This window comes from Aptenodytes patagonicus, chromosome W, assembly GCF_965638725.1.
Source record: "Aptenodytes patagonicus chromosome W, bAptPat1.pri.cur, whole genome shotgun sequence".
Lineage (NCBI taxonomy): Eukaryota > Metazoa > Chordata > Aves > Sphenisciformes > Spheniscidae > Aptenodytes > Aptenodytes patagonicus.
The window spans coordinates 11,347,038-11,419,126 of NC_134981.1; the positions used below are offsets into that span (position 1 = coordinate 11,347,038).

At 42.8% G+C, this 72,089-nt stretch overlaps 1 protein-coding gene across 4 annotated transcripts; it reads left to right on the plus strand.

Annotated features, from left to right (window-relative positions):
• The first annotated feature begins 25,873 nt into the window (after nt 1-25,873).
• Nucleotides 25,874-34,273, plus strand: LOC143172111 (nuclear factor interleukin-3-regulated protein-like). 4 transcript variants are annotated; one of them, XM_076361366.1, is made up of 3 exons: nt 26,178-26,240; nt 26,985-27,152; nt 32,225-34,273. In XM_076361366.1, the coding sequence occupies exon 3, from the start codon at nt 32,410-32,412 to the stop codon at nt 33,781-33,783; it is 1,374 nt and encodes a 457-aa protein (XP_076217481.1). In that variant the 5' UTR covers nt 26,178-26,240; nt 26,985-27,152; nt 32,225-32,409; the 3' UTR covers nt 33,784-34,273. The 4 variants fall into 4 exon arrangements, with proteins under 4 accessions (XP_076217480.1, XP_076217481.1, XP_076217484.1 ...); XM_076361365.1 differs by lacking the exons at nt 26,178-26,240; nt 26,985-27,152 and adding an exon at nt 25,874-26,076; XM_076361369.1 differs by lacking the exon at nt 26,985-27,152.
• The last annotated feature ends 37,816 nt before the right edge of the window (nt 34,274-72,089 follow it).

The following is a 72,089-nucleotide window of genomic DNA, read 5'->3' on the forward strand; positions in this document are numbered from 1 at the left end:
GAGAGACAGTGTGTTTATTGTAAAAGAAAGGGACACTGGAAACGAGAGTGCCCATTTTTGCAGAAATTTGGGGAACAAGACACTCCCGTGTTAGCTGTAGAGGCGAGAGACTGAAAAAGACTGGAGGAATCTTCCCCAGCAGAACCTCTGGTTAAAATTAAGCTAAGGGAAGATGAAACTAAAATAGAATGTTTAGTCGATACAGGGGCCACCTATTCGGCTTTGAACACAAAGAAACATGAGTTAGGATATGATACTGTGAGAATTATTGGTGCGACAGGAAAGTCAGAAACACGACCTTTCTTTAAACCCTTAAAATTTAAAATTGGAAAACAATGGGTAACGCGTCAGTTTTTGTATCTACCAGATGCACCAAAACCTTTAATAGGCCGAGATTTATTAGAAAAATTAGAAGCTGAAATAAAGTTCAAAAATGGAGAAGTAGAAGCGTCAATGCCAGAATCTAAATTTGTCCAAGCTTCAATATTATTATTGCAGGAAATTGAGCAGGTGGAAAGAAAAATCCCGGCTGAAGTTGAGAATGCAGTGATTCCTGTCGTCTGGGCAGGAGAAATACCCGGAAAATCAAAGAGGGCTGAACCCGTAAGGATAGACCTTATACCAGGATCAGCACCGGTAAGACTGAAACAGTATCTATCCCTTAAAGTTAGAAGCTAAACTTGGGTTGGTACCTATTATACAGAAATTTTTAGAATATGGGTTATTAAGAGAATGTGAATCTAAGTATAATACTCCAATTTTACCTGTTAAGAAAGCTGATGGGAAATCTTATAGGTTAGTCCAGGACCTAAGGGCAGTGAATCAAATTGTCCAGGATATACACCCAGTGGTAGCAAACCCGTACACACTATTAACTGCTCTCACTGAAGATCAGGGATGGTTTACAGTCTTAGATTTAAAAGATGCCTTTTTCTGCATCCCACTTGACTCCGGAAGTCAGGAATTGTTCGCCTTTGAGTGGGAAAACCCTGAGACGGGAAGAAGGACTCAGTATACCTGGACAGTATTACCACAAGGATTCAAAAATAGTCCAACGATTTTTGGAAATCAACTAGCAAAAGAGTTAGAATTATGGAGGCAAAATAATAGAACTGGAGTAATGTTACAATATGTTGATGACATACTATTAGCCGGGAACTCCCGAGAAGAATGCTTGGAACTGACAATCAGTTTAATAAACTTCCTCGGACTCAGCGGTTATCGAGTGTCAAAAGGGAAGGCTCAAATTGCACAAGAAACTGTAACATATTTAGGCTTTGAAATTCTGAGGGGACAGAGACAGTTAAGCAATGAAAGGAAAGAGGCTATTTGTCAACTTCCAGAACCTCGAAACGTTCATGAATTGAGAACCTTTCTAGGAATAGTGGGATGGTGTCGCTTATGGATTGGTAATTACACACTGATGGCAAAACCCTTATATGAGTTACTGAAATCATCGAAAGGTCCCCTGCAATGGACAAACGAAAGTCGGAATGCATATATTCAACTTAAAGAGCCTTGATGAAAGCCCCAGCCTTAGGGCTGCCTAATTTAGAAAAGCCTTTTGAACTATTCACTTATGAAAGACAAGCAGTGGCCTTAGGTGTTTTAACCCAGCGCTTGGGAGAATGTAGACGAGCAGTGGCATGTTTTTCCAAGCAATTGGATCCAGTGAGCCAGGGATGGCCCGGATGTTTAAGAGCAGTGGCTGCAACGGTATTGTTAATACAAGAGGCTCGGAAGCTCACCATGGGACAGAAAATAACTGTTTATGTTCCACACATGGTAACTACAGTATTGGACCAAAAGGGTGGACATTGGTTGTCTCCTAGTAGAATGCTAAAATATCAAGTGGTACTAATAGAACCAGATGATGTGACCTTAAAGACTACTGCCGTAATTAATCCTGCTATGTTCCTCTCAGCTCGACAAGAAGAAGGTAAACTTGAACATGACTGCCTGCAGACCATTGAAGAAGTCTATTCAAGCAGGCCCGACTTGAAGGACGTTCCCTTGCAGAATCCAGATTGGGAACTATACACGGACGGCAGCAGTTTTATGAAAGAAGGAAAGCGAGTATCAGGGTATGCAGTTACCACTGTCGAGACAGTGATAGAGGCACAAGCATTGCCCACTAAAACATCGGCCCAAAAGGCTGAATTGATTGCCCTCACTCGGGCTTTGCAGTTAAGTAAAGACAAGCGCGTAAATATTTGGACTGATTTGAAATATGCTTTTGGAATAGTGCATGCACATGGAGCGATCTGGAAAGAAAGAGGACTATTGTCCGCACAAGGGGCAGAGGTGAAACACAAGGAAGAAATTTTGAGTTTATTAGAAAGTATAACATCATTAGATGTTATTAACATTAGATGTTATAACATTATTATTTCTAACATTAGAAAGTATACAGCAGCCCCTGCTGCTGTAGCTATTATGCATTGTAAAGCTCATCAGTCAGGACGAACCACTCAAGAGCAAGGAAATAAACTGGCTGATTTAGCTGCAAAGTGGGCTGCAGAAAAAGGCATAGAGGAGAAAGTGCTAGCTATAGTGCCAGAGAAGAGAATTTCCCTCCAGAAAAACCCTATTTATGATAAGCAAGATTTAAAATTAATAGAGACTTTACAAGCAGAAAGACGAGAGGATGGATGGGCAATTACACCTACAGGTCTAGTAAGTAATACCTCATTCCCTCATGAATAATTTAGTGAAGGAAGAACACAACGCTGTGCATTGGGGAACTGAAAATTTGCTAAAATATTTGCAGAAGTTGGTTATTAGCAGGAACATGGTAGAAATTATTAAATCAGTCACACAAAGATGTGAAATATGCTGTAGGAATAATCCAAAAACACAGAATAAAATTCAATTTGGAAAAACCGCTGAAGGACAGGCACCTGGGGAATATTGGCAAATAGATTTTACCGAACTGCCAAGAAAAGGAGGGCTAAAGTATTTGTTGGCCCTCGTTGATACATATACAGGTTCACCTGAGGCCTTTCCATGTCGCACCAATAAGGCGAAAGATGTAGTAAAAATATTGTTGAAAGAAATAATTCCAAGATTTGGAGTACCTTTAGGGATGACATCAGATAGAGGTCCACATTTTATAGCCAAAGTAATTACTGAAATAAGCAGATTATTAGATATTAATTGGAACTTACATACCCCTTATAGGCCTCAATCTAGTGGTAAAGTAGAGAGAATGAATTATACCCTTAAGACTCAGTTAAGCAAGATATGTCAGGAAGCCTCGATGAATTGGACACAAGCTTTACCTCTGGCTTTGTTAAGAATTAGAGCTTGACCACGAGGTAGGCAACATCTCAGCCCATACGAGTTGATGTACAGACGACCGTACCAAATACCTGGACTGCCAGGAGAGATGCGAATACAAGGGGAAAGTGATGCAAGAAATTACTTAATTGCCCTTGGGAAAGTTTTACGAGAACTAAATAGATATGTGATTTTAAATAAATCTATAGGTCTTGATTCCCCAGCACATCCATTTCAGCCTGGAGATTGGGTATACATCAAATCTTGGACTTCTGAACCACTACAAGAGAAATGGAAAGGACCATTTCAAATCCTGTTAACTACACATGCAGCAGTTAAATTAGAAGGAAAAGGACCGTGGATCCACTATTCATGAATTAAGGAAGCTCCGCTCCTGCGGAATGGAAAGCAGAATCAAGATCACCTCTTCAACTGGTACTTAAAAGGATATCTAGAGGTAATAGAACTTAATTAAAATAATGAGAAATCAACAGATACTCGCACCCTGCAGGATGACAAACAGGAATGCTGTGCTCATACTACTATTTCAAACCCTGACAATGCCACTCCTTTTAACTTGTGATCAAAGAACTCCAGGATGGCCGTGGTCTCAAGCTCATGTTAAGTACACTGGGAGCATGGGGATACACTCTAGTGAGGTAAATTTAAGTCTTTCCACCGTAGTTATGCATGGAACTGAAATACACTTGGAAAACGAATGGGGCTGGGATAAAGATGAAACTGATAATGAAATTCCCCGACTTCAAGGAATGGCAGGAAAAGAAATTAAAATAGGATGCCGAATGATCAATGGGTCTACCCGTGAGAAGGCATCTCAGATTTCTGTGTACAACATTGCATTAAACTCAAGCAAAAAGATAGAAAAACCTGTGCTTCTGAGAAATTAGACTGTTGGCACTTTACCTTAGTACAACCTGTTTTTGTAGTCTGCCTCTGGGCTCGTCATAACATAGGACTATCATTTAAGTTTAAAATTGACATTATACCTAAAACAACAACGTTGGCCCCTACCACAAGGAACAATATGACCTGGACACCAGAAACATCTGCCTCAACTGTAAAGGATAAGGAAACTCTGTCCCCACAAATTTCTGAAATTGGACTATACGTGATCAAAAATACAGGCCAACAACGAGTGTTATTCAATCCATCATGGTCTCTTAAAAGAGTAGAACTACTAATGCAAATTAATATTTCTACAATTAAACCAACTTGTTCACCATTCCTAAGTACGACCTATGCAGGATGGTTAGCATGGCTACATGGACGAACCCTTACCTCCCCAAGACGAACAAGGAGAGATATAACCGGTATCATAGGGACAGGATTAGGAGTCTTAAATAGTATAGATGCTGAAGTACTAATAAACAGAGTACTGCAACAAGTGATTTAAACAAATTAGAACACCCACTGCGATCTTCTTTATTAGCATTAGGAACTAACGAATGGCTTTTATCTGATATATTGCCTAACTGGGAAAGAATTAATGAAAAGGACCACCAGTTGATTGTGGATGCACTTGGTACAGCCCAAATTAAAGTTTCTCTAGCCCTTAGTTGTACACAGGCTCAACTGTGGATACAATCTATGGTAGCAGCAATTATAAGAGAAGGAGAAGAGGGCACCTTACCCACTGAAATTCGAAAGGTAATCTGGGACAATGCAACTAAATTTGAAAAAGAATTCCAATCTTGGTGGTATTTAGTTACTTTCACTTATGACCCTATCAACAATAAGGCCACAGCTTTTGTTTTAACAATTCACAATGCTTCAGTATACACAATATACCCAATTATTGCGTTAGGATTAAATCACAATGGAGCTATACTCTATCCATTAGAACATAGAGTATGGGCCCAACAAAATGGAAACAAGTGGCAAACTGTCGATGTTAGCACATGCGTTGTACGGGAACAGCAAGGATTTATTTGTGAAAGTAACACCATCAAAGCCCAAGACATTTGTCTTGACAATGAGCAAAATGTTTGCCATTTTGAAATACATCCTGATGAAGCCCCTGAAACTGTACTTGTATATATTGGAAAAGGATGTGTTTGTATGAGAACCCTTTGTGACTTTATCTTTGTAGATGAAGTTACTGTAGATACAAGCAACCGCTCAAATATATGTGTTTGTAACGTTACTAACATTATGGGATGTGATTTTAATTATTCAGCTCCTGTTACATCTTATCAATTGTTGCAATCAAATTATACATTAAGTGAAGATTTATTGCCTGCTCCCATCAGAATGAATCTCACATTGGTAAAGAAACTATTACAACATAATGATCTGTGTCGACTGCTAGAACGTGTGTCCTGGTTTCGGCAGGGATAGAGTTAATTTCCTTCCTAGTAGCTGGTACAGTACTGTGTATAATAATATACATTATTATATACTATTAATATATAATATATATATATATAATATAATATATATATATAATATATATATATAATATAATATATATATAATATATAATATATTAATATATTAATATATATTATTATATACTGTGTATAATAATTTCTTGGAATAGTCATACATATTCATTATATTCCTAAGAACTAATTATAATATCTGCATAGTCTTTCGCGCATGCATTTTGAGTCCTTAGGAGCATCTACAGGTGTCTTAGGTGGTCTCTGGTGGTCTCTCGTGATCTCTGCAGGAGGTGAACTTTTCTTGAACCTTTGGGCCCTTCTCCTTATATGGTCACAAATTGGCTCATCTCTGCCATTTGCCACAGTTCTGGTTGTCCTTGTCTGGTTTCTGCTAGTACTTATCTATCTCACGATGTGCTCGTTAGCTTTGGCCTTGTATGCTTGATGCATGCTTGATTAATCCAGCCGTTTATCTTACAACTATTTACAACATTACTATTCCAAACCCTAACAATGCTGCTCCTCTTAACCTGTGGTCAAAGAACCCTAGGGTGGCCATGGTCTCAAGCTCATGTTGAGTACACAGGGAGTATGGGAATGCCCTCTTTACACTGTGGTCATGCATGGAACTGAAATATACTAAGAAAACAAATGGAGCTGGGATAAAGATGTAGCTAATAATAAAGTTCCCCGACTTCGAGGAACAGCAGGGAAAGAATTAGTGAAAGGGACCACCAATTGATTGTGGATGCACTTGGTACAGCCCAAATTAAAGTTTCTCTAGCTCTTAGTTGTATCCAGGCTCAACTCTGGATGCAATCTATGGTAGCAGCAATTATAAGAGAAGATGAAGAGGGCACCTTACCCACTGAAATTCGAAAGGTAATTTGGGATAATGCAACTAAATTTGAGAAAGAATTCCAGTCCTGGTGATATTTGGTTAATTTCACTTATAACCCCATCAATAATAAGGCCACAGCTTTTGTCTTAACAATACACAATTCTTCGGTATACACCATATACCAAATCATTGCGTTAGGATTAAATCACAATGGAGCTATACTCTATCCATTAGAACATAGAGTGTGGGCCCAACAAAATGGAAACAAATGGCAAAGTGTCGATGTTAATGCATGCGTTGTACAGGGACAACAAGGATTTATTTGAGAGAGTAACACCATCAAAGCCCAAGACATTTGTCTTGACACTGAACAAAATGTTTGTCATTTTGAAATACATCCCGATGAAGCCCCTGAAACTGTACTTGTATATATAGGAAAAGGATGTGTTTGTATGAGAACCCTTTGTGATTTTATATTCATAGATAACATTACTGTAGATACAAACAATCGCTCAAATATTTGTTTGTAACTTTACTAAAGTTGTGGGATGCGACTTTAATTATTCAGCTCCTGTTATGTCTTATCAATTGTTACAATCTAATTATAGATTGAGTCAAGATTTATTGCCTACCCCCATTGGAATGAATCTTACATTGGTGAAGAAACTACTACAACACCATGACCTGTGTCAACTGCTGCTAGAACGCATCCAAAACAATGGACACAAAACTGTAATCACTGTTCATCATGATGCAGAACAGATACACCATGTCTTGGAAAGAGTGAAGAAGGATGGAGAACACCATTGGTGGGAAACTCTTCTCGGATGGTCACCAACAGCAACGGGAGTTTTTAATCTCATGCTTCACCCAGTTATGATTTTACTAACTCTAACATTAATGTGTCTATTGCTTATAATCATATTGTATATAAAGGTTTTGATACCGAGTATAAAAGAACACTGAAGAGACATATGGTTCTCTCTATTGGAGTAATGTAGCCAAGTTTGACGTACTCTGTAGATAAGCTAGACCTTCAGTAAAGTACCCTGTGAATAGATGAGCTAAACATTCAGTAGGCAAAAGAAGACCTTGAAACTTTCTATCTTGGAGTAGAATAGATAAGGAAGCTATGCTGAAATAATCTAGTTTGTGTAAGCAAAATGCGCAACCGAGCCAAAGAACAAACTGCATCCGCGAAGACTGAGTTCAACTAGCAGACACGGTGAGGAAGACTATCGAAAACCACCAGAGGACCCTGAAAGACCACCAATGGACATAAGAGCGCATGCGTTAAAGACTTTTACATATGTTAATGAGTTCCAGGAAATAACATGAATATGTTAATCATTTCTCGGAAATCTAATGAATATGTATATTCTGATTGTACATAACTCCTATAGTTGAGCAGCCCGGTGCACACACTAGGTGGAGCGATCCCCTGTGCGCCTGGCGCCGCAATAAAGAATGCCTGCTTTCTAAAACTCCAAATTGAGTCTTAGTTTTTCATCTGCTGACTTACGGTAACAGTTTGGTACGTGATAAAACAAATAACCCAACTCCAACCACCCAAAACATACAAGCTAATACATAGCAAATGGTAATACTTCACTATCTACTTACCATGGATCTGTAATTGCATAAATTATCAATATACTATTTATGGCACAGAGGCAAGAGGTGACTGTACCACCACCCTGTGAGAATAAGATGAATTGACCATAGTCACGGGTGGAGTGTGAGGGTGTACTCCCCCGCCCAACCTGATCTTTATCTCTTGTAACCCTCCAAGCGATAACTACCAGGGGCGGTCGTTAATGGATGCTGATAGTGATAACTGCGTCCATTCAAAGTGGATTTGGGAGCTCCATAACAATACAATAGCCAAGGGCTATTGTGAGAAATACGCCCACCTAACCACAGTTATCAGTATACAAATATGACTATGAGTCAATCATCTTACCCCTATAAATAATGAGCAGCCCAAGAGCCCTTTGAGCTCTCCTGCATGGCAGCGGGCTGCATGACATGATCTCCCCTTGAGTAGGGATGCCTCTCAAGGTTACTCCTCGAGGTTGAGAGATTCCTTGCCGCAACAGATCCTCGGTAAGTGACTAATAGCATGCTAAACTTTGAAATCTTAGCTAAGTGATATAAAGGATTAATTGTGCATATATAATCCTTTAGACATAAACCGTTGACCAAGTCTGGGACTAGGATTAGATCCAGCCTCACCTAGACTCCTCTCTGAGAAGGAGTTTAGAAAGCAAGGGGGTCCTTTCTGAACCTCACGGCTCAACGGGAGGGTCTCCCTGACAGTTTTGTCTGACCCTGTCCTCTATGCAGTAAATAATCAAGTGTACCTTGCCATTGAATCTTGTTAAACCACTGTCGCATTTACCATTGAACTCTAACTCACTGTTTTCTATCAATAAAGTGTATTGTTCCTTCTCTCTTATGAGTGAAGTGCAGTCTCGCTTCCATCCTCTGTGACACCCCCAGCACTGCACACCATTCAAAATGTGTAATTGTTCAGGCTTTAAAAAATAAAAATCTTCTGGCTAGTGCTCCTCACACATGCCAAACAGCTTAGGCCTCCTCATAAAATTGTGTCCAGGACAATGTTTGGTTTTGTCTGTGCAGTAGCAGCTCTCTGCTCCATAACAGCAGCATGTTGCTCTGAAAGTGAATCCCATATGATTTTAGGAAACATGTCAGTCCTTGACAAAGAGGAGCCTGTTTCTTGGAGACTTTTTTTGCCCAGCAAAGTCCAATTGTGTATAGCACAAGTTACTGTAGCTTCAACAGCAAACACAGATGGATAGTAATGCCCAGTACATTGGTCTGAGCATTTTACAAAGGGAAATAGAAACCTCTGGCATCCATGCATGGGTGATAATCAGATATTTAAATAGAACCACCCAGCTGAATAGAAATATCCACCTGATATTACCCTAAAGAGTGTATAAAGTTTTTTAATTCAAAAGTTTAAAACTATGTTATTCAGAGCTGTGCATGTATTGTACAAAGGGACAGGATGTAGAAATATGTTAGGTAAACAAGCTCCCAGGGAACTTGTGCTGCTGGCCTCAAGTGCTATAGCGTTTTTTCTAGCTGTGTATTGGAGGCTAATGTGCTGCCTCCTGAAGTCAAGGGGTGACTTGCAGGTTGCAGCCTTTGTGAAGTTTGCTGTGAACCTGCTAGGAAGCTGTATACAAGTGACTGCCTCAGATCTAGAGCAACATATAGATATTTACATAACTGGCTAAGTTTCATGTCTCTGACAGTCCCTTTCCCCAAAAGCTCTGCTGGTGAGCCATGACAATAACTACATATAGATCACCTTCAGACATGCCTAAAAGATGAGTATGTGTTGAATTTGCAGTGAGGGATATCAGGAACAGAAATACAGAAATTTACTTCTTAAGAAAAAAGTACAAATGCCAAATTGGCTTGGCTCCAAAGTTCAGTCTACAATAAATAAGAATACCAACAACTTCACCAGCAGTAAGGTAAGAGTAATCAAGAACTAGTTTATGGCTGCCCAACCTATAGAGTATCTGCTCTAATGAGCCCATAATAAAAGCCTTGGTGCTGGGCTTTACAATAGAAAATTGGAACTCATTCTGTTCAAATGTGAAACACTTGCTGTGGGCTGAACCAGCAAGTATTAAACATGCATGATTTTCAAGTGGATGAGGCCTGGTCCTCTGCATAGATCATGACCATTTCAAATACTAATATCGAGCACCTCTGCTGCAACAGTTTATACTTGCATCTAATATAGTCCAGATGAGTAGAAAACAGTTTGTGCTGACACAGTGTTCACTATGTAAATCCCTATGAACAGTTAAAGTATAAAAACTGGCAATATTCTACAGACATGATCACCACAGGGATATGTATGGAGGGCAACTAAAACCACATCTCATCAACATGAAGTTAGTTTTCACAGGGTTTATTAGACTGAGATCTAGAGAGAGGCATACAATCTTGAAAAGATTATTCTTTGCTCTTCAACCATCAAGTGTCCTTGAAGTTAAACCTTGATATATGCTATGATACAGAGGAGCCTGAAGCCCTTGTTTCTTTTTGCTGCACCCTGTATAGCATAAAGCACATAAAAAAGACTCCATATGAACAGTCGGTTAAATATTGGTTCGGTTTGTAGACTCAGTCAGGGCACAAGCTTTGACAGAGTTTGTTTAGCTTGTTATGGAAAACTGTTCTGTGACAAACATTTGACTTTTATTTATTAAGATAGATTTATTCTTATTTGTTGCAAATAGAGAAAGAAAGAAAGAAGGAGATGGAACAGAACATGAGGAAAAAATCCTTTTATGCTGCTGTTAATCTGCAATTTTCACTAGAATAATACAGAAAATGGTATTTCTACATCTGGTGATATGGTTTATTACTAATGGTGATTTTTTTTTTCAGAATGCCTATGGCTAATTCTTTTCAAATTACAGAAGGATATGGGCAAGACTTATGATTAGAATAAACTGAGTGAATTTGAGTCATGAAGCACAGCTGAGAAAAGTGCATATGAAAAGAATATCCCAATTCCATGCTGAGAAAATTTAACTGAAAACTAGATTATCTTGTCCCATCATCTGAGGTCAGTTTGTATGGTAAACACCCCCAGTGCTCATCTGCCCACCGCTTGGTGGCATATGGATCTCCTATACACTATCTTTGATATTTTTGCTCCAGGCTCTTCCTGCACTCCGAAGACTAAACTGGTTCTCACAGTCAACTTCTCTGTCTTCCGTAACTTGCCCAAAGTAGTGGCATTATTCAGTCTCATTTAGTCCAGCCCCGTTAATCTGTGTGTCCAGTTTCCTTCTGGCACCTTTGCTGACCTTCATAATCTCTGTTTACTCATGCTCCTCCTATGCCTGTTTCCTTGTTTTACTACCATCAATTTGCTACTTCCTCTATTATTTTTTTTTTAATTACCTCTTGGCCATGTCATCTTCATGCAGGAGTTCCTGCCCTCCTTTTCCCATTAGATTCTTCTGATGTGGGCTGTCAGTATACTGACCATAATAGCCTACAGTGTGATCTTTTAGATCAAAGAGGCTATGTTTCTATTTGAGTCACTATTTGCGGATCTACATAATGCATTTACTAGAGACACCTGTCTTTAGACCCTTCATAGTTCCCCATCATCTTAGTGACCTTAATAATGTCACCTCTCGCTAATAAAGAACCTGAAATTAACTAGTTGGTACTTCTCTATTAATACTAAATGACAAACATAACCAAAAATGGACTCGCAGATGTGTGTTTTTTGAGAATAATGATTGGAGAAGATATTACAGAGCAATACCCAGAATATGAAATAAAAAGGGTGAAGAGCTAGCAGAACTTGCACATTATATGATGACTTAGGATTGTACCCTCTTGCTCTACAAAACAACAAAACTAGAGGAAAACAGAGGAAAATCAGCCTTTGATGAAGTTGGAGCCTGATTCACAAATTAACCAAATGCTTAAATTGGCGTTAAAAGCCGAGTGGAAGCCATAGAAGGAACTTGAATGATAGCTTAATTTGATTATCTTGGCCTGAGTCAGAGAGGGTAGGCAGCCATGATAGGTGTTAGAGCCCAAACACTATCTTCATATTACAGTGATCCAGCATAGAAATGACTACAGTAAGAATCTCCTGATGGACAGGTTCTTCACAAACAGAAAGGGATGACTTTTTTTAGCACACTGAAGTTGGAAGAAGGCATTTTTGGGGTCCTTGTGTGGTATGCAGAATGCCAGGGTCTCCCACTATTTTGATTGAGGGCTGCGTGCCTTTCAGCTGAACCTCCTTCAAAGTATTTCTCCCATCTGATTCAGCTCACACCAGTTGTTCTTCAACCAAGACCCGATTTGCTGTAGGCAGGATAATGTTTTAGATGTGGTCATGGTTAAATTAGTTGAAAATCTATAGGTGGGCACTAAATCCATGCCACTCATATGAATATTGCGAGATGGTATACAGAGGTAGAACTTCAAAAGGAAGGACTTTTCAAGAAAGCTACCCTTGCTGCTCTCCCAGTCTTGTTGAAGAGAAAACAACAGAGTGACCCTGGTGTAGGGGTATCTACTTCCACTGCATCTTGCAGCTGTATCAAATTCAGCCCATGCAATGCTACAGCTGTGCACATCTGGACAATACTGATCTCAAAGACCAAGATGAAGAATTTGAGAACTAGGAACAAAATGTCCTCTGTTATCTTGCTTGATGAAGAAAAGATGAGGAAAGCCTCAATTCTGACAGTCTTCAGAAACACAAACAGCTCTCTTCATTGAGACAGCAATTTTTGTCATAAATGTTTCATTTCAAATACATCTTTTCATTGACAAACTCTAAAAACTTCTCTCCCCAACAAAAAATTTCTGACCTGAAAAAAGAAGAGCCTGAAAATCCTGAGTCCTGCAGTCCATTAGGGATTTTGTTATTGCCACTGATGTTACCTGGGAGGTACTCGGATACTAGTGATAAGCAGCAATACAAATAACTAGTTAGCCACGGATGACTGCAAGTGTGGGAAATATTATTACCGTCAAGTGGAAGATTTCTGTTCCCCCCCCCCCCCCCGCCCCAGCAGAGAGCCAATGTAACAATGATCACTTTTTCATTCATTTTTCCAATCACAGCTAACACAATCAGTAAGATAAAATTGAAAGTGGTAAGAGTGGAAGGAAAGGGAGAGAGAAATGTGTCAAATTACTTAGCTAGGAACTGAATCCTTGTACATTCCTGAGATGGTCCAAATCCAAAACCTCAAATCTGAACTCCCTCAGACCTTGGAAAAATAAGAATCTGTATGTGAACTTTGTGGCTTAGCCCCTCTCTAACACTCAGCCTACCTCATGAGTCACAGATGCAAGAAAGTGCAGTAGAATCACAACATTGCCTACAATATCTTAAAAGAAAATAAATGAATCAGTTAAACTAAAAAGAAAAACAGCTGTGACAGACTTATTCTCTTCTGGGTTTCCTCTGTGTCAAATCTTGCTTTGACATAAAGGGCGTGAGAATAAGTTCAGTTTGTCAGAGCAAGCAGAACCTTGTTGTTATTCTCAAAAGACAAGGATGCAAACACAACACTTTTTAAAAATGTATAGCAAATACCTTTTGGGGGAGTGGGTTATTTTTCAATGAGAAACAAGAGCAAAGAAAGCAAAGCACAGAATGCTGGGAGTTTCATTTCTTTAACCTGCATAATGTTTTCCATGACCCTTATTTTCCTAATTCAAGAGTTCATAACATTAAATAGCAAACTGAGGGCAGGTTTGTGTGAGATGAACTAACTTGAGCAACATAACTCATAATTATGAATGTTTGTGAGGTACTTTAATGCATGGGAAGGCCCTATTCTCTCTGCCTGCAAAGTATTCCTCTAATGTCAAATGGCCCAGGCCTGAAGTCTTTGCCCATGTTATACCCTGCCCTTATTCATGATGAGCACAATGGAGCTTAGCATTCCTGTAAGGTAAGAGTCAGTCTCTTTTTTGAGTGGGAAGTACTAAACGATCATTGACGGTATTGCAATGGGGTGTGCTGTAAATGTGCAGTTTATTGTCAGTGGAGCTGGTCAGAAATTTTCTAGTGGAACATTATCTCCATCCTGAAATGCTGATTAATCAAAATCAGAACATTCTGTGGGAATGTGTCTGTTTTAACAAATCTTCTGACAAAACACAGGCATGTTTTCAAACTTGCCTGCCAGGCAGATTTCAGTCAAAAGCCTGCCTGGTTTCATGTCAGCTTGACAACCTAGCTCCTTAGCAGTCTGCCCAGCAGTCTGCCGGGGAGACAAAATGCCAAGCCTTCAGACTTTCCATTGCTGGGGCAGTCTATTGAACAAAGTGCTTCAGCACTGGGGGACCCTGGACTTCCAGACACTTCATCACAAAACTGCACTTGTTATCAGCCTCAAGGACAGGCAAGACCAGAGCTGCTACAAAGGAAAGGTAAGAAAGATGGTTGCCTGGGACCTCTGTAAGGGAAGCATTATATAGGGGATGAGGAGAAAACTTCAAGAAGGACAGAATAACGTCCATTTCCTTTTGCCCTGGTTAGTCCTAGTACTAACCCTATTTTGGGGGAGTTTCAGTTCTGGATCTAATACGTAGTGGGGAGGGGAACACTAAATTGGCTCAATTATCTGAAGACTCCTATCCGTCAAAATGTCTGGGTATGCATAGAAGTGTTTCAACTTTTTTTTCTAGACTCAGTTTAACTTCTTTCTGTGCTGGGGAGCCCCTTTTCTGTCACATGGTGGGCTTGTACCATGCCCAGTTTACTGTGTGTGTATTGCAGAGTGGCTGTATTGCATGTGGATGGTAGACCAATTTCTTCCCAGAAGCAGTGGGCTCACTGAGCACCTGCTACACTACAAAGGTCTGCGATTGCCCCAGGAAACAACATGAGTGTTGGTGACAATTCAAACAACCTGTTCCTAGCAGTCTTTTTTCTCCAAAGGACAACTCAAGAATATACAAGGGAATAGGATGTATATTGGGTGAGACATTCTGGAAGTGGTAGTCTAACCTTATTTGCAACTTTGGGGCCTCCTTCACTGTGTAATGGATATGTTTTTGTCATGTAACAGAAGAGAACCTGAAGAAACTCCACAAAAGCTGGTGGGTAGAAGTGGGCTTCTGTCAGTGCTCGAACTATTCACCTCCCCATCACCTGCTGCCAGCTTGTTCCCAAGTTGTCCCCAGGAAAGAGACCCTCTGGGAATATACCACCACAAATTGTGCTAGCAGGTCGTGTGTGGCCTGGGGAAGGAATGAAGGCCGAGTACCTGAGACTTAGAAAATGGTCCTGCTAAACACTTTTTGACCTTGCTTTTTAGCAGGTTTTGTCGGGTTTTTTTCTATTCTGTAAGGGAACAGATTTTATTCTAACAATAATAACTGAGGAACAAGTACACAAAAATCATAATTTGGTGTCCTGGTTTCGGCAGGGATAGAGTTAATTTCTTTTCTAGTAGCTGGTACAGTGTTTTGGATTTAGGATGAGAACAAAGTTGATAACGCACTGATGTTTTAGTTGTTGCTAGGTAATGCTTACACCAGCCAAGGACTTTTCAGCTTCCCATGCTCTACTGACTGAGAAGGCTGGAGGTGCACAAGAAGCTGGGAGCCAAACTGGCCAAAGGGACATTCCATACCATGTGACGTCATGCTCAGTACATAAACTGGGGAAAGCTGGCCGGGGGGGGCCGCTGCTCGGGGACTGGCTGGGCATCGGTCGGCGGGTGGTGAGCAATTGTACTGTGCATCACTTGCTTTGTGTATTATTATTATTATCATATTATTATTATAATTTTATTTCAATTATTAAACTGTTTTTATCTCAACCCATGAGTTTTTCTAACTTGTGCTCTTCCAATTCTCTCCCCCATCCCACCGGGGGCGGGGGAGTGAGCGAGCGGCTGCGTGGTGCTTAGTTGCCGACTGAAATTAAACCACGACATTTGGGAATTTGGATGAAAAGTGCCCTTAATTATTTTATTGTATTCCTGCTATTGGCCACTGTAACTAACACCAGTTCACCTCCATGAAAATGGTTGACAGAAATCTAAAAAAGCTTTTTAGTAGGGAATAATATCTAACTCTGGAAGGAATTATCTATGCCAATTCTCCTAACACTCGATAACTTTCTCATACAGCTAATTAGCCCAAGCAGAGTTTAGCTCAAGTACACTAGTAGGACTACAGCTGCACCTACTACGACTTAGTATCAAAACTGTCTTCATAAGCTAGCTCATATAGCTCAAGATGGTGTGTGTTGTGCTTTCTAGACATATCCTCAGTTTTAATGGGAAAAGGTTCATGTTTGAGAAGATTATCTGTACCAATGAAATAACATTTTTCTTCTCACACATGCTTTGAGCCTAACACAAGTAAAAACATGGGGCCTTGCCCTTAGAACTCGCAGGGACTATGGAGCCGAATTCTAGACTTATTTATACTAATTGCAAGGAGAGCATTTGAGATTTGGCCTAGTAAAGAGAAACAATCTCTTATTCTTTCCATGTTTATTCACTGTTAAATGTTCTCAGGGAATCTTGCTTCACCCATCCCTTATTTTCCTCAGATTTTTCTTATGGGTATTTGATAGAATATTCAATTTCTGGATCTCTTTTGTACTACTGATCACCAGCAGTGAAAACCTGGTCCCCTTGACCTAATTCTGGACCACGGTTCTCTCATTGCTCTAAGAAGTTTGCAGTCAGAGTTTCACACCTCAAACACAATCCCATGCAGCCAACTCCCCTTAACTCTGTCCTCCCTATCTGATTTCTCCTTCTCTGAACATGAGGAGAGGCAGCTCAGGAATTAATTTAACAAATCTCAAGAATATTCTCCTATAGGATGTGTCATCACTAGTAGAGATAAGGGACAGATTCAGTCATGCTCTGAAGGGAGGTTGGGTGACTTGCAAGGTATGTGCCATGTGCAGGCAGTAATAATGGGGTAACAGGGAAAAAGCCTCAGTCCCTTTAGTTTGTTACCCCATTCCTCCTTGTCAGCTTTCAGAGTTAATTCAAATAATCTCTCAAGTTTTTCTAACATAAAATTATTTCACTGGAATATTGGATGACTAGCAACACTAGGTAAAGCTAGCTTGCCACTAACACTACAGTTTTTTTAAACCATCGTTTGACATAATGTACTATTTCAAGCTTTTGCTCTGTGTTTGGCCAGCTCAATTTAAGAAAGAGATTACAGTCAAACAATGTTTTTCTGTGTTGTTATGACTTGTGTTAGCAGCAGCTCTTCAGAGAAGATACTTGTAACTCTTTAAGTGTTACAACCACATAGATATATGGAACACTCAGTCAGGATTTCCTTTTCTCTAGTTGAATTTCCTAATAGATTTTATCCATGCTTACCTGTTTTAACATAAGAGATTTGTACTGAATATTGTTTAGGAACTGGTGTTTATGCATGAAGAATATGAGTCTGGTAGTCAAAATAGATTAACGTACTAGACTTCCATCTTCCATCTGAAGGAAAGGCATAGGCATTAACAATTATGATACCTCTAAAATAGTTTGCAGACTACTGATACTGACTGGCTTCATTGGACTACATATTCTCCAATTCCACTCTCTTACTACATTCGGACCTTTTTTGCATTTGATATCTGTTTTTTACATAAAAGGCAATGAAGAAAACAGTTACTGTGTAAGTCTCCATCATACTTATTTTTAAGGAACTATTTTTGAACTAGCTAATAAGCACCTTTTTGCATGTGATGCTGTATGAGGGAATCAGGGTTGATCAGGACAGAATGAATACAACGTGTTTGCACAAATTCACAACAGCTATCTATTCAACTCAGATAAGACAGAATGTTCTTTAGGGTTGGGTCCAGTCTTCTCAATGCATAAACTATCTTTGAAGTAGTGAAACACAGATGTCCTGATGATAACATCAGTGCTCAGAAGTATAGCTCCAGATCCTCAAAAGAATAGGAGGGAATGATAACATCAGTGCTCAGAAGTATATGTAACACTCTGTAACAGTAATAGGAAAGAACAAGGGCAAATCATACATCAATAGTTAACCTTTAAAGTTAACCTTTAAGAAAGACAAGAATGACTCAGACTGAAGGACACCAAATTGAAGAGGTGAGCAAAAGGACACAGTGAGGAAGACTATCAACGACCACCAGAGGACCCTGAGAGACCACCAATGGACATAAGAGCGCATGCGTTAAAGACTTTTACATATGTTAATGAGTTCCAGGAAGTAACATGAATATGTTAAACATTTCTAGGAAATCTAATGAATATGTATATTCTGATTGTATATAACCTCTGGAGTTGAGCAACTCAGCGCGCACATTAGGTGGAGTGATCCCCTGTGCGCCCGGCACCGCAATAAAGAATGCCTGCTTTCTAAAACTCCAAATTGAGTCTTAGAGAGTTTTTAATCTGCTGACTTACGGTAACACTGATCGCTTAGCTATATAAGGCAGGCTCACTTTTGCTCTTTGTTTCTGATCTGGTGACTTTTTAATGCTTTTTCTGCATATTAAGTCACTTTCTATGCATCCTCTTAACACATGTCAATTTTAGAACTTTGTAGCCCAAGAGTTAGGAAGTCTCCAGTGCAATGAGAGTTTGTACCAATAGGTAGTTGGTAGAAATATTTCAAAATGTCTATCAGATAAAGCCTAGCTCAGGACTCAGGTAGAGTAATGCCACATTTCTAGGGCCTACTTGGACTTATCTGCAAGAAGGGCACATCCCTGCTGCACGTACAGCAGAAAAACTTCAGTTGTCTGAGCACGTTAAGGGAAAAAAAAGAACGGTAGCAATGCTATTTCTGATCCTCTGAGGTTACCAAGTAGCTGAGCAGAGATTTTCAGGAGCACAAGTTTGAATTAAGCCATCTACATGACTTTAAATGATGAAGTTCATGTGAAAATTGCTGTTGAACAACCAGAAGTATGCTTTTCTGCTTCCCTACTGTTTTTCACCAGGAGGTGCTGGTCTGTTATGATCCCAGTAAGAAAGGCACTCAGACTCTGTAAGGTATCATTTAAAATGCTGTTTATTAGAGCTAACACTATAAGGAGAGAATAGTATAGATAATCTTGCGTCCCTTTAGATGCTGGGAACCCTGAGCGGTGTAGCATCGAATGGGCCTCCAATCCACGTGCAGCATGTCGGGCAGACCCTGTCCATAGAAGAGGTTCTCCCATTTCAGTCATTCGAGCTATTATATAATTTTTCTTACAAGAAAAAAACCTCTTTTCATAAAGGATGTTCCCATGAGAACTTCTTGCTGCATTTTTAGATAAAGGCAAGGCCACGCAGGTGGCGTAATCGCGGTACCAAGTGGGAGCTGCCTGCAGGCTCCTCTGTTACAATGAGCTGGCTGAGTTTATCCTGTGGCCAAGGGATTTGTGCAACACAACACAGGCCTGAAGACTCGCTCCCGTTAGATCAGGATCACTACACCTGCTAAGGGTGTTTTCCAAGCTGTCTACAGTTCTTGAGAGTGAGAGTCTAACACTCTAATGTAAGTCTAAGAATTAGACTCAGTTCTTTCACAAGGCTATAATTAGCCTGTCAACAGTGCATGCACTGCTTCAACATACAATAACCATAAAAAAGTCACACAAAGATCTCTTGCACGGAACAAAGATGACTTCTTGTCTTTCTGCTAATCATTGCTGTGTGACAATCTTTTTATTAATGTCTTTAAGTTTACTACTTAATTTTCACTTCAGTAGAACACATTTACAAAGTATTTTGAAAAGCATAGAGGCTTCAACAAATGACTCACTGATAATTAGTGTCATAGAAGAGCCAATTGCTCAATATTTTAATACATATTTTACTATTCTATCACATCATGTGATGTTTGCTCTCAGCATCATTCCTCAAAGCACAATGTCATAGGAAAATGTCCTCAGTGTCTGTCTGTCTTCAGTGGTCAAGCATAATAGACTTCTAAACATTTTGGTGAAAATCAAGTGAGATATATTTATTATAGATTTTGTACTATCACTTGAGTAAGGATTACTCACAAATGTAATATCATAAAAGGCAATGGGAAGACTAATGTCAGCAAAGATTAAATGGCACAATCACGCCTCAAATGTATGTAAGAAATTATTGCAAAAACATTTCATTGGCTTTCTTTACGCATCTCACCCTGGAGTATGACAAATGAAGTGGGAAAGTAGATGACTGGCCATATCTAAAAAACTGTATCTAAGATTTTCCTTTCCCTTGTCATGGCTTTGCAGGACACCAGGAGGCGAGGTTTTTGGCCTGTGTCATCATTTTTGCATAATCCCATTTAGATGACTAAATCAGGTATGTGTTAATGTTGTCATTTGAGTAACTTTCATGCAAGACAATTTCATGTTTTGGAGATAAAATTGCTCATATCCATGGGGACAGAAAACAGTATCTTAAAGGGAAAAATGTGAAAGTTTTTTTCTGCTTCAGTGTCAGAAAGTTTAATTTGCTGAGGCTTTAGACTAGAACTGCTGTCAGTAATTGCTTCAGTTGCTGTAGAACAGGAGAGTCTCTAGTTACTAGGGACTTTCAGACCCTCTATAGCAGAAATGGTCTTTCTTCTTCTCAAGAAATCATCATTTCACATCACAAATCCTGCAAATTATTGGCCTCATTTTATTAAAATTATTCAAATATCATCAATAAGGCAACTCTGAGTAACTAAAAATTTCGAATCTCCCTGGTCCTTGGAAACTTCTGAACAAGGTATAGGGAAACTGGAACTTAGCACACTGTCTGGTGAGCTCTTTTTGCCAAGAGCTGAAAATGGGTGTTCCTGATGACATAGTAAGGTTGGTTTTCTCCCTTCTGTGCTGTTGGCCATGAGAAATTGCTGATCTACCTGTGTACCTGTGTGTGATCTACCTTCTTTCAATCATGTTCAAGCGTAATGTGTGCCGTTCCTTCTTGAACATTGCAGGGTGCCTATTGCTTTCCCTTCTCCAGTACTTTTATGTGGTGCGCTCCAGATTTCCCACTCATCATTTCTCCTGCTCAGTCACGTGTAGAGGGATGCTAGAAGTGACTTTTTCTTGTTGTTGTTGTTGCAGGGATATTCATAGCAGTTCTGCTGTCTATATACTTAATATACACTTCATAAAATGGCACATTTTTACATTCTTGAGGGCTTTCCAGTGATTTTTCAGTCTAATCTTAAAAATGAATGGTGATACATGTTTCTACTTTCCACAGTATTGGCAGCATTACCTCAGAGTTTCAGTAACTGCAGTATTATTTACATTAGCGGCACATGTGCTCATTAATTAAAAGAACCTTTTTGAAAATACTTTGCATCTTTATTGTGTTCAAAATATTCAGGTGAAATCAAATATTTACTTCAATCCTGATGATTTTTCTGTTCTCTAGATTCTCTTTGAATCTAAGTGGGTGATGTGCTAGTTTCCAGTACAGTTTCCTCAAATGTTCCCATATGCATGGAAATACTTTGATTAATACTTTGAGCTGCAGTCAAATGACCTGCCTCTTTCTTTACTGTATTTTATTTCTGGTATAGATCTTTATAAAATCACAGTATAATGTATTTTATAGAACTTTCACTACTAATCTTGAGCAGGAAGCCCTGAAGGACTTGGTTAGTATTAAACATTTTTGAGTACTGATCATGTTAAATATATAAAATGATTGGTGAATATAGTTTTCTCTGACTACATTGTTATGTACTAAATATCCTATGGATATAAAGAATGTAATGCAAGGAAACCAAGGATAATACTAGAAGTCACCGTATCTCCAGTTAATTCCAGGGTGTGTATGTATATACATATGCATATGCATATGTATAAATTCATTAAAATACATTTCATATATATCATGATCTTAAAAAGTATTTTATTCTTATTTCCCTCCAAACTGTATGTTATTTGGAATATTATTTTGTACTGTATGTGGGCTATATTAAAGGCGAGAAATTAAAGCCTTTTCCCTGTGACTGGGACTTTTACTATTGACTTCAACTGATTCTGAATTTCAGACTGGGTCAGATTGAGCTTACATTACAGAAGGCCCAAGATGTGTGGACACAAGTGAATGTAAAGGAGTCAAAGGATGTTAGAGATGACAGACACTACTTCCTGATATATTTTTGTTAAATACTTCTCAAGTGCCCCTTTTCCAGACTCTCCATTTACTACTGTGACTCAGTACAGGCTCTGTTATACAAAGCCAAAATCAGAGATAGCGTTAAGAAGGTTTAAGTCATGTGCTAATAAATACAGATGAGTCTAAAGGAGTTGAAGTTAATAGTGTTGTCCAAAAGCAAGTATAAATCCTACCATGCTAGAGTCAGCTGAGAATTTAAAGATCTCCATGACCTACTTCATCCCTCCAGTAGGAAAATCCAGTAGATAATCACAGAAAGATTCTCTTTTTAGAGTTTTCCCTAAGTCCTTAGACTCTGTGCAGAATGCTAACTACAGCTCTCAGCTGTGCTATTTTTTCTGTACCTCAGGAGAGTAGGAAAAATGATGAATATGTTCCTTCAGCCACATCAGCATTCTGCCCTCTATCTCACCTTACCCTTGGACTTACCAAGCATCCACCATAGGGTTTGGAGGGTAAGAGCAGATTTTTCTGTAGAAGGTGTTGACTCTCCTTACTTCTGTAGAGTAGAGGTAACATGAAATACAGTAGCTTGTCTTTGGTGTGAATCTGGGAAAAAGATCAGGTCCAGATTTACAGCTGTTTATAATTAGTGATGAAAGTATAAGCAAATAGGTGAGTAAACTCCATCTGGAGTATTATTTCTAGGACTATACACCCACATAGGAAGGATATTATTGCTTTGGAGACTTCTTTCTATATTTCAATAATCTAAGTTATGAACGCAGATTTGAGGCACTTGCATTTATTCTTTCCAGAAATTAGATTTTTAAGTTGCTAAAAGGATTCATCAAAAATATTTTCCATAGTAAAAACAGAATGCACTTTTCAATTAAAAAAATTGTCTGCAATTTTGAGGTTTTCTTTAATTTTTGACAGTCCTGGGGACTTTTACTGCATTATATTAAATACAACATGTATAGTATGGGAAATAATGTGTGCAGGACAAGTTGCCTAAGACTCGACTTAAATAGACCACCAATATTAATGAGATCTTCAAACAGATCTTCAAGCTCATTGCTAGCATTCACTTATGAAATTTCCAATAGCACGTCAATTGTCTTCATGTGTCCACTGGCAAGCAGAACTATGGCAAACAAATTGATCATGCAGCCCCCAAAGGGAGGCAACAGTTGATCTCTCTGACTTGGGCTGCTGATGAACCTCCTTTCTAGTAATGGTGGACTCTGTAGTCTGTTACCATTATCAAGGCTCTATATTCTACATATTAGAAGATTAGGAGTAGAGAGGGGAAAAACAATTAATAACTCGAGGACATAAATATAAATTAATTCATAGATTTATTGTGGAGGGAAGGTATAGATAAGTATGATAAAAGATCAGAGACAGATAAACTGAAAAGTATTCAATGAACTTGTCTGGTTTCTGAATTTGCCTTCTGTTAGGAAGGAATCGCAGAATCACAGAATCATACAGAATCACAGACTGGTTGAGGTTGGAAGGCACCTCTGGAGGTCATCTGGTCCAACTCCCCTGCTCAAGCACGGACACCTAGAGCCAGTTGCACAGGACCATGTCCATGAGGCTTTTGAATATCTCCAAGGAGGGAGACTCCACAACTTCTCTGGGCAACCTATTCCAGTGCTCAGTCACCCTCACAGTAAAAAAAGTGTTTCCTGATGCTCAGACAAAACAGCCTCCTGCATTTCAGTTTGTGCCCATTGCCTCATGTTCTGTCACTGGACACCACTGAAAAGAGCCTGGCTTTATTGTCTTTACACCCTCCCTTCAGGTATTTATATACATTGATAAGATCCCCCCTGAGCATTCTCTTCTCTAGGCTAAACAGTCACAGCTCTCTAAGCCTTTCCTTATAGGAGAGATGTTCTAGTTCGTTAATCATCTTTGTGGCCCTGTGCTGGACTCCCTCCAGTATGTCCATGTCTCTCTTGTACTGGGGAGCCCAGAACTAGACACAGGACTCCAGGTGTGGCCTCACCAGTGCCGAGTAGAGGGGAAGGATCACCTCCCTTGACCTGCTGGCAGCATTCCTCCTAATCCAGCCTGGGATACCATTAGCCTTCTTTGCGGCAAGGGCACATTGCTGGCTCATGTTCAACCTGGTGTCCACCAGGACCCCCAGGGCCTTTTCTGTCAAGCTGCTTTCCAGCCGGTCAGCCTCCAGCATATACTGGTGCATGGGGTTGTTCCTCCCCAGGACTTTGTACTTCTCCTTGTTGAAATGCATGAGGTTCCTGTCAGCCCAAATACTTTGCTCCAGAGGGCTATCTCCATTGACATATAAAAACAGGATGACAGAGTAATATAACAGAGCTATCTTAGTGAGGACTGTGCTATTTTGGTAAGAGCGTTTAACAGGATGAAATCAGGAATCATTTCTGTTCTGGAACTAGAATTTATTAAAGAAAATTTTTCTGTTGTCTTCAGATATTTTGTGGAAGAAAAAAACAGGAAGTGAGAAACCTGTGAAGAAAAAAAATGAGGAAAACATATCACAAAATCAAATGTGTATACATTCAAACACATTCTGAGAGTTGGATTTCTTGCTGGCCATGTGTAATTTTCTAAAATGGAGGTTAAACAAGGGTCAAACCAACACCAGACTCTTCTATTTAGTCTTCCTTTTTTGTAATACTCTGCAAAGAGAAGTATGGTTTGAAGGTTTGGGAGATGTTGAACTGCAGGCAGGCACTCAGTCCCTATCGAGGAATTACCTTGTTATGGTGAGTGGGATTAGAAGCAATGTAAATGGGTTCTCCAAAATATTTCCTCACTTTTGAGCATTTCAGCACTGGGATGAGAACAGCGATGAAGTCAGTGGAAGAAATGTAAAACCCTTCATCCTTGAAGATCAGTAAAAGAAAACACTGGCTGTACTCTCTGATGCATAGTGTAAGCTTTGTAGCTCATAGCACAAAATGTCAAGTGGCGTAACAGCAGGGAACACACCCAACACTGAGCCAGCGTATCTTCAGCAAGCACTTTTTTCTTTTTTTTCTTTTTTTTTTTTTGTTTGCGAGTCAAAGATTAAGTATAATTAATTGGAGGATTACCCATATGCCATGGCTAGATGGCAGATATGTGCCTTAGAAACACAGTTTTTCAGTCTTGTGCAATTACTTTGAAATGATAATGCTTCTGCCAGATCAGAGGTTTTTATTTTTACACTCTGGTCAGATACAATATAATTACACTATATACCAAGTAAACGGTAAGGCTGTGAGAGCTACAGCTCAATTAATTTTCCCTGACAATAAAACCGACAGCACTCAAACCTCTGCATAAATCTTCCTTGGAATAAGGGCAGAGGCCCTCTCCACGCATGCACGCAGCCGCGCACCAGCTTGCTGCGGCCCTGACCCAGCGTACACGCCCCACCGCTCCCGCAGAACGTTGGAAAGAACATCCCCTTCCACACTGCCCCAGCTCGCCAGGGGCGATTACATAAATGTCAGCCCCGCCCCCCTTTCGCGCGCTGCCCCCCGCCTGGAGGGTTATGCAATACCCAGCACATAGACCTACTGTACCACACACAGCCCCAGCGGCACAAGGGGCGGGGCTGGACGCCCCGCTCTCCGGCAGCCTCCATTGGCCATCCCCCGAGAGTTCTCGGCGTGGATTGGGGTGCTGCTGCTGTCACTTGCAGCTGACTGACAGGCCGGCCGGCCGGCCGGCCATGAGAGAGAGAGAGAGAGAGAGAGCGAGCGAGCGTGCGTGCGTGCGTAGTTCTGACCTACTAACATACATCCTTTCGTATCGCCACACGTTCCCTCAACTCACTCCGGGTTGCTCTGCTCCCGGACAAGTGAGACACTGTTGCTTGCTCGTCCTTACCCGCCTCGCCTCAGCCAGGTGCAGGGGATGCTCCGCTTACCGCGCTGCACTGAAGGTAGGAATGCGCGCTCGGAGTGGCGTCATGTGCGGGAGCCTGGGGGGGGCGGGGTGGGGGACGCGCGTGTGGGTGCGGGGCTGTTTGCTGTGTGCGTGTATAACGTTTTGCTGGCGTGTCAGTGCCGGAGCTCGGCGCCTGAAGGTAGCAGGTACGACGTGTGCGTGAGTATGAAAGGTCATGGTAATTTCGGTGCAGGGTTAAGGATTAGGTCGTTAATTACAACCCTTTTGTGCGTTTACGAGAAAAATCGGAGTTTTGTGCCGATGGATTGTCAGAGGCCGCCGGAGAGATCCGATTTTCACACGGTGTTGAGGGATGTTGTTTGTGGGCAAACTGAATTAATGGTAGCAGTCTGCCCCACAGCCCCCGTGTTTTGCTAGGCTGTGTTTGCCTAAGCCTTTTTCGTCACTTTTATCGCTGTTTTTCAGACTCTACGGGACCGATCACATAATAGTTCCTGGAAATGTTGCATTATGTAACCACAGAATTTGCTGGCAGTCAGGTTAGGAAGAAGGAGCTAATTATACGATTTTATAATCTTGCTACAAAGAAACTGGGACAATGGCGCTTAAAAATGTAACTAACAGATTTTGTTAAAGTACATTTAATAAGGAAAGTAGACAACTGGGTAAGTGGGGAAGTAACTCATGCTTGCTGACCGTGTGTTGTGTACCTTAAAATGAAATTTGTGTTAATCTATATTTAGCCCTATCACATTTTAGCAATTGTGGCTTCCTGGTCTTTTCTCCAGAGCTGTGCATATAGACGTTCAAGGCCATTTGCTTGGATTTTTAACTCCATGCTTTCAGAGCTCTTTTGATAAGGCTGTATTTTTAGGAAGGCATTTTACCTAGACACTAAACAATTTCTTTGGTACTGGCTTTTACTTGTCACCCTTTTAAAAGAGGGGAACGTGAATTTAAGAAAATGTCAACAGCGCTGAAGAAGTGAGATGGCCTGCCCGTGTGACAGCTGCAGTGGGCTCGGGTGAAGTAATGCCAGGCCCAGGGGGCAGAGAGTACCTCAGTCCCATGAAATCGTGCATTTTAGTGTGGCACACAACAAAAGCAGAAGTAAGTCAATATGACGTTCTCGGTAGCACTAATCTTCGGTTAGTTGGTGCGTGATCACGACCGGAATGCGTGCGCTGTGGGTCACGGGGAATGCTACCGAAGGGAGTATCGCAGCAGTGCTGGGGGGGCGGGTGGGGGGTCCCGATCCCGCGCCTCAGCGGCTCCGACTGCCCCAAGGACTTGCACAACACAGGGCGCGGAGGTTGCTGTGTCCTCCTCCTGCTGGGGATGGCGGCGGGCTGGGACCTTTCCAACGTCCGCGCGGCAGCGGGCGAGTGCTGAGGGCACTGCCGCGCCCCGCCGTTCTGGGGCTGGGGCAGGCACGGCGGCAGAGGCTTGCGAGGTCAGGAGGGGTGATAGTACGGGGCCGCTTTGAACGGAGCGGGCCGGGTGCCATGCACCGCCGGTCACGTAGGGGGGCGCCGCGCCCCGCCCGCCCGTCTCCCCCTTGTGGGGGCGTCGGTGGGCCTCAGCGCGGCGGGACCGCAGGGCGGGTAGCGGCGGGGCGGATGTCATGTCTGACCGCCGCTTTCAGTCAGGGCGAATCAGACAGAGAGCCCTGAGCTCCCTGCCCGAGGGTCTCCCCGTGGGCAGGTGTCCCCTCCCACTACTTGCCCGGCGGCCCAGGGGCACCCCTCCCCCACCTCACGGGATTTCGGCCGTGCCCCGCTGCCACAGGCTGGGTGCCACTGTAGAAAGGGTACGGTTCACAGGCAGTAGAAATCCTCCCTTCTCCCCCCCCCATCTGAATATTTAGTATTTCTCCTTAAGTCGCAAACAATGAAAACTGGCCATTGCCCAATTCTGTTGTTGGCAAGTCATTTCGACATTTCAATGGCAAAAGCTGTGGCTGGAAGTCCCATGTTCTGGGGTCATCTTGTGATCTGTCCTTGACAGAAGGCTACCTTGAAAGTTGCTAATGATAACTTGTCTTTAAATATGAGGCAATTTGTGTGTGTGTGCACGTGCCTAAAACGGTCTTCTAAGTAGACAAAACCAAAATTACTGTGTTTTTGACTAAACCCTCCAAAGTGAAAATTTAGTATCACAACCGTGGTGGTATGTTCAGTATAACTGTTGTAGGTAGTAACAGTGAAATATTTTTTTATTTTAAAGGTGATATTTTTTATAACATGCACAAACTTTTCTGCTACTTGATTGTTGGGGTCAAGTACAGTTTTGCCATAGTAAAGCTGTTTGAAGTTACTGTGTTTTAAAAAAAAAATATTTTTTTTTCCTTGTCCTTATAATTTGAATGATTGCACTCAGTTTCATTGTGTTCACTAGTATGTATGTAACCTACTTTGAGTCACCTTTGTTCTCCTCAGTAATTCAGTCCAGAGCCTAGTTTAAAATATTGCTATGGGCATTAGTTTTACCATCCTTATTCAATTAAAATGTTGACTTAGATAAGAAATTTGAATGAATAAGGCTTCAGGTTTTGGTCCAAAGACCTGATTTAAACCAACCAAATCAAGGATTACTGATTGAAGATCCTTAATATCATTGGCACTACCAAATATATCATTATGAGTTCTCACATTGCAGATGTCTTTATTTGACTGTTGAAGTATTAAGTTTGTAAAATTATTTGCCTTTATTTTCCGTTCTTATTTATTTTCTATTTTTAACTCATCTTATTCTCTAAAGGACTGTTAACTAGCTTTCAAAATATCCAGCTTCCTGAATTTGACTTCAAGGCTTCAAGTTTCTTTTGGAATTTATTTATTTATTTTAAAGGACCTGATTTGAAAGGTATCAGAAAGCTTAGAGTCTTCCCATGAGCAATAGGAACTTACATGACCTCTTCACATCTTATCCTAAGAAGGAACAGTATTTTCCATGCTTTGGCTGAAACTTGTAGAACATACGTGCATTCTATCTATTGCAATAAAAGGAATGCAGTCTAGAAAAGATATCAGTACTCTGTTGCTTTTTTCAATCCTTTATCTTGAAATAAAGCTCATAAATAAAATAAACCTTTAGCTCATTCTAAATTGACTTATTTTAACAAATAGTTGTGCAAACTATGTTTATGCAATAGTTTCCTTTTCCAGACAGCAATCTTGCTGCTGTTATAACATCACTATGATGCAATAACGTGTACAATTGAGTCTTATTACACCCTGTTAAGCAATGTATCTGACTCCTCAGCTTAATTGACTCTTCTAGGTGACCTTGTCATGATTATTACAGTCAGTTGTGAGATATAAATGTGCTTAGGATGTGTAATAGGAAAAAAAATGCAAGTTCCTGTGGCCCATTCTATGACAAAATGACAGTTGATTTCAGTGTTAGTATTTTACAATGTTTGGGAGGGAGGAATTTCAAACAAGATATTTGTAACTGTCTGATACTGATGGTGATGACTGTCAAAAATCAGACTGTGTAAACAAGGGCATACTTGGATGTGGTTCAAAATGTAATAGAAGCAATGTTTCTGAAAACTTTTTGGTTTTAAAGGTATACCTGAAATGGATTAGTATTGGGACCTTGTTAAATATTCTGCCTTTTTTTTTTTTCTTTCTAATTCACATGTTGAATTGATCCATGTCCAAGTTAGCATACTGAGACTGAATCTGGTCACAGATACTATATAAATCTATTTATTTTCTGTTGGAAAGAAAGCCTTATTTAAAATATTTTTCCTTTTTTTGTAAGTTGCCACATCTTGGTGTAGCTTTCAGTTCTGTCCCCAAAGTATTTAAATAATAAACCAGTTTTTGCCATAGAGATGGCTTCACAGTGGTTAGCAATATAGATGCCAGTCCTGCAAGACCTCCTTTTATAATTAGAACCGAACACTTGGATCTCAATAAAGAAAATGAGGCTTTGTGCGTGCCGTAGTTTTCCCTTCTGGACTATCTTGCAGGATTAGAGCTCTAAAGATTGCTATTTCTCCGTTTCATTTGCAGTGAGTGGTAGACATCAAGGTTTTTTTACAGGCAATGTTTATTTTATATGTTTGTACTTAAATTTTTATATAAGAAGACGCAAGTTTAGAGCATCAGCTGGGATTTACTGACATAATTCTACTGCCTTTTAATAGAGTTATATAAATTTAGATCAGCTGAAGGTCTGGTCCATGCTTGACATTTGTAAGACTACAGTTAAAGCATGTTATTAAGGGCATTGTCCAAATGCCTCTTAAACACTGACAGGCATGGGGCATCGACCACCTCTTTAGGAAGCCTGTTCCAGTGTTTGACCGCCCTCTTGGTAAAGAAATGCTTCCTAATGTCCAGTCTAAACCTCCCCTGGCGCAGCTTTGACCCATTCCCAAGCGTCCTGTCACTGGATACCAGGGAGAAGAGATCAGCACCTCCCCCTCCACTTCCCCTCCTCAGGAAGCTGTAGAGAGCAATGAGGTCGCCCCTCAGCCTCCTTTTCTCCAAACTAGACAAACCCAGAGTCCTGGATAATAATTGAAAAATTAATCATAAGGGAAAATATTGGAATTTGAAATATAATCAGAGGAATCATTACAGTTTATTAATTTACATGTAAATACTGATGTTTTCCAGTGGAATCATAAAATACAAGTGAAGTGAAATGGCCATTTTTATTGAAGACATTTTGCCATTATCATCAGATGGAATTTAATTTGTTTACAGACTCAGTATTGGGCTGATCCACATGGACAACTATTAACAAACTAGGGCTTTGAGTCCTGTTTGTAAAGCAGCAATTTCAGTTACCATGATAAAAGTGTTCAGGGAATATGTGGAAAAAGCTAGAGCTTTATTGTTGTTTTGTTAGCTGACTAAAGCAATGGCATTAGAACTAATTACATAAATATCAAACCAGTAAGACTGACATAAAACATGTGGCTTACACTTTTGTCTTGACTACTTTACTGATGTACTCTGGCTGAAAGCAGAGTTGAATGCTGCATGCAAAACCACCATTCTTTTGATACACACTTATATTTGCTGTAGACTTACAAGCTACCAATTCTACGTTCATTCTACTTGGGCCAGGAACAATGTGTACAGGAGGGAGACTGGCCAAAACAGGAGTTACCAGTACTAAAACAAGCAGATTGTGCCCTCGAATGCCCCAAACTGTAGAAGGCCCGTGAAGCAAGGGACATGAACTCTGCAGCTTGTTGGATTTTAAGTGTAGGTCAACACCAGTATCTGGCTGCATGAGACTGAACTTGCAATTGAATTTTCATTGATTAAATAGAAGATCGTACTGATGAGCTATGCCCATGGTCTGCATGCGTTTAGAAAAAAACCTTTCTGCCCTTTATTATTATCAGTTACTATCATTACTAATATTTTCCCTAAATTGTAGTGTTAGACACCAAGTGGCATCACTTTGAGCTGGAGACCATACAGATAGATACAAAGACATAGTTCTTGTCCTAAACCAGTCTTATTTAAGAGAAAACACGTTGCTTCTGTATTTGCCAGAATTATGTGTGCATTTACTAGTTTGAATTGATATGATTGATCAAAAAGGGATTTTAAAACTTGAAGCGTGTGCATGTGTGTATACACATGCACACAACACATTTTACATATATATATATAAATTTACAGGATACAAAAGCAGTAGTTAGATGTGTAATAACTTTAATGGATAGCAGTGTTATTTTAAGACAATAGAAAGCACTCTAGCTTTTCTAAATCAGCTTATGTTATTTTTAATCTGTGGAGGACCTAAATATATAGCATTGCCAAATCACGCACCACAGCTGTTTTCTGAAGAGATGTTTTAATTTGGAAGGACAAGATACTTTCCAGTGCTGCTCATCAACATGTCTGGTGTTAAGTTGGTCAGTGATATTATGGAAAGTTCTGTGACATTATTGTCAGATCAAAATTCAAATATATAATTTTTTTTTAATTCATTTTCCTTGGACCATATTGTATTTGTTTTGGAAGCAAATCTGCTACCTAGGTATCATAAAGCTTAGAATATCAGTTGTTTCAGTGTCAAGCTTCCTTCATATTACAGCAGGCTTAATGAATCAAATGCTAGTCTAAGCTTTTTATTGAAAGTTACTTTTGAATGCCCCAAACCAGCAATTCCTGAACAGTAATCAAATTCTCTATTTATTGAAGGTTATTTAGAAGATTCTCATCACCTCTGCCAAGAAAATTGGATCTAGACACTTCTGTTTGAGAATATGAAACAAAAGGAAGAATATGCGTGGATTTCAAAGTGCTGCATTAAGTTGTGGTATGAGAAGTACTGGGGAAATAGTTTACTCTGTTGCTCATTGTAGATCTATTACAAATTGTTTTTGATGCAGCTGAGAAAAATGCAGACCCTCAAAAAGGAACACGGACCTGTTGACACAAGTAGCAATGTGGACAAAATCATAGTACTTAAGTCTACTTTAGCAGAAGTGTCTGAAGAATTGTCTACAAATGAAGAGATACTACTCACTGAAGCAAGTAGTGGAAAAAGCAAATCTTCAGCTTGCCGGAGAAAGCGAGAATTCATTCCAGATGAAAAGAAAGATGCTATGTATTGGGAGAAAAGGCGGAAAAATAATGAAGCTGCTAAAAGATCTCGTGAAAAACGACGACTGAATGACCTTGTCTTAGAGAACAAACTAATTGCACTGGGAGAGGAGAATGCCACTTTGAAGGCAGAGCTGCTTTCTTTGAAGCTGAAGTTTGGTTTAATTACTTCTGTAGCCTATGCCCAAGAGATACAGAAACTCAGTAGCTCAACAGCTGTGTATTTCCAAGATTATCAAAGTTCCAAATCAAATATTAACTCATTTGTGGATGAACATGAACCATCTATAGTTGGTAGCAGTTGTATTTCTGTCATTAAACATTTTCAAAGCTCTGTGTCTGATATGTCTGAAATATCATCAGTAGAGCATACTCAGTCAAGTTGTATGCAAAACAACTGCAGAAGTCCTGAAAATAAGTTCCAGATTATAAAACAGGAGCCCATGGAATTAGAGAGAGAGCCAAGAGATGACAGAAGTTCACAGAAAGCATCCATATATCCACACTACATGGGAACTACCTTTAACATGTACTCACATTCTCCTCCTCTGTTCCAAGTCAATAGGTCCTCCAGTAATTCCCCCAGAACTTCAGAAACTGATGACAGTGCAGTTGGAAAGTCATCTGATGGAGAAGATGAACAGCAGGTTCCTAAGGGTCCAATCCATTCCCCAGTAGAACATAAAATTATTCGTGCAACAGTTAAAGTTCCAGAAGTGAATTCTTCAGCTTTGCCTCACAAGCTTCGAATTAAAGCCAAAGCCATGCAAGTTAAAGTGGAAGCAGTAGATAATGACTATGATGCTGCACAGAAACTATCATCACCTATTGATATGTCATCAAAAAGACATGTTGAGCTTGAAAAACACACTGCACAAAACATGGTGCATTCTTCTCACACTCCTTTCTCAGTTCAAGTGACTAATATCCAAGACTGGTCTCTCAAACCAGAACTCTGGCATCAAAAGGAACTCAATGTAAGAATTCAGAGTGGTTGCAAAACTGAAATTGTTGAAATAAAAGACAGTATCTTCAATGCCTCTGAGTCAGAGAACCTGTATTTGAAGCAGGGCATAACAAACTTATCTGCAGAGGTTGCTTCCCTTAAAAGACTTATAACTACACAACAAATCTCTGCATCAGACTCTGGTTAAGTTACTACTGAATTAAAGCTTATTGTTGTTTTTTAAAAACAATTTCATTTGCAGTAGATCAATATGTTTTGTATTATGCTGACTTATCACTGGACTTGTGATGTCATTTCACTGTAATGTTCACATAATGTCTGGTGTCTTGTGCACAAATTATTATGGAGACTAGGCTGTGTTATGATCATTATGCCTTGTGTATAGTCAAGTAGCTGGTACGAAGGCTATATATAGTGAACTTTGTTTGCTTTTTCTTCTTCTAAAGCATGCAAGTTACCAGTTACAATAAAATATTGGTGACAAACACAAAACATCTACTCCAGTTCAATTGATTTTATGAACTTGTAAATATGTTGTTAATTAAAAAAAAGGCTTGTTTCTTACACTGTGCTCAACTTAACTTATATGTTTGGTTTTTACAGCCAAACTTACACGTATTTTAAATTGTATTTTTTTTCCTTAAGACCTCTTTTTAGAAGAGAATTGAAATAAAGTGGATATTTATAAATGAAACAGTATCTAATTCATAGCCTTAGCTTTCTTTAACTTACTTCTTAGTATAAATTAACCAAAAGCCACACAAATTCTAACACAGTAATTGTAATATCAAGGAACTTTTTCTTCTGTCTCAAATGAGAGAGTATTGGGTTTCCTGAATGGCTTACTGTAACAAACTTTTTTCAGTATTATAACTTTGTGTTTTAGATGAAATTAGTTATGTTGGACTTGTGCATCTTCAAGTTTTAAGAGCCTTGAAGTGACAGAATTGGACAATGTTGTCTTTGCCAAGGACTGTGCTTATGCCTGTACAGGCATGGAAAGAAGTATGGTCAAAGGCTACTGGATCTGTAAACTCTGAGCTTAACTTGGCAAAATCTATATAAGGACAGGCAATAGTAAGTAGCAGCATTAGAGGAGATAATCTGCTATTTCAGCTCCCACTGTGGGGCATAACAGAATTGTAAGTATGAAATAAGGCTTACAACCAGTATGGCTTTGGTTTTAATGGCTTAGTTAACTGAACTGGAATACCCTGGCTGACTACAAGACATTTTGCCAGAAATTCTTAAATATAAAACAGAATATGTGGAGAACAATCCAGATAGTACTAGCCCCTTAAAATTTGCATAGACAAGGACTTCTTCATATGATGACTGGACAGGGTTTTAGTGTTCTTGTCTGAGAAGAGCCATTGGAGCATGGAGATTGTATTGCATCGTACCCCCTTGGCTGGGCTTACCAAAGTCTTTCATTTAAAAAATAAAAATAATTTATAAATAGAACATAGATTTGGCAGAAGTCCTTCTCAAGGTAATTCCCCATTCTCTTAAAGTACTAATAAATCAGATTAACAAATAAGCACTTTCTGAAAAAGTTCTTTATGGAAATGTTCCATTATAGATAATGGAAATTAATAGACTTAAAATACTAATTAAGAAAACAGGATGGAGTTAGTGATTTTTAATTTCATATTTGACTAGAGTGAGAGGAAGTTTGTTGATATTTTTGGGATGAAGAGGAGTCTGAGTCTCTTCTGATAGCTCTGAAGTTTGGTCCAGCAGTTAGCAATGGCAAAACTCCCTGATGTCAGCAAGGCCAGGATTTTATTCTATTTTTTTTTTCAGGCACTGATGATTCACAGTCACATTCTGGGTGGACCTTGGCACAGAAATCACTGGTGCAATTTGAACTTTTTCGAGCCTTTGATTGCTGAGCTATATTTGTGACACTGGGAGTTAATAACACACAGAGATTCCTTTCTCAAAAATTGCCTGTTATTCTTTTCTCATGTCTTAATAATACAATAGACCCCATAGTCAGGCTCTCTATATATTTGGTAATTAATATAGATCTCTGTTACTGAAAATAAGATCAAGATTATTGCATGAAAAAATAAATAAATACATTGAATGACAGGGATATGAGACACCAAGCAGTGACTGCTACTGGCTTTTTGCTTGCTAAATATCTTCTGTAAGCAACCACAAAATTCTTTAAATATTTTGTATATTATTTATCACATGTAATGTGTTCTAGGAGAGGAGTTAAAAATCTCAGTGTTGCTATGTGTGTAAGCCTAGATCTGTTGTTTTGTTGGGTTTTTTTCAATTTATTGTTACTGTTTGTCATAATTGAAGAATATTATCCTCCTTTTAGCTCATTTTCCACTATTTTGTGTATTTCTTTTGTGCAATTAATACTTAAAAGCAAGGATGTAGTTAATTTTGTTGAAAGGTGTCATTGCAAGTAAGCTATAGCATGGAACTTAAGAGCACAATCAGATGCTATTTATGCCCCCCCATACTTTAGTATTTGAAAAAAGAAATAATTTGTCTTTTGTTCAAAACTAGAACTAATTACAACATGATTTTCTATTATGTTCATCATATTAGTCCGATATGTAGGTTAGTAGGTGTTATCTGTACAATTCTGCAGTTGACAAATCATTCTATGCCCAAGTTATTACTTCTATGGCTAAAATTTGGAGTATCTTCCATAAACAAGTTATAAAATGCAGGAGTGTGGGTGGTTCATATAAAGCTAGATTTTTGTCTACAGTCTCATCCTCTAAACTGGACAACTGAAAAATAAATTTGGTGTAGCTGACCTCCTCGCCCAGCCCCATCTTTAGCCTGCTCTCATCCAGCATGTTGTATCAGGGAAGAGGAAGAATTGCCACTGATCGGTAGGAGGGAGAGAATGCAGTGGGACTCTGCTCCCATACTCCAACTTTCAGCAGCAGTGACTAATAAATTAGAACATAAATAGTAAGGATATATTTTCCCATCCTATCTCATAGGAACACTTAAAAGATGGGTATGGTTATGGTTATGTGTAAGTTTACACTGCAGATTTATATTGTTACCCTTTCACATGTCTGGGTATATATATGGCATATTTAAAAAACAGATAAGGATCTTTACATTCCCAGGAGTAAATTATTCACTGTTAAAAATGTGTATAAGTGGTGATTTTGGCATGTGGATATGCTTATTTTGGAAAAGGATATGTAACATGAATGCTCTTATACTCTGTCAAATCCTGTGGAAAACACTTAAATCAAACTTGAGAAGTGGGATAGACTTATTTTGGTCAAGTTAGGCATATACTAGAACTATAGTGACTGAAAAATGTCTGTAAGGCATGCTTTCAAATGAGAATGTTAAGAAAGGTCATATATGGAAACTGGAAACCCCATTGATTTATCAATACAGAAATTGTCATTTTTCATGGGAACATAGGAATTATCATGCCAGATAAGTTTGATTAGTCCTGAATCTTGCCCCTGATAATTGTTAGTATGAAAGGCTTCACAGAAAATTTTAAGAAAGCCCATGGAAAATAACTGTTGATAAGTTTTTTCCTAGTGACATCAGGTAGTGATTGATTGATACTGTGAAGTGTGTGTGTCAGTCCCTCTTTTAAATCTGCCTAACTTAATTATTTATAAATACAGTAATATATTTTCATGTTTCATCAGCATCTATATTTTTGTAGATATAAAGATTGAATATAGATATGCTTTTCTGAATCCCTTCAAACTTCTGCCTTCAGTAAAGCTTATGTATTGCACAGGATAGTGATATATTTAAATCTTATTAGTATTATTCTGTATAGCCAAATATCCCCTCGTTCATGAATAGGAGATGGGTAAATGGCAATACCTGATTTATCTTTTCTTATTATTTTGTATGTTTTCATTATGGCCCTTATGTCCATGTGAGCGGTTCATGAGAATACATAGTGTTCATTCTCTGTAGAACTTAACAGAAATGTACAGTTGCACCATAAACACATTTCTGAAGTTATGTTAAAATACCAAATTCTACAAATCTTTTCTACTTGCTAGTATACAAATATGCTTTTGAAAATAGGCAATGCACAATGAATTTAGCAGAAAACCCACAGAGAATGTGATTAAAATATGGCCTTTATTAACACCATATTGTTTTTAAAATACTTTTACAGTTTATTGCACAATACAAGCTTGGTAACTACAAGAATACAGCAAAATATTTTTTAGTATTTATTGCATGAGAATGAGTAGCACATATTGTTCCATTACAGAATGCCAAGTTCAAAGTTAAAAATACTAGGCAAAATCCTGAGGCCTTTAACTTAGTGTCGGATTCTACTTTCCTTATTCAAGCGGACTTTTTTATGAGTGGAATAAGGGATTTACTCAAACTGAGTAAGATTACCAGGACATAATCTTTACTGTTTACTCATGCCAGAGTCCTACTGATTTTCAGTATCTCTAAGGCTAACTCTCTTGTGACAATAGTGATATGTGAGTCAATTAATATTACTGGAGTTACAGAGAACTTACTCATGTAGAAAGAGAAGGAAGCCAGGTCTTCAACTATTATTTATTCTATGTCAGCTCTAAAAGGGCTGGGTGAATTATGAGCAAAAGCTCAGAGTAAAGGCATAGTGTTTATTTGCTTGAAAGAGAAAGCAGCAGAAGACATTTATAACTCCAAATATTGCAGGAACACATCTACACTTTTTATGATTCTGCCAGTTATTATCTGTGTGCCAATCCTAATGTATGAAGGAGAGTTATGGTAATTCCTCTTCCTCATCTCTCCTCTTTAAACACTATGGAGCTCCACAAGATTACAAGACCAAATGCAGGGACTGCAACTCTGCTATGATTTTATGTGGGTTTTCATCTCCTGTAAGTATCCTTCTTGCCTTTTCTACATCTGAGAGATCTGATCTGAGAAAACCTGCATCAGCCCAAGAGGTTCTGGGGAAGCTACACGTGCATCTAATACTATTGACATTCAGGTACCATGGTCAATTTTTCCTCCTCTCTCCCTTTTCCCCCTGCACAAATGTATACACAACTTAAAATGTCAGACAGCTATTATACTTTTCCATGCTACTCAGAATCTTGGATGTGCAAATGGCTGAATGGGCGTCTAAATAACTTACATATGTAAAAACCTAAATTTGTCCTGATATCTCTATGTGCTGGAGTCAGCATCCATTATATCTACATTTCTGAGGCATGACATTAAACCTCTGTCTCTTTCTAACAATTTGGACCTCTAAAAATTCTCTGTGTTATATATAAATACACTGAGAACATATTGCATTGATTTCCATGGGATTTGTGTTACGCAGCCCTGAAAGCCAGGATGTTAATGGTATGTATAACAATCAGAAAGTACTAAAGCATAATACTATATCATATAAAATAGCTGAAAAGACGATAAAATGTGATGAGAACCATTGTAGCAGAACACAGTGTTCCTTTCTCTGGGCCCTGTTCCCATTAAGAATTTAGAAATATTAGGGATTTTGGAGGAGACCAAAAGTAAAATAATCAACTGTCAAGGGTTGATCCATGAATTATAAGTACACATTTAACTAGTCCCCAATATACACGTCAACATCATACGTACTTGACAATATACATGTTAACATAGATTGAAGTATTTAGTTCCCATTCTCAAAAAAGGCTTGGTGACACATTTTTTTAAAAAGCCTGTTAAAAACGTGAACATACAAATGTCAAAGATATTTATGTAAGAAAAGCTACATTGGACAAGAGACTGTGACAGTTGGACAACATATATTCTCTATAAATATTGTAGGGGGCTGGAAGGAATTGTTTATATTTTCTCATTTTCTCTAAGAATAGTGAGATTACTTTGAAAAAAAGATTTTTAGCTTCTTTTATTATAAGATATTTATGACAGTGAAAACTAGAAAACTGGGAGAAAGACGAACAATCCTGATTTGATGGTATTGCAAGGTAGTGTTAACAGGCATGGAAGGGACAAATAGTCTCTCAGGTGATGCATTAATATACGTCAATTTCTAGACCAACAACAAATTTTACTGTAAATCCTAGCAAAACAGTGCAAGATACATGGAAATTAAGAGGAAAAATCCATGCCTTGTATCTTTTATTAGAATGGTGCAAGCATGCTACTCATAGGCAGGTGTTGGAACTTTTAAAATAACAAGAAACAGAATATAACCGCAAATGTCATATCAGAACCTCCTATAAATATAGTCACGGTGACACAAAAATATCTGAGGCTCCTCTGGAACTTTCTATGTCTGCATTAGATCCCTAATATGCAGTTTATGTAATGTCTATGTACTAGTCTTTTCAGGTATGGGAAAAATGTAAGTGTGGCCTGCAAATGACACCCAGAGGGAACACTGATTCATCTGCAGTCTGAATTCTTTATAAACCACTCTGTTGCCAGACTTAACAAGTGCAGGATTGTGGCTGAGAACAAAATTGACTTATCTGCCTTCAAAAAAAAATTGCTACAAACTCCTCATCTATTTATGATTGTGTTTGATGTGATAAATAGTTAAGTAGCATGTCAGAATGTACAAAAAATCAGCTGGCTCTCAGAAGATTACTTTATATATACGAAGTGATATAATGAAGTTGAGTAGTAAGAAGAGTGTGAGAGCCTTCAGGAACCATAACTAATCTATTACAATCTGTCCATGTGACACTTGCTAATCTGATGCTTTCATCCATTAGCTTGCTTCCTTGTAAGTCTGCAGTGTTTGTTTATTTTTCTTCTGATAACTCTTCTCATATAAAACTCATGGGATAAAGCTCCTTAAGGAAGATACTCTCTTCCTGTTCATGTTTGACTTCAAGAGATCACAGAGAGATTCCAGAGACAGATATCTTCTGTCTAAATTTTTTCATGGCTCGCTCAGTGAGCTAATCGCAATTCTATTATCTTACTGTGGCTTTAATATGACATAAATTTTCTGACAACATTGAATTTACTTGATATGTACGTCAAATGAAGGAATTGGAAACCAGCCTTCAGCAAGGATCTCATTTTTTTATGGCAGAATCTTTTTGTATAATATAATAGAGGTGTTGGCAACAGGAAGAATATAAAAAGGCAAAGAAAACAACAGTGTATTCTTGGTCATGTAGCTGTGGTTTGATAGCTCAGGCCATGTTTGTTATTTATTATACAAGTCTTTTTTACAGAATGTGGTGTTATAACTGGTTTTCAGTATTATTTTCTTTGTCAGTTTCAGCTTCGTTAAATATGTTTCTTTACCATCTCTGAAAATGCTCACATCCCAAAGCTGTAGTAATTATGCTTACTTCATGTAAACAAAACATTTTTGTTGCCATTGTGAAAGCTGTAGAACAGGAAGCAAAACGTGCTCCTTAGAGAGGTAGGGAAGGGCTGGGACACCAGACAATCTATTTTTTTAAAGACTGCATACAATCACTTTTTTTTTTTCACCTACTCTCTTTCCAAGTATCCCTGAGTCAGCTGATGTTACAGTCCTGAAACATCCACAGCGTGGTGTCCTACATATGGCAAATGAAGATTTTTCTGAACTACAGCAGATTCTTTAATTTGAATTTCAATCAGGACCACTCATGGTTATTAAAGGTAACTTTGGTAAAGGAAAAAAGAAACAAAACTACAGATGCCAGTAATTTTTATTTACATTTGAGGATGACTAAAGGTCCAAGGTCAGTCTGCAACTCAATAAAAAGATTACTAAATCTGAGATACGAGAAGAGGGACAGGTTTACTGGAATATGAAGTGTTTTTCTTGGAAATTATACAGTGTATGTATTAGCTTATCTGTCTATTTGTAACAAGAAACATTGCCGAAACACCTCAATGTCTTTCTTGTAGTGAGGGGCCCAAAACTGAACACAGTATTCGAGGTGTGGTCTCACCAGTGCCGAGTATAAAGGGATGATCACTTCCCTGCTCCTGCTGGCCACACTATTTCTGATACAAGCCAGGATGCTATTGGCTGCCTTGGCCGCCTGGGCACACTGCCGGCTCATATTCAGCCGGCTGTTGACCAACACCCCCAGGTCCTTTTCCGTCAGGCAGCTTTCCAGCCACTCTTCCCCAAGCCTGTAGCACTGCATGGGGTTGTTGTGACCCAAGTGCAGGACCCGGCACTTGGCCTTGTTGAATCTCATACAGTTGGCCTCGGTCCATTGATCCAGCCTGTCCAGATCCCTCTGTAGAACCTTTCTACCTACTCCCACCCAACTTGGTGTCGTCTGCAAACTTACTGAGGGTGCACTCGATCCCCTTGTCCAGATCATTGTTAAAGATATTGAACAAGACCGGCCCCAATACTGAGCCCTGGGGAACACCACTTGTGACCGGCTGCCAACTGGATTTAACTCCATTCGCCACAACTCTCTGGGCCTGGCCATCCAGACAGTTTTTTACCCAGCGAAGGGTACACCTGTCTAAGCCGTGAGCCGCCAGCTTCTCCAGGAGAATGCTGTGGGAAACAGTGTCAAAGGCTTTACTAAAGTCCAGGTAGACAACATCCGCAGCCTTTCCCTCATCCACTAAGTGGGTCACCTTGTCATAGAAGGAGATCAGGTTAGTCAAGCAGGACCTGCCTTTCATAAACCCGTGCTGGCTGGGCCTGATCCCCTGGTTGTCCTGTACGTACCGTGTGATGGCACGCAAGATGATCTGCTCCATAACCTTCCCCAGACTGACAGGCCTGTAGTTCCCCAGATCCTCCTTCCGGCCCTTCTTGTAGATGGGCGTCACATTTGCTAACCTCCAGTCAACTAGGACCTCCCTGGTTAGCCAGGACTGCTGATAAATGGTTGAAAGTGGCTTGGTGAGCACTTCTGCCAGCTCCCTCGGTACTCTTGGGTGGATCCCATCCGGCCCCATAGACTTGTGTGTGTCTAAGTGGTGTAGCAGGTGGCTATCCATTTCCCCTTGGATTATGGGGGGTTCATCCTGCTCCCTGTCTTCCAGCTCAGGGGGCTGGGTAACCTGGGAACAATTGGTCTTACTATTAAAGACTGAGGCAAAGAAGGCATTAAGTACCTCAGCCTTTTCCTCATCCTTTGTCACTATGTTTCCCCCCGCTTCCAATAAAGGGTGGAGATTCTCCTTAGCCCTCCTTTTGTTGTTAAGGTATTTATAGAAACATGTTCAATTGACTTTTATGGCAGTAGCCAGATTAAGTTCTAGTTGGGCTTTGGCCCTTCTAATTTTCTCCCTGCATAGCCTTGCAAGATCTTTGTAGTCCTCCTGAGTCGCCTGCCCCTTCTTCCAAAGGTCATAAACTCTCTTTTTTTCCTGAGTTCCAGCCAAAGCTCTCTGTTCAGCCAGGCCAGTCGTCTTCCCCGCCGGCTCATCTTTCGGCACATAGGGACGGCCTGCTCCTGCTCCTTTAAGATTTCCTTCTTGAAGAATGTCCAGCCTTCCTGGACTCCTTTGCCCTTCAGGACTGCCTCCCAAGGGACTCTCTCAACCAGGCCCCTAAACAGGCCAAAGTCTGCCCTCTGGAAGTCCAAGGTAGCAGTTCTGCTAACCCTCCTCCTTACTTCTCCAAGAATCGAGAACTCTATCATTTCGTGATCACTATTGCCCAAGACGGCCTCCAACCATCACATCACCCACAAGTCCTTCTCTGTTCACAAACAACAGGTCCAGTGGGGCGCCTTCCCTAGTTGGCTCCCTCACCAGCTGTGTCAGGAAGTTGTCTTCCACACACTCCAGGAACCTCCTAGACTGTTTCCTCTCCACTGTATTATATTTCCAGCAGATGTCTGGTAAGTTGAAGTTCCCCATGAGAACAAGGGCTAGCGATCGTGAGACTTCTCCCAGCTGCTTATAGAATATTTCATCTGCCTCTTCATCCTGGTTGGGTGGTCTATAACAGACTCCCATCATGATATCTGCCTTGTTGGCCTTTCCCCTGATTCTTATCCATAAACACTGGACCCTTTCATCACCATCATCAAGCTCTAGGCAGACAAAACACTCCCTAACATACAGGGCTACCCCACCGCCTCTCCTTCCTTGCCTATCCCTTCTGAAGAGTTTATAGCCATCCATTGCAGCACTCCAGTTGTGTGAGTCATCCCACCATGTTTCCGTGATTGCAACTATGTCATAGTTTTCCATCTGCACAATGGCTTCCAACTCCTCCTGTTTGTTGCCCATGCTGCATGCATTGGTGTAGATGCACTTCAGTTGGGCTATTGATCCTGCCACCTTTTTTGGGGGAGAAACCCTAATTCCTATGTGACTGTTTTCAGGTGCTTCCGTGGTTTCTAACACTTCAACAACCCTTGCGTCTTTGCTGCCATGTGGATCTCCATCCCCTACCCCAACTGAGATGGCTAAGGTGCTGCACGCATTAGTACAGGGACATTTACAAATGTGCTCCAGCGTACTCAACACATCGTGGAGCAGAACGAAGGACCTTGCTAGCACACTGTCCCCTCAAACATTGGCATGCTGTCCCCAGGCTTACGTCCAGCGAGCCTGGTTTTATCCCTTTCCCCCTGCAAATCTAGTTTAAAACTCTTTCAATGAACCCTGCTAACTCTTGTGCAAAGATCCTTTTCCCCCTTTGAGACAGGTGTACCCCATCTGTTGCCAGCAGGCCTGGTGTCGTGTAGACCGACCCATGATCAAAAAACCCCAAAATTCTGCTGGTGACACCAGTCACGGAGCCAGGTATTGATCTGCTGGGTCTGCCTGTTTCTTCCCTCATCATTCCCTGCAACTGGAAGGATAGAGGAGATCTCTACTCATGCTCCTGATCCCTTAACCAGTCATCCCAAGGGCCTGAAGTCTCTCTTGATTGCCCTTGGACTTCTTATTGCAACTTCGTCGCTGCCTACATGAAAAATCAATAACGGATAATAATCTGAGGGCTGTACCAGGGTAGGAAGTTTCCTCATCTCATCTTTAACCCGGGCCCCAGGGAGGCAGCAGTCTTCCCTAAGAAGTGGGTCCAGTCTGCATACTGGGCCTTCTGTTCCCCTCAGGAGAGCGTCTCCTATGACAATGACCTGTCTTTTTTTCTTTATGGAAGTGGTTTTGATGCAGGGCGTAGGCTGACTTAACCTTGGCAACACCTCAAATCTAGATGAACCATCGTCCTCGTCATTGTTTGGTTCCACTTGCAGAGCCTCATACCTACTATGCAAAGGCACCTGGGAAGGTGGGGTAGTCATGAAGGAGATGCGCCTGCTGCACCGGGCAGGAACTTGTTGCCATTGCCTCCTATCCCTTAAGTCACTGCATTCAGCCAGGTGGAGAGAGGATAGGGTTTCCTCCGTATCATGCGTCCTGTCTGTCTATTGGGCCTGTCCCAGGGAAGGTAGGGTGCGATTCCAGTAGTCTATTTCTCTCTCAGATTCCCTGATACTCCTCAACCTACTCACCTCCTCCCGGAACTCTGTCACTAAGCTGAGGAGTTCCTCTATCTGGGCGCACCTCCCACAGGTGTGCTCACTGTTGCCATCCGGTACTGGCATAAGAGTAGGGCACACCCTGCAGCCTGACACCTGGGTGGCAGCATGTTCCCATCGGAGCTCTGTCTGGGAAGCTGTGTCAGTCGTGGTGGGTGCAGAGTTTAGAGAGGACATGGCCTTCTGCCAGGTGGATACCATTGCTTCCCTGGTCGAGCAGACAGAACTACAGCGTCCTTCCTGTGTGTCCTTCCTGTGCACCCTTCCTGTGCACCCTTCCACGCAAACTGCCACACCATGCCCTGGTCACTGGCGCTCCCTAGGGGCTTCTTTTATACGTGGGGGGGCACTTGGCCGCCGTTGCTCCTGGCCCTGCCCAGGTCTCGTCAGCCGCTCTCACGCGAGCTGCGGGCTCCTGGCGGGTCTCTCTGCTCCCCTGAGGTTTCCTCGGTTCAGGAACCCCCATGTACACTGCGCTAGAGCACTCCACTGCAGATTGTGCTGGCACTGGAGCTGCTCGCCTCGGCAACTCAACTTCTTGCACACACCCAGCCTACTCGCTGGCGGAGCGGTGTGAGAAGCAGAAAAGGCCTTGACTCTGTGTAAGCACTGTTCAGCAATAGCTAAAACATCCCTGTATTATCAACACTGTTTCCAGCACAAATCCAAAACATAGCCCCATACTAGCTACTATGAAGAAAATTAACTCTATCCCAGCCAAAAACAGTACATTCACTCCGGGGAAGTACCTGTTTCGGCATGGATTCTCCACAGGCCACAGTCTCTTTGGAAAGCGGTGCCTGCTCTGCCATGGAGTGCCTCCTACTCCTCTGACCTTGCTGTTCCCTCTGTTGTTTCTCACTCTTTTTCCCTCCTCCTCTGCCTGGCTGGCGTTTTCTGCCTGTCCTGGTTTCAGCAGGGATAGAGTTAATTTCCTTTCTAGTAGCTGGTACAGTGTTTTGGATTTAGGATGAGAACAAAGTTGATAAGGCACCGATGTTTTAGTTGTTGCTAGTTAATGCTTACACCAGCCAAGGACTTTTCAGCTTCCCATGCTCTACTGACTGAGAAGGCTGGAGGTGCACAAGAAGCTGGGAGGGGGCACAGCCAAACTGGCCAAAGGGACATTCCATACCATGTGACGTCATGCTCAGTACATAAACTGGGGAAAGCTGGCCGGGGGGGCCGCTGCTCGGGGACTGGCTGGGCATCGGTCGGCGGGTGGTGAGCAATTGTACTGTGCATCACTTGCTTTGTGTATTATTATTATTATCATATTATTATTATCATTTTATTTCAATTATTAAACTGTTTTTATCTCAACCCACGAGTTTTTCTAACTTGTGCTCTTCCAATTCTCTCCCCCATCCCACCGGGTAGGGGGGAGTGAGCGAGCAGGTGCGTGGTGCTTAGTTGCCGACTGAGCTTAAACCACAACAGTCCTTTTTGGCGCCCAACCTGGGGCTCGAAGGGTTTGAGATAACAACAGATTAACCGGAGTGTATTAAGGAACTTATATCTGTTAGTAGTTGTGGGTCACAATGTTGGTTTCTCTGTTCTCGATATTGATTTGTATAATCTGCATGGTGCTCTTTTTCCTGCTGTACATGTTAAAGATTGGTGTTGGGTTTTGCAGTTTGCTGTGGTCTGCAGTGAATAGTAATGTCTCGCTTGTGAGGTTTGTTTTTAGAACATTGACCTTGACATTAGTGTGGTATGTAAGTTTCGCAATGAAGCCGTTACTGTACCACGGAGACCATTTCGTGGAGACAACTAGCAATTGCAGTAACTTTTCTGAGAGTTTTTTTACGGAGGAAATACAGAATGGCAGTGTCACTACCTTCTTCTATGATGTTTCCTCCTTCATTACAGTAACTTTTCAGTATCTTGAACATCCTTGGGCAGTTAAGATACTTCTATTGGTACTTCCTGGGAACATTGTTTCGGTTTTGTCTAAAGTTGGTAAGCAATTTAAGAATATCATCCAGAGATCTGCCCCAAGGCTGGATAGTTATGAGTGGCAGGGTGTGTGGGACAAGATGGGCAAGTACCTAGGCCAATGGGCACCCCCAGTGTTTTGGAACTTCACCCCTGAGCAAGTGCAGAATCCTGAAAAGTTAGTAGAATATTTGGACAAAGTATGCTGTCACCCTGGCAGCTCCAGAGAGATGCAGATCACTGCAACGTGCTGGGGCCTGGCCCATGCCTACCGAGCCCTGTTCAACACCATTCAGTGCCCTCAAAGGGAAGAGAAGGTCTCTGGCTCTGACAGTAAAACGACACGCCCTGCGGCCACTCAGACCCGGGCAACGCGCCCTGCGGCCACTCAGACCCCGGCAACATGCACTGCAGCCACTCAGACCCCGGCAACAGGCCCTGCAGCCACTCCGACCCCAGCAACATGCACTGCAGCTACTCAGACGCCGGCAACAGGCCCTGCGGCCACTCAAACCCGGGCAACACGCACTACGGCCACTCCAACCCCGGCAACAGGCCCTGCAGCCACTCCGACCCCAGCAACATGCACTGCAGCTACTCAGACGCCGGCAACAGGCCCTGCGGCCACTCCAACCCCGGCGACATGCACTGCGGCCACTCCAACCCTGGCGACAGGCCCTGCGGCCACTCAGACCCCAGCAACACGCCCTGTGGCTGAACCAAAGAACCAACCTGTGCCGGTATCAGTCGCCCCTGTACACAAGAAGAAATTTTGGAAGCGGAAGTCGGCTCGTTTAGTAAGGGAGGAAGAAGCTTCTTCTAAAAGGGAAGCGGAGGAAGAACTGTACGACTACCCTGGAGAAGGGCCATCACGAGAACGGGAGGAGGAGAGCCGGCCGCTGATCGGGGAGGAGGAAGAGGAAGAACTCATAAACAAGGCAGTGACCACCCGATCTCTATCCCTGAGTGAGCTGCGAGATATACGAAAAGATTTCAGCCGCCGTCCAGGTGAGCATATTGTCACCTGGCTGCTCCGATGCTGGGATAATGGAGCCAGTAGCCTGGAATTAGAGGGTAGGGAAGCCAAGCAGCTGGGATCCCTTTCCAGGGAAGGGGGCATTGACAAAGCGATTGGAAAAGGGACACGAGTCCTCAGCCTCTGGAGGCGACTCTTGTCAAGCGTGAAGGAAAGGTGTCCCTTCAAGGAAGATGTTATATGTCGCCCAAGCAAGTGGGCCACCATGGAGAAGGGTATCCAGTTTCTGAGAGAATTAGCTGTGCTGGAGGTGATTTATGATGACCTGAACAATGAACAACTATCCAAAGATCCAGACGAAGTCAAGTGCACACGACCCATGTGGCGGAAGTTTATAAGGAGCTCACCATCGTCATACGCCAATTCATTAGCAGTGATAACCTGGAAAGATGGAGAGGAACAAACAGTGGATGAATTGGCTGGCCAACTCCGGCAATACGAGGAAAGTCTCTCTTCCTCCCTCGTCTCGGCTGTGGAGAAACTGTCCGAAAAACTGTCCCGGGAGATCCAGCAACTCAGAGAGGATAGGTCCTACTCCCCACCTGTACGGACCAGTATCTCGGCTATTAGAAGTAAGCGTTCTTTTGCTCAAGAGAGAGACTATAAAGGGTACACACCACGGGGCACCCTATGGTTTTATCTGCGTGACCACGGAGAGGACATGAGGAAGTGGGATGGGAAACCTACTGCAGCCCTAGGGGCACGGGTACGTGAGCTGCAAGGAAAAACAATCACAAAAGGGGGTTCTTCCAGGAAAATTGCTGCTCCAGTTTCCAGCGGGCAGTTCCCCAGACAGAGTAGAAGGGCTGATCTTACTTCTGATCTTAATGAAGAGACTTCTGACTCATATTTGCAGGAAATGAGAAACAAATACTATGACGAGGACTAGAGGGGCCCTGCCTCCAGCCAGGGGGAGGAAAGGGACAACCGGGTTTACTGGACTGTGTGGATTCGGTGGCCTGGCACATCAGACCCACAGAAGTATAAGGCTCTGGTAGACACCGGTGCACAGTGTACCCTAATGCCATCAAGATATAAGGGGGCAGAACCCATCTGTATTTCTGGGGTGATGGGGGATCCCAACAGCTAACTGTACTGGAGGCTGAAGTAAGTCTAACTGGGAATGGGTGGCAGAAGCACCCCATTGTGACTGGCCCAGAGGCTCCGTGCATCCTTGGCATAGACTACCTCAGGAGAGGGTATTTCAAGGTCCCAAAAGGGTACCGGTGGGCTTTTGGTATAGCTGCCTTGGAGATGGAGGAAATTAAACAGCTGTCTACCTTGCCTGGTCTCTCGGAGGACCCCTCTGTTGTGGGGTTGCTGAAGGTCGAAGACCAACAAGTGCCAATCGCTACCACCACAGTGCACCAGCGGCAATATCGCACCAACCAAGACTCCCTGATTCCCATTCATGAGCTGATTCGTCGACTGGAGAGCCAAGGAGTGATCGGCAAGACTCGCTCACCCTTTAACAGTCCCATATGGCCAGTGCGGAAGTCTAATGGAGAGTGGAGACTAACAGTAGACTATCGTGGCCTGAACGAAGTCACGCCGCTGCTGAGTGCTGCTGTGCCGGACATGCTAGAACTTCAATACGAACTGGAGTCAAAGGCAGCCAAGTGGTATGCCACAATTGATATTGCTAATGCGTTTTTCTCAATCCCTTTGGCAGCGGAGTGCAGGCCACAGTTTGCTTTCACTTGGAGGGGCGTCCAGTACACCTGGAACCGACTGCCCCAGGGGTGGAAACACAGCCCTACCATTTGCCATGGACTGATTCAGACTGCACTAGAACAGGGTGGAGCTCCAGAACACCTGCAATACATTGATGATATCATCGTGTGGGGCAACACAGCAGGAGAAGTTTTTGAGAAAGGGAAGGAAATAGTCCAAATCCTTCTGAAGGCCGGTTTTGCCATAAAACAAAGTAAGGTCAAGGGACCTGCACAGGAGATCCAATTTTTAGGAATAAAATGGCAAGATGGACGTCGTCAGATCCCAATGGATGTGATCAACAAAATAACAGCCATGTCTCCACCAACTAGCAAAAAGGAAACACAAGCTTTCTTAGGCGTCGTGGGTTTTTGGAGAATGCACATTCCAAATTACAGTCTGATTGTAAACCCTCTCTATCAAGTGACCCGAAAGAAGAACCATTTCAAATGGGGCCCTGAGCAATGACAAGCTTTTGAACAAATTAAAGAGGAGATAGTTCATGCAGTAGCCCTTGGGCCAGTCCGGGCAGGGCAAGATGTAAAAAATGTGCTCTACACTGCAGCCGGGGAGAATGGCCCTACCTGGAGCCTCTGGCAGAAAGCACCAGGGGAGACTCGAGGTCAACCCCTAGGGTTTTGGAGTCGGGGATACAGAGGATCCGAGGCCCGCTATACTCCAACTGAAAAAGAGATATTAGCAGCATATGAAGGGGTTCGAGCTGCTTCAGAAGTGATTGGCACTGAAGCACAGCTCCTCCTGGCACCCCGACTGCCGGTGCTAGGCTGGATGTTCAGAGGGAGGGTCCCCTGTACACATCATGCAACTGATGCTACATGGAGTAAGTGGGTCGCACTGATCACACAACGGGCTCGAATAGGAAACCCCAGTTGCCCAGGAATCCTGGAAGTGATCATGGATTGGCCAGAGGACAAAGATTTTGGAATATTGCCAGAGGAGGAGGTGACGCGTGCTGAAGAGGCCCCAATGTATAATGAACTACCAGAAAATGAGAAGCAATATGCCCTGTTCACTGATGGGTCCTGTCATCTTGTGGGAAAGCATCGGAGGTGGAAAGCTGCTGTATGGAGTCCTATGCGACAAGTTGTAGAAACTGCTGAAGGAGAAGGTGGATCGAGCCAATTTGCAGAAGTAAAGGCCATCCAGCTGGCTTTAGACATTGCTGACCGAGAAAAGTGGCCAGTGCTCTCTCTCTAGACTGATTCATGGATGGTGGCAAATGCCCTGTGGGGGTGGTTGCAGCAATGGAAGCAGAGCAACTGGCAGCGCAGAGGCAAACCCATCTGGGCTGCCACATTGTGGCAAGATATTGCTGCCCGGGTGGAGAACCTGGTTGTAAAAGTCCGTCACGTAGATGCTCACGTACCCAAGAGTCGGGCCACTGAAGAACATCAAAACAACCAGCAGGTGGATCAGGCTGCTAAGATTGAAGGGGCTCAGGTGGATCTGGACTGGCAACAGAAGGGTGAATTATTTCTAGCTCGGTGGGCCCATGACACCTCAGACCATCAAGGAAGGGATGCAACATACAGATGGGCTCGTGATCGAGGGGTGGACTTGGCCATGGACCTTATTGCGCAGGTTATCCATGAATGCGAAACATGCGCTGCAATCAAGCAAGCCAAGCGGTTAAAGACTTTCTGGTATGGGGGACGATGGCTGAAATATAAATATGGGGAGGCCTGGCAGATCGATTATATCACACTCCCACAAACCCGCCAAGGCAAGCGCCACGTGCTTACAATGGTGGAGGCAACCACCGGATGGCTGGAAACATATCCCGTGCCCCATGCCACTGCCCGGAACACTATCCTGGGCCTTGAAAAGCAAGTCCTATGGCGACATGGCACCCCAGAAAGAATTGAGTCAGACAACGGGACTCATTTCCGAAACAACCTCATAGACACCTGTGCCAAAGAGCACAGCATTGAGTGGGTGTATCACATCCCCTGTCATGCACCAGCCTCTGGGAAAATTGAACGATACAATGGACTGTTAAAGACTACACTGAGAGTAATGGGTGGTGGGACGTTCAAACATTGGGATACGCATTTAGCAAAGGCCACCTGGTTAGTCAAGACGAGGGGATCTGCCAATCGAGCAGGCCCTGCCCAGTCAATACTTTTACGTACTGTAGATGGGAATAAAGTTCCTGTAGTGCACATAAAAAATATGCTGGGGAAGACAGTCTGGGTTATTCCTGCCTCGGGCAGAGGCAGACCCATCCATGGGATTGCTTTTGCTCAAGGACCTGGGTGCGCTTGGTGGATAATGCGGAAGGATGGGGAAGTCCGCTGTGTACCTCAAGGGGATTTGATTTTGGGTGAGAATAGCCAATGATCTGAATTATGTGATGTTAAGTACTAATTATAGTTATAATAGTTATACTAATAATACACAGATATACTAATAATACTATTATATGCCATACTAATGTTATTACAATAAGAATCACCCAGACTAATGAAGAATAACTTTAATGAAACCAAGCAAAGCACAGTGATGATGGTACCAGAACTGACTTCAACATGAAACAATCCAACACCACATACCATCTCCATTTTTCCTGCCCTGAAAGATTATTATGACAGATAGAGCCCGAAGTCATGGACTAAATGAACTCACCGAACATTTTAGAGGGATGGCCCACAGACGAAGGGAATGATATCCCTGTGTGTGTGTGTGTTTGTGTGTGTGTGTGTATATATATAAAAAAGGGGGTGGTGATTAATGGAAATGTACTGGAAAATATGAGACTTGAGCATGACGCAGATGGTATAGAATAAGGGGTGGATATTGTCCTGGTTTCAGCAGGGATAGAGTTAATTTCCTTCCTAGTAGCTGGTACAGTGCTGTGTTTTGGATTTAGGATGAGAACAAAGTTGATAACGCACCGATGTTTTAGTTGTTGCTAGGTAATGCTTACACTAGCCAAGGACTTTTCAGCTTCCCATGTTCTACCGACTGAGAAGGCTGAAGGTGCACAAGAAGCTGGGAGGGGGCACAGCCAAACTGGCCAAAGGGACATTCCATACCATGTGATGTCATGCTCAGTACATAAACTGGGGAAAGCTGGCCGGGGGGGCCGCTGCTCGGGGACTGGCTGGGCATCGGTCGGCGGGTGGTGAGCAATTGTACTGTGCATCACTTGTTTTGTGTATTATTATTATTATCATATTATTATTATAATTTTATTTCAATTATTAAACTGTTTTTATCTCAACCCACGAGTTTTTCTAACTTGTGCTCTTCCAATTCTCTCCCCCATCCCACTGGGTGCGGGGGAGTGAGTGAGCGGCTGCGTGGTGCTTAGTTGCCGACTGAAATTAAACCACGACACTGCCCTTTCTTAAATCTGTTTTCACAGAGGCGCCACAAACTTTGCTGACTGGATCAGCTTTGGCCTGCGGTTGGGCCATTATGGAACTGGCTGTGCCCAGCACAGGGCAACCTCCTCCCACAGAGACCACCCCTGCAGCTCCCCTGCTACGAAACCTTGCCACATACACCCAGTACAATGAGGAGCTTAGATACATAAACCTTTTTTTGCCAGCTGCTGACAGGGCTGAGAAGATACAGTATATTGTTTTCTGCTTAGAAGATAAAATATCCTTCATGGGGCATAAGGAATAGTTTTACCTTCCAGAGATAAAGTGACATACACAAAAAGATACTATTTAGAAAGAAAATGTTAGCTAGGACTCTGAAAATAGGTTAATTTTTGCAGATAATTTTTCTTTAATCAATGCTTAATTTTCACAAATTGCAAAAATGGATTCCTAGATGAGACCCTGATTTTGAGGATCTATAAAAATAATATGTTCTTAAAGAATGTTAAGAAATCAGAAATCTTGAAATTGCTGTGTTGGAAATTGCAATGTACAGGTGTTGGTGAATAACTGCACATTCAGTCTGTCTCTAGGCATATAAAATACTAGCCACTTGGTATATATTTTTCTTTTATTTTCACATACCAATTGTAAGGATCCTGTTTTCCTACAAAGACAAAAGACCTACATTGAGGGGTATGAGTAGAAAAAAGGTTATGATGAAACCATTTTGACAGAACAAAGAGTCCTTATTTTATGTGGATCTCAATTAATCTATTCTTGTATCCATGTGAGATATAGAGAGACTATTTAATCTTTTGCTCTGTCTTGAAAATTAGGGTCATAATGTCATTCAGATTCTATGACACTAAAAGAGTTCTTATATGGAAGAAAATAAGTTTTAATTGAAAATGCTTACTCAGCTTATCAAAGTATCCTAATTGCATCAATATTTAGAGAGGAAAGAATGCAGGAAAATACAGTTAAGGTTACAATGTAAAAGATAACCTAGTCTAATGAAACTGAATAGAACATCAAAAAGCCCCCAGTGTTTTCTCCATATGGGGTAAAAATTAATGTGGGGCATTCCTTACAAAGTATGAAATATATGCAATAGATATTTGCAGTACATACTGTGAATCATAAAAGAGTAAAAAGGAAAAGCAATGAACATAAATACATTTTACATCATAACAGCTTAAAATTTATCTTCAGAGTGATTTCTGCATGATGTATCATTATATTTTTCAAGCAGTAACCATGCAACTGATTTTCTTCAAAAATGCTGCAGCTTTTAGCAAAAAAGTAAACAATATCTTAACTTTTACATATTATCTATAGTCTATCCACTGTAAGCTTAGTAATTGCATTTAGGCATAAGCCACTTCAAAAAAACAAGAAAAAGAAATTAGCTGAACAAAAGGGAAACGTAATTATGCCATTCAGAAATGTAATATTCAGCTTAACTCCTGGCTTACTCATGAGCAGTAAGAAAAAATTGCATCTGACTGTATTTGGTTTACATGGCAAGGTTTTTGTAGCGGGGTGGCTGCAGGGGTGGGTTCTGTGAGAAGAACAGAACACCAGAAGCTGTCCCCATGTTGGACAGTTTCAGCTGGCTCCAAAATGGACCTGCTGCTGGCCAAAGCTGAACCAATCAGCAATGCTGGTGGTGCCTCTGTGCTAACATATTTAAGAAAGGGTAAAAACCACTGCGCAACAGCTGTGTGAGAGAGGAGTAGTGAGAAAATGTGAGAGAAATAACTATGCAGACACCAAGGTCCCCCTCCAAGGAGGAGGGAAAGGAGGTGCTCCAGGCACCAGAGCAGCGATTCCCCTGCAGCCTATGGTGAAGACCATGGTGACGCAGGTTGTCCCCCTGCAGTCCATGGAGGGCCATGGTAGAGCAGATATTCACCCTGCAGCCTGTGGAGGACACCACGCCGCAGGAGGTTAATAGGCCTTGAAGGAAGCTGCAGCCTGTGGAGAGTCCACACTGGAGCATGCTCCTGGCAGCACCTGTGGCGTGTGGGACACACACACTGGAGCAGTCTGTTCCTGAAGGACTGCACCCTGTGGAAAAGGACCCATGCTGGAACAGTTCTTGAAGAACTGCAGCCTGTAGGAAGGACCCATGTTGGAGAACAGAACAGAACAGAATAGAATAGAATAGTTCAGTTGGAAGGGACCTACAACGATCATCTAGTCCAACTGCCTGACCACTTCAGGGCTGACCAAAAGTTCAAGCATGTTATTAAGGGCATTGTCCAAATGCCTCAAACACTGACAGGCTTGGGGCATTGACCAACTCTCTAGGAAGCCTGTTCCAGTGTTTCACCACCCTCTCGGTAAAGAAATGCTTCCTAATATCTAGTCTGAACCTCCCCTGGCACAGCTTTGACCCATTCCCACGCATCCTGTCACTGGATACCAGGGAGAAGACATCAGCACCTGCCTCTCCACCTCCCCTCCTCAGGAAGCTGTAGAGAGCAATGAGGTCACCCCTTACTCTCATTCTCTCCAAACTAGACAAATGCAGTGTCCTCAGCCGCTCCTCATAGGACATGTCTTGTATCCAGCATTACTCCATCCCAGGTGCAGAATCCGTCATTTGGACTTGTTAAATTTCATGCCATTGATGATTGCCCAATGCTCCAATCTATCTAGATCCCTCTGCAAGGCCTCTTGTCCCTCAAGAGAGTCACCAGCACCTCCCAGTTTAGTATCATCAGCGAACTTGCTAATGGTGCATTCAACTCCTGCATCCAGCTCATTGATAAAAATATTGAACAGAACTGGCCCTAGAATTGAGCCCTGAGGAACACCACTGGTGACCAGTCGCCAGCCAGATGTAGCCCCATTCACTACAACCCTTTGAGCCCTGCACTTCAGCCAGTTCTTCACCCAGCGCATCGTGTACCTGCTCATCTCACAGTTGGAAAACTTGAGAAGGATGCTGTGAGGGACAGAATCAAAAGCCTTCCTAAAATCCAGAAAAACTACATCCACCGCCTTCCCTTCATCCACTAGGTGGGTGACCTTATGGTAGAAGAATAACAGATTAGTTAGACAGGCCTTTCCCTTTGTGAACCCATGTTGACTGTGCCTGATGATTGCATTGTCCTTTAAATGCCTTTCAGTAGCACCCAGTATGATCTTCTCCATAATTTTCCCAGGTACTGAGGTGAGACTAACAGGTCTGTAGTTTCCTGGGTCTTCCCTCATAGAATCATAGAATCATAGAATACTTTGGGTTGGAAGGGACCTCTAAAGGTCATCTAGTCCAACCCCCCTGCCATGGGCAGGGACATCTTCAACTAGATCAGGTTGCTCAGAGCCCCGTCCAACCTGACCTTGAATGTTTCCAGGGATGGGGCATCCACCACCTCTCTGGGCAACCTGTGCCAGTGTTTCACCACCCTCAGCGTAAAAAAATTCTTCCTTACATCTAGTCTGAATCCACCCCCCTTTAGTTTAAAGCCATTCCCCCTTGTCCTGTCGCAACAGGCCCTGCTAAAAAGTTTGCCGCCATCTTTTTTATAAGCCCCCTTTAAGTACTGATAGGCTGCAATAAGGTCTCCCCGGAGCCTTCTCTTCTCCAGGCTGAACAACCCCAACTCTCTCAGCCTTTCTTCATAGGAGAGCTGTTCCATCGCCCTGATCATTTTCGTGGCCCTCTTCTGGACCCGCTCCAACAGGTCCGTGTCTTTCTTATGCTGAGGGCTCCAGAGCTGGACACAGTACTCCAGGTGGGGTCTCACCAGAGCAGAGCGGAGGGGCAGAATCACCTCCCTCGACCTGCTGGCCACGCTTCTTTTGATGCAGCCCAGGATACGGTTGGCCTTCTGGGCTGCAAGCGCACATTGCCGGCTCATGTCCAGCTTTTCATCCACCAGTACCCCCAAGTCCTTCTCGGCAGGGCTGCTCTCCATCCCTTCATCCCCCAGCCTGTATTGATACTGGGGGTTGCCCCGACCCAGGTGCAGGACCTTGCACTTGGCCTTGTTGAACCTCATGAGGTTCACATGGGCCCACTTCTCGAGCTTGTCCAGGTCCCTCTGGACGGCATCCCGTCCCTCTGGCGTGTCGACCGCACCACTCAGCTTGGTGTCACCTGCAAACTTGCTGAGGGTGCACTCGATCCTACTGTCTATGGCATTGATGAAGATATTAAACAGTACCGGTCCCAATACGGACCCCTGCGGGACGCCACTCGTCACCAGTCTCCATCTGGACATTCAGCCGTTGACCACTACCCTCTGGATGTGACCATCTAACCAATTCCTCACCCACTGGACAGTCCACCCATCAAATCCATACCTCTCCAGTTTAGAGAGAAGGATGTTGTGGGGGACTGCGTCAAAGGCCTTACAGAGGTCCAGAGGGACGACATCTGTAGCCCTTCCCTTGTCCCCTGATGTAGTCACTCCATCAGAGAAGGCCACTAGGTTAGTCAGGCAGGACTTGCCCTTGGTGAAGCCATGCTGGCTGTCTCGAATCACCTCCCTGTCCTCCATGTGCCTTAGCATAGCTTCCAGGAGGATCTGTTCCATGGTCTTCCCAGGCACAGAGGTGAGACTGACTGGCCTGTAGTTCCCCGGGTCTTCCTTTTTTCCCTTTTTAAAAATGGGGGTTATGTTTCCCCTTTTCCAGTCAGTGGGAACTTCTCCGGACTGCCATGACTTCTCAAATATGATGGATAGTGGCTTAGCAACTTCATCCGCCAGTTCCTTCGGGACCCGCGGATGGATCTCATCGGGTCCCATGGACTCGTGCACCTTCAGGTGCCTTAGATGGTCTCGAACCTGATCTTCTCCCACAGTGGGCGGCTCTTCATTCTCCCAGTCCCCGCCTTTGCCTTCTGCGGCTTGGGCGGTGAGGCTCAAGCACTTGCCGGTGAAGACCGAGGCAAAAAAGTCATTGAGTACCTCCGCCTTCTCCGTGTCCTGGGTAACCAGGTCTCCCGTTTCATTCCAGAGAGGGCCCACATTTTCCCTCGTCTTCCTTTTATCCCTGACATACCTATAGAATCTTTTCTTGTTGCCCTTGATGTCCCTGGCCAGATTTAATTCTGTCAGGGCTTTAGCTTTCCTAACCTGATCCCTGGCTGCTCAGACAATTTCTCTGTATTCCTCCCAGGCTACCTGTCCTTGCTTCCACCCTCTGTAGACTTCCTTTTTGTGTTTGAGTTTGTCCAGGAGCTCCTTGTTCATCCATGCAGGCCTCCTGGCGTTTTTGCCTGACTTCCTCTTTGTTGGGATGCATCGCTCCTGAGCTTGAAGGAGGTGATCCTTGAATATTACCCAGCTTTCTTGGGCCCCTCTTCCCTCCAGGGCTTTGTCCCATGGCACTCTACCAAGCAGATCCCTGAAGAGGCCAAAGTCTGCTCTCCTGCAGTCCAGGGTAGTGAGCTTGCTGTGCGCCCTCCTCAGTGCCCTAAGGATCTTGAACTCCACCATTTCGTGGTCACTGCAGCCCAGGCTGCCCTTGAGCTTCACATTCCCCACACAGCCCCTCCTTGTTGGTGAGAACAAGGTCCAGCATAGCCCCTCTCCTCGCTGGCTCCTCTACCACTTGGAGGAGGAAGTTATCATCGATGCATTCCAGGAACCTCCCGGATTGCTTATGCCCTGCCGTGTTGTCCCTCCAACAGATGTCGGGGTGGTTGAAGTCCCCCATGAGGACCAGGGCTTGTGAGCGTGAGGCTGCTCCTATCTGTCTATAGAGGGCCTCATCCGCTTGGTCTTCCTGGTCGGGTGGCCTGTAGCAGACCCCCACCGTAATGTCACCTGTCCTTGCCTTCCCTTTAATTCTGACCCATAAGCTCTCGGTTGGCTCCTCATCCATCCCCAGGCAGAGCTCCATGCACTCCAGCTGGTCATTGACATAGAGGGCGACGCACCCTCCTTGTCTCCCCTGCCTGTCCTTCCTAAAGAGCCTGTATCCCTCCATCCCAACACTCCAGTCATAGGAGCCATCCCACCACGTCTCCGTGATGCCAATAAGGTCATAGCCCTGCAGGCGTGCGCACGTCTCTAACGCCTCTTGGTTATTCCCCATGCTATGTGCGTTTGCATAGAGGCATTTAAGTCGGGCCCCCGATGAAGCTGTCTTACTGGCTGGAGTTCCTTTGTGCTGCTCTTCAGGCGCTCTCCTGCTGACCTGTGTTCCTTCTCCAGGCTCTGGGCATCTATTGCTGGCCCTGGCATCAAACTGGTAGGAGTGGGATGGATGCCCTTCTTGTAAATTGGAGTAACGTTGGCTAGCTTCCAGTCAGTGGGGACCTCCCCAGACTCCCAAGACCCTTGGTAGATGATCGAGAGGGGTCCTGCTGTCACATCCACTAGCTCCTTCAGTACTCTGGGACGAATCCCATCAGGCCCCATGGACTTAAGAACATTCAGCTGATACAGCTGATCCCTTACAACTTCAGTGTCCACAAATGGAAAGTCACTGTTCTTGCACTCGTGCTCCTCCAAATCAGAGGACTGGGCAGCCCAAGGTCTATCAGTATTATTAAAGACTGAGGCAAAAAAAGCATTGAATGCCTCTGCTTTTTCTTCATCCCTATTTGTCAGGCGACCATCTTCAACAAGTATTGGTCCAATGTTTTCCTTGGACCTCCTCTTGCTATTAACGTACTTTAAAAAAAAGCCCTTCTTGTTTTCTGACACAACACTGGCCAGTTTCAACTCTAGTTGAGCTTTGGCCTTTCATGTCTTCTCCCTGCATATAGCAACCACGTCTCTGTAATCTTCCTGCGAAGCCTGACATTGCTTCCAGAGATCGTACAATTTCATTTTCCTCCTGAGTTCCAAGAGGAGTTCCCTTTTCAGCCAAGCTGGTCTTTTTCCCAGCTCGCTTGACTTATGACACAATGGGATTGCCTGTGCTTCTAAAAGGTGGTTCTTAAAAACTGACCAGCACTTGTGGACCCCTAAGCCCTCAAAAGCAGATTCCCAGGGGACACTGCTCAGTAGCTCCCAGAGTAGCTTAAAGTTTGCTCTCTTGAAATCCAGGGTAGCAACTCTACTGTCCTTTTTTCTCATTACACTGAAAATTTTAAACTCAACCATTTCCTGATCACTGTGGCCAAGACAGCCACCTACCATCACACCTCCCATGAGTCCTTCTCTATTCACAAACAACAAGTCTAGGAGGGCATCTTTCCTAGTTGGCTCACCGAGTACTTGTGACAAGAAATTATCTTCCACAAACTTCAGGAATTTCCCAGACTTGCTCATCACAGCAGTATGGTATTCCCAGTTGATGTCTGGGAAGTTGAAATCTCCCATAAGGACAAGGGCTACCAATCCAGAGATTTCTCCTAATTGCCTATAGAATAACTCATCAGTGCTATCATCCTGGCTGGGCGATTGATAGGAGACACCCACTACGACATCTGCTTTGTTTTCCATCCCCCTAATCCTCACCCAGAGGCTCTCAAACACATCATCCCTGACTGCAAGGGCTGTACAGTCAAACCTCTCCCTTACATACAGAGTTCAACTCCTCCACCTCACCTGCCCTGCCTATCCCTCCTGAACAGCCTATAGCCCTCCATCCCAGCACTCCAATCGTGGGACTCCTTCCACCAAGTCTTGCTGATACCAATGACATCATAGCTCTGGGAACTGACCAATGCTTCCAGTTCATCCTGTTTGTTTCCCATACTGCACGCGTTGGTGTACAAGCATTTCGGATACGCTCCTGAGCCCTCAGTGCTTCCTGGAGCAGCGCAAATGCTCCCATTAGCATTGCCACCCTCAGGTGATTCCATGCCAACCCTTGGCTTACCTTCAGCTCTCCTGATGGTATCCCCTTCCCCCACTGATTCTAGTTTAAAGCCCTCTCAATCAGTCATGCCAGCTTACTAGCAAAGAAGTGTTTCCCACATTGGGACAGGTGAATCCCATCAGGCCTCAGCATACCTTGTGTCTTGAAGACTCTTCTGTGATTATAAAAACCAAAGTTCTGGCAGAGGCACCATTCTTGGAGCCAGGTGTTGACATCCTGGGCACGCCTGTTTCTTCCAAAGTCTCTCCCCATTACTAGGAGGATTGAGGAAAACACTACCTGTGCTCCTGAATCTTTTAGCATTCTTCCCAGGGCCCTGAAATCTCTTTTGATTGACCTTGGATTTCTTGTTGCAACATCATTGGTACCTATGTGTAGGAGTGGGTAATAATCTGAAGGCTGTACTAAGCTCATCAGTTTTCTGGTGACATCCCTGATTTGGGCCCCAGGGAGGCAGCAAACTTCCCTGAAAAGAGGGTCCAGTCTGCAGATGGGTGCCTCCATTCCCCTCAGGAGGGAGTCACCTATGACCATAATTTGACATTGTTTCTTCTCAGCGCTGGTCTTAATGCAGGTCTTGTTGCAAGGGGTTGGTTGATCTGGAGGATCAACCAGGAAAATGGGAGGGGCAAGAAGGAAATGGGAGGGGCAACAAGACTGACATTGTTGCCTGAGTTAGAAGGGTAAAACACAGTAAAAGGGTTGAGATGTAGAATAGAGTCGGGTTGAGAGCAAAGACATGATGATTATAGCTGATATAATAAGAGACAGCAAATCAGTGGAGTGACTCAAGTAAGGGTCCAAATTTTTCATATGTCCTCTATAGCCATGGCACATCAAAACACAATTATCAGATATAAATATCCCAACAGTATGGAGTCAAGTATTGCACCTCAGATTCACACTGAGCTCTCAGGAATAGGGCTCATCATATCTGGGGCCTTTGCATTTTACCCAAATAATAACTGATCTTGAAAGCAGAAGTAATCTCACTCCTGCTTGAATTAAAAACTGTCCTACTTGATCCCAAGCCCTATGGGAGAAAATTGGAAAAGGCAGATAATGAATCAGTTTCTCCTCTCATTTGCTCAGTTATAAGTATGAAGTAATTCAGTTGAACCTGGAGTTGAATGATTGCAAAGCTGGTGATGTTAGTGAGAAAAAAATGGGGCCAACATATTTTTCAGTCTGAGAAAGAAGAAAAGTTGGGCAACTTCATGAGGGCAATTGATCAATCTCTTGTGACAATTTAAAGAAGGATCAAGAGAAGAATGCAGAAAATATTTTAATAATATTATGCTTTATTTTATTTCATAGCTACCTTGTTCTGTTCTTGACTCTCCACTAAAAGTAAAACTGACAGAGTCCAGAAAGAAGCAATGAAAATCATTAATGGTATAATGTCACTTGCTTTACTAGGAAAGTGCTTATGGTTGACTGATAGAAAGTGCTATGCAAAAGCCAGTTAGCATTATGGATGGAAGTGCATTTGTTCAGATAGAGATTATCAGTATTAAGATTATTCATTTGTCAAACAAGATAAAAGCTAAAATATATCATATAACAGATGGTACAGTACAGAAGTGAAGGTTTAGTTGAATTTATCAATCTTTTCTCTAATGCAATCACTTACATACATACCATGAAATTCAAAAGCAATGTTTCAAAAAGGGAAGAAAAAAATGCTTCTAATGCACTGTATAATGACCCCACAGAGTTCAATACTATAGAGTGTCACAGCATAAAGCACTTCAAGAAAAAGACTTGACATTTGTGTCCAAACAAATGGAAGTAGACACTTGCGTTTCATAAACCACGTAGGCACTGCAGGCATATACTTGCATTTGTGAATTGTGGCCCCCTGAGGGCTGATGCAAAATAGGTGATGTCACACAATAAGAAAAATCAGTTGCTTAACTTCTTTGACTTATTCACCTGATTTGCCTGTGCAACTGTAGCTACCTTGCCAACTGGCCGAGCTGCAATTCCAAGTAGAGAATACTCAGAGCAGTAACTCTTAAATTTGTGGCTGTGTGCGTAAAAATGAATAAATGAAGAAGCAAAGCATCTGTAACTACACTAGCCAAGGAAGCATTGCTGCATAGTTTTAGATGATCACCTACTGACTTCCTCCATCATAGCTGAAGACAGGTCATTCCATGAAATAGGATACCAGGGACTGTGCATGTATCCTAAAGCAAGACGAATCTATTGCAGATTGGTTTTGCTGTTTCAGAAATCATTGTCACATATACAGTCTTGAAAGAAGGTGGGAATTAAGCCCATGTAGAATTAACCACACTGAATAACTTGCACATTTTTAATGTAGTCTTCCATGTATTCTCTGCTTTTCAAAAGTGAGCAAGGTCCAAAACTAGCCACGTCAGTGAGACCTGCTATAATGAACTCCTGCTTCTCTGCAGCTCTGAATCTAAGCCACTATCTTACACATACCACATCATAAGAAACCGCTAACCCTAACCATGAGACCACAACATTCATGTCTCTACAATGTGTTACACTCATATTAATAAATTAATATAATGTTAAAATGGCTGTGCCATTAAACAACGCTTGTTCAATACAATGGAAACAAGGTACTCTGTGATTAAATATATTATCTTCTTGACAAAGCACCGCACAGCTGTTTGGCTAGAGCTGTGAAGCAAATGGTGTATTTACATATGCAAAGGAATTTGTTTACATTTGATGAATGACAGAACAATTGCTATATATGGCAAGGAAAAGGGATGTAAAATATTTTGTCTACTCATTACTGCTATTGCAAATAAGTGAGAAAGGCCCTGATTAATAGCTGTGAATGTCCCTTTCTTGACCACTGAAGTTAGGCAAAGCATATACAGGCAGCTGGCAGCATTACAAGAATAAGTTTTAATCCTAGAAGTCTTAGCTGGAAAAGGTCTAGTAGGACATGTTCAAATCAGCCCTAGGAGCACATGTAGAATGGATGTTTTGTACACTTGAGTTTCAAGGGTCTCAAATGAGGGTCTCTGACCATTTCACTTGGATGTCTGGTCCAAATTTTAATAACTTCCTGACAGCAATAACTTTTTCCCTTGTATTCAGCTAATGTTTTTCTTTTTTCTTGGTTTCATTTGCATTAATTTCATTATACTTTTCTAAACTTTTATTGACTCTAGCTGGGCAACCCCAACCCAAGCCTCTATAGAAGCAGTGGGGGAAAAGTTAATGGGTGTGGGGCACATCCAAGTAGGCTCTATATCTACAGTAACAAGTTGCAGGATAGAAAAGAAGATGGGATCAAAGGGTTATAAGCAAGACACTAAGTAAAGGCAAAGGAAAATTATAGTTTTCTACTGATGTCACCCCATGTGTGCACACACACAAACCTTGAAGGAGAGACCTCTCATTGCAAATTTCCCTGGAAATCTCTGCTCCCAGAACTTCTCTGAAGCTGAAAACAAGACCCAAAAGTGGAGATGCTGTCCTTTCAGAGATTCAAATCTTACTGCTCTGGCAAGAGGAGAAAGAGGACAGCTTCAGTGTGATACACTGAAAGGGTGAGAAATAGCAGGTGAAAAGAAGGATCTTGGATGGGTGTGGGAGTCTGCAGTAAGCAAAAGCCTGGCCAGGTTTTTAAATTAAAATTTTCACGTATAGGCACAGTAGGTTCTTGATTTAGTAATATCGATGTTTAGAGGTGGTGATCTGATCTGCTCTAATGCTGAGCCTTCACAGCAGAAACTGATGTCAATGAGAACCATAGTCAGTGAATACAGAGGCTATCAAGTACTGAGAATTGTAGCTGACATCTCAAACTGGCCCCCAAATTAGCTCACACTGTAGACAAATGTGATTTTGTTCTCGCTGAAACATGGCTTCTTGTGCATATAAAATGGTAATAATGACATCTTTCTTTTAGTAAAAGTATTCAGGTTTGTTTAAAAAAACCCCAGAAATCAACATGTAAATATTGTGATGTAAAAGCCCAAGAGAAAAGTCCAAGAAAAAGAAAATTCTCTTTTGCTTGTAGGGTTTGAAAGGCATACAGTAAATGACACCTGAGATCACATGCTGAATGAGTAGGATAAACATAAGTATTGAGTAACTGCCCATTCACTGGAATAAGGCAAAGTTCCAGTAGAAGAAGAATGTATGATCATGTTTTATATTATGTATCCACGCATGGGTATGAGACTGTGTAACTAAACACTAACAGAGCCTGAGCTTGGAGAGTGGAGGTGGGGGTGGGGGAATGGAAAACCTTAATGTTGCTTCTTAATTTCCTCATGTTCAAGGGCTTGACTTTGATAGTTTTATTATTCTTTTCACAGTTTTCTTCTCTGATGTAGTTATATGAAGTGTATAGAAAACAACTACAGCTCTTTGTGAAAGACAACTGGCACTGCTGATTCCACAGAGCACGTGATCACAAATGAACTTTGTACTGTCATCTGGCTTTAATCTTCCCTATGGCTTGCTTAGATTAGTGATCCATCAAAGTGCATTGGCATATAATGACCCTTTCTTCTATAAACACTTTTTTCCTCTTTTAGTTGATTTTTATAGCTAGACAGTGTACTGCACACTACTAAGTGACAAGCTCCTCTCAGTTCATAAACATAACCAAGAAACAATGATTATCTGGTTAAGATTTTTAAGCTACCCTGTAATGAGATCTTGCACAACATTTGTTCATTCTTAGAAAATCAGTACATTCCTTGGCAAAACCTCAACCTTTAAGTGGAAATAAGACGCATTGTTCTTCCAAGATGACATAGATGGGATAGTACAACTCTTCTTACATGGACAAAGAAACAGGTCCTTTCACCTGAGAAGATGAGTAACCACAATTTTTTTTTTTTTGCTGACTTCTGTCAGTAAGTTTGTGCGTTTGTATTTTGGAATGTAATGCATAGCAACCATGTATTGGCTAGTGAGATTGTTAGAGGAAAGTATATCATGTAGGATACGACAACCCAAGAGAGGCGAGGCTGCTGCCGCTCCATATCCCCAGGTCCAACCAGTAACAAGACTGAAGGTGTGTTCCCAGCAGGGACACACACAGACACACAAAGCGCACATATACACTACATATATACACATATACACATATACATGGCCGGCCACACAGATCACAGACAGACACTCAAAGCACTCACACAAACATAGCACCAATGGCCTCATTCTGCTCCCGTCTCTGGCCGGTAGTCTATGCCAAGGATGCACGGAGCCTCTGGGCCAGTCACAATGGGGTGCTTCTGCCACTCGTTCCAAGTTAGACTCACTTCGGCTGCCAATACAGTTAGCTGTTGGGATCCCCCCGTCACTCCAGAAATACAGATGGGTTCTGCCCCCTTATAGCTTGATGGCATTAGTGTACACTGTTGTTGTGGTTTAACCTCAGCCGGCAACTAAGCACCACACAGCTGCTCACTCACTCCCCCACAGTGGGATGGGGGAGAGAATCAGAAGGATAAAAGTGAGAAAACTCGTGGGTTGAGATAAAGACAGTTTAATAGGTAAAGCAAAAGCTGCGCATGCAAGCAAAGCAAAACAAGGAATTCATTCACTCCTTCCCATCGGCAGGCAGGTGTTCAGCCATCTTGAGGAAAGCAGGGCTCCATCACGCGTAATGGTTACTTGGGAAGACAAACGCCATCACTCCCAACGTCCCCCCCTTCCTTCTTCTTCCCCCAGCTTTATATACTGAGCATGACGTCATATGGTATGGAATATCCCTTTGGCCAGTTTGGGTCAGCTGTCCTGGCTGTGCCCCCTCCCAGCTTCTTGTGCACCAGCAGCCTTCTCAGTCGGTAGAGCATGGCAAGCTGAAAAGTCCTTGACTAGTGTAAACACTACCTAGCAACAACTAAAACATTGGTGAGTTATCAACATTATTCTCCTCCTAAATCCAAAACACAGCACTGTACCAGCTACTAGGAAGGAAATTAACTCTATCCCTGCCGAAACCAAGACAACTGTGCACCGGTGTCTACTAGAGCCTTATAGTCCTGTGGGTCCGACGTGCCAGGCCACCGAATCCACACAGTCCAGTAAACCCGGTTGTCCCTTTCCTCCCCCTGGCTGGAGGCAGGGCCCCTCTAGTCCTCGTCATAGTATTCGTTTCTCATTTCCTGCAAATACGAGTCAGAAGTCTCTTCATTAAGATCAGAAGTAAGATCGGACCTTCTACTTTGGGGAACTGCCTGCTGGAAACTGGAGCAGCAATTTTCCTGGAAGAACCCCCTTTTGTGGTTGTTTTTCCTTGCAACTCACGTACCCGTGCCTCTAGGGTCGAGGTAGGTTTCCCATCCCACTTCCTCATGTCCTTTCCGGGGTCACGCAGGTAAAACCATAGGGTGCCCCGTGGTGTGTACCTTTTATAGTCTCTCTCTTGAGCAAAAGAACGCTTACTTCTAATAGCCGAGATACTGGTCCGTACAGGTGAGGAGTAGGACCTATCCTCTCTGAGTTGCTGGATCTCCCGGGACAGTTTTTCGGACAGTTTCTCCACAGCCGAGACGAGGGAGGAAGAGAGACTTTCCTCGTATTGCCGGAGTTGGCCAGCCAGTTCATCCACCGTTTGTCCCTCTCCGTCTTTCCAGGTCATCGCTGCCAATGAGTTGGCATATGACGATGGTGCACTCCCTACAAACTTCTGCCACATGGGTCGTGTGCACTTGACTTCATCTGGATCTTTGGATAGTTGTTCATTGTTCAGGTCATCATAAATCACCTCCAGCACAGCTAATTCCCTCAGGTACTGGATACCCCTCTCCATGGTGGTCCACTTGCCTGGGCGACATATGACATCTTCCTTGAAGGGATACCTTTCCTTCACGCTTGACAGGAGTCGCCTCCAAAGGCTGAGGACTTGTGTCCCTTTTCCAATCGCTTTGTCAATGCCCCCTTCCCTGGAAAGGGATCCCAGCTGCTTGGCTTCTTTACCCTCTAATTCCAGGCTACTGGCTCCATTATCCCAGCATCGGAGCAGCCAGGTGACAACATGCTTGCCTGGACGCTGGCTGAAATCTTTTCGTATATCTCGCAGCTCACTCAGGGATAGAGGTGAGGTGGTTACTGCCTCTTTCATGAGTTCTTCCTCTTCTTCCTCCCCGAGCAGTTGCCGGCCGTCCTCCTCCTGTTCTCGTGATGGCCCTTCTCCAGGGTAGTCTGCCTCGTCCACTTCTTCCTCCGGTTCCCTTTTAGAAGAAGCTTCTTCCTTCCTTACTAAACAAGCCGACTTCCGCTTCCATGTTTTCTTCTTGTGTATAGGGGTGACTGATACCGGCACAGGTTGGTTCTTTGGTTCAGCCGCAGGGCCTGTCACCGGGGTCGGAGTGGCCGCAGGGCGTGTCGTTTTACTGTCAGAGCCAGAGACCTTCTCTTCCCTTTGAGGGTACTGAATGGTGTTGAACAGGGCTCGGTAGGCATGGGCCAGGCCCCAGCACGTTGCAATGATCTGTGTCTCTCTGGAGTTGCCAGGGTGACAGCATGCTTTGTCCAAATATTCTACTAACTTTTCAGGATTCTGCACTTGCTCAGGGGTGAAGTTCCAAAACACTGGGGGTGCCCATTGGCCTGGGTACTTGCCCATCTTATCCCACACACCCTGCCGCTCATAACTATCCAGCCTCGGGGCAGATCTCTGGATGATATTCTTGAATTGCTTATTAACCTTAGACAAAACCAAAACAATATTCCCAAGAGATACCAATAGAAGTATCTTAACTACCCAAGGATGTTCAAGATACTGAAAAGTTACTGTAATGAAGGAGGAAACATCATAGAAGAAGGTAGCGACGCTGCCATTCTGTATTTCCTCTGTAAAAAACCTCTCAGAGGAAGGACTGTAATTGCTAATTGTCTCCACAAAGTGGTACCCGAAGTACAGTAATGGCTTCAGTACAAAGCTCAAATACCAGATTAAGCCCAAGGTCATTGAGGTTGGAAAAGACCTCTAAGATCATCGAATCCAACCGTTGACCCAACACCACCACCCACTAAACCATGTCCCTAAGTGCCTCATCTACTCGCCTTTTAAATACCTCCAGGGATGGGGACTCCACCACTTCCCTGGGCAGCCTGTTCCAATGTTTAACCACTCTTTCAGTAAAGAAATTTTTCCTCACGTCCAATCTAAACCTCCCCTGGCGCAACTTGAGGCCATTTCCTCTCGTCCTATCGCTAGCTACTTGGGAGAAGAGACCGACACCCACCTCGCTACAACCTCCTTTCAGGTAGTTGTAGAGAGCGATGAGGTCTCCCCTCAGCCTCCTTTTCTCCAGGCTAAACAGTCCCAGTTCCCTCAGCTGCTCCTCGTAAGACTTGTTCTCCAGACCCCTCACCAGCCTCGTTGCCCTTCTCTGGACACGCTCCAGCACCTCAACATCCTTCTTGTAGTGAGGGGCCCAAAACAACACAGTATTCGAGGTGCGGCCTCACCAGTGCCGAGTACAGGGGCACGATCACTTCCCTACTCCTGCTGGCCACACTATTTCTGATACAGGCCAGGATGCCATTGGCCTTCTTGGCTGCCTGGGCACACTGCCGGCTCATATTCAGCCGGCTGTCGACCAGCACCCCCAGGTCCTTTTCCGACAGGCAGCTTTCCAGCCACTCTTCCCCAAGCCTGTAGCGTTGCATGGGGTTGTTGTGGCCGAAGTGCAGGACCCGGCACTTGGCCTTGTTGAACCTCATACAGTTGGCCTCGGCCCATCAATCCAGCCTGTCCAGGTCCCTCTGCAGACCCTTCCTACCCTCGAGCAGATCAACACTCCCGCCCAACTTGGTGTCGTCTGCACACTTACTGAGGGTGCACTCAATCCCCTCATCCAGATCATTGATAAAGATATTGAACAAGACCAGCTCCAAAACTGAGCCCTGGGGAACACTGCTTGTGACCAGCCGCCAACTGGATGTAACTCCATTCACTACAACTCTCTGGGCCCGGCCGTCCAGCCAGTTTTTCACCCAGCGCAAAGTACACCTGTCTAAGCCGTGAGCCGCCAGCTTCTCTAGGAGAATGCTGTGGGAGACGGTGTCAAAGGCCTTGCTGAAGTCCAGGTAGACCACATCCACAGCCTTTCCCTCATCCACTAGGCGGGTCACCTGGTCATAGAAGGAGATCAGGTTGGTCAAGCAGGACCTGCCTCTCATGAATCCGTGCTGGCTAGGCCTGATCCCCTGGTTGTCCTGCTCATGCCTTGTGAGCACCCTCAAGATGAACCACTCCATAATCTTCCCCAGCACCGAGGTCAGGCTGACAGGCCTGTAGTTCCCCGGATCCTCCTTCTGGCCCTTCTTGGAGATGGGCGTCACATTGGCAAGCCTCCAGTCATCCGGGACCTCCCCCGTTAACCAGGACTGCTGATAAATGATGGAGAGTGGCTTGGCGAGCACCTCCGCCAGCTCCCTCAGCACTCTCGGGTGGATCCCATCCGGCCCCATAGACTTGTGAGCGTCCAGGTGGCGTAGCAGGTCATTGACTGCTTCCTCTTGGATTATGGGGGGTTCATCCTGCTTGCCGTCCCTGTCTTCCAGCTCGGGGGGCCGAGTACCCTGAGGATAACTGGTCTGCCTGTTAAAGACTGAGGCAAAGAAGGCATTGAGTACCTCAGCCTTTTCCTCATTCTCAGTGACAATGTTCCCCTCCGCATCCAATAAAGGATGGAGATTCTCCTTGGATGGAGATTCTCCTTGGCTCTCTTCTTGTCATTGTCATTGTCATGTCATTGTCAGTGTTTTAATAACAAACCTCCCAGGCATAACATCACCAATCACTGCAGACCACAGCAGACTGCAAAAACCAACACCAATCTCTAACATGTACAGCAAAAAAAAGAGCCTGATGCAGATTAGACAAACCAATATCGAGAACAGATGAACCAACATTGTGACCCCCGCAACTGTTAACAGATATAAATTCCTTAATGTGCTCTGGTTAATCTGTTATTATCTCAAACCCTTCGAGCCCCACGTTGGGTGCCAAAGAGGACTGTTGTGGTTTAACCTCAGTAGGCAACTGAGCACCACACAGCTGCTCGCTCACTCTCCCCCTCCCCGGTGGGATGGGGGAGAGAATCGGGAGAGTAAAAGTGAGAAAACTCATGGGTTGAGATAAAAACAGTTTAATAATTGAAATAGAATAAAATAATAATAAGAATAATAAGAATAATAATGTACAAAGCAAGTGATGCACAATGCAATTGCTCACCACCCACCAACCGATGCCCAGCCAGTCCCCAAGCAGCGGCCCCCCCGGCCAGCTTTCCCCCAGTTTATGTACTGAGCATGATGTCACATGGTATGGAATATCCCTTTGGCCAGTTTGGGTCAGCTGTCCTGGCTGTGCCCCCTCCCAGCTTCTTGTGCACCTCCAGCCTTCTCAGTCGGTAGAGCATGGGAAGCTGAAAAGTCCTTGACTAGTGTAAGCACTCCTTAGCAACAACTAAAACATCGGTGTGTTATCAACATTATTCTCATCCTAAATCCAAAACACAGCATTGTACCAGCTACTAGGAAGTAAATTAACTCTATCCCTGCCAAAACCAAGACAATAACAACAGATGTTAATTTGTTGATACTTAAAGCTTTAAATGGACTTTGTTACAAAACCACTTAAAAAGCTTTCTTAAAGAAATAATAATTTAAGAAAAAAGTGTTCAGATCCTTTAATGTAAAGAAATTGCTGACAGATTTGCTTCAGCCCAGCAGAGTAAAGAGCTGACAACATATTTTTTGCTGGATGTGGCAACTTGGGTCTATTTTTAGGGCTTTTTTTTAAAAAAGAAAGAACACCAAAATAGCAGTGGGTTTAAAAATCACCATCTGTTTCTAGCAATTAAATAATTCTCAGAAGAATAGATAGCAGGCATAAAAAAACCCATCCCCAACTCTTACATTTTCCACAGCAAGACTGAAAGGCACAAGGATGTATTTCTGAAAGTACCACTATGTGTGTGTATTTATGTGAACTGCAAGGACTAGGTGCGCTCCATGGCCTGTTGTGTCAGCTACTGAAGCGAGTGGGGTCTTAGCGCCAGCTACTGGAGTGGGTAGGGGTATCAGCCACCAGCCACAGAGGTGATATGGTGTGTCCCCTGAAAACCATCTACTGGGAGGGACCGGTGTCAGTGAAGCGGGTGAAGGGCTCAGTGCCAGTGGCCGCGGGTGCCTGGTGCCGGCTGCTGAGGCGGGGGTAGGGGTGGGCCGAGTGTCTGTATCTTCCCCAAACCTGGTGTGCTTGGGGGTGTGCGTGTGTAAT

Excerpts from the sequence above, each read along its gene's own strand:
- LOC143172111 (XM_076361365.1), top strand. The coding sequence starts at position 32,410 with ATGCAGCTGAGAAAAATGCAGACCCTCAAAAAGGAACACGGACCTGTT.